The sequence below is a fragment of the Protomyctophum parallelum genome, assembly GCF_964188405.1.
Source record: "Protomyctophum parallelum genome assembly, chromosome: 13".
Lineage (NCBI taxonomy): Eukaryota > Metazoa > Chordata > Actinopteri > Myctophiformes > Myctophidae > Protomyctophum > Protomyctophum parallelum.
In genome coordinates this window covers 14674276-14735863 of record NC_139708.1, presented here as the reverse complement: position 1 = coordinate 14735863, position 61588 = coordinate 14674276, and the positions used below count along the sequence as shown (strand labels likewise).

Here is a 61588-nt window from a genome sequence, read left to right as displayed (position 1 = left end):
TCCCAGCCTGTCAAAGTGGGCAGGGGTGAGGTGGGTTAGGGGGGTGAGGCCAAGTAGGAGCCTGACCAGTTTGTGTGTGTGTGTGTGTGTGTGTGTGTGTGTGTGTGTGTGTGTGTGTGTGTGTGTGTGTGTGTGTGTGTCTGTGTGTGTGTGTGTGTGTGTGTGTGTGTGTGTGTGTGTGTGTGTGTGGGTGTGTGTGTGTGTGCATGTGTGTGTGTGTGTGTGTGTGTGTGTGTGTGTGTGTGTGTGTGTGTGTGTGTGTGTGTGTGTGTGTGTGTGTGTGTGTGTGTGTGTGTGTGTTTGTGTGCGTGCGTGCGTGCGTGCGTGTGTGTGTGTGTGTGTGTGGTGTGTGACCGTGTGAGTGTGTGTGTGTGTGTGTGTGTGAGACGCAACTTGGCCTGTTGTAGCGCCACCATGAGGCTGATTTGAAAAGTGGATATGCACGGCTTGGGATATCCGTGGATACACTGCCATGTCTTCCTTCTCAGAATGCATTTCTTTCATGTGGATTCCAAGGGATTCGATTTCCCAAAAGTTGCGTAACTGATCTGACAGTGCCTGTTATAACCTGTCCTGTTCACAACTGCTATTGCATACTTTAGAGTGAGCTGGTTTGCACAAAACAAACAAAATAAACTTTAAACAAAACGAAACCAAATAACCAAAATAACAGGACAAAAACAGCAGAGGTAAAGAGCTCCTCATAATAAAACAAAAGGACAATATTAATAACCATTGACCAATACTACTTAAAGCATACAAATACAATAGGCAGCGATGTCTAGGAAAGCTCAGCATTAGTTTTTCACAAAAAAACACTCCTTGCGGGCTAGAACGGCCATAGCCATCCATCATCACAAATGTATCTGATTCTGATGTCAGGACATTTGGGCAAGTGCTATGGCTGTTTTTAGCCCAATGAGTTCATCAGGGCATACTACTACTTGCCCTGATGAATACTTGGCTTATTTTAACTTTTCTAAATAAAGTACATTTATTTGTATCCACCCTCTCCTCATTTTACCGTTTGAGTGCTCGGATCGCCGCCTTTTCTTTAGTATTCCATGATCCTTACTTACATTATTTTTTTGCATCTCATCGAGCACCTGGTTGATTTTCTTTTATGATATTGAACATTCACAATAATATATAATTGAAACAATAGATTACAATGGCTGTTTTGTCACATTTGAACATCTAATTACATTACACATTAAAATCTTCAGAGTTCAATTATTTATTCTTAATTAATCAATAGTTATATTTGTGCTCTCAGTTAAATGAACACTGAACAGCCCGCGCTTTTCTTGCTGTGTCATTAGAGAACAGATAAGTTATTTACAGTTTGGCCAACTCCTCATTCATTCACCACAGACCTCTGATAGCAGCGCTACTGCAGCGTTGGTAAGTAGTGAAATAACTTCACTGGGAACAATACATATTTCCAATTTTTCCATATCCATAAATCTATCAACCGTTAAGATGAAAGAATGGTAATGACTTAATGCAGTTATTAATTAGCAGGTTTAACAGATTATTGCATATATTGGAGAGAGAGAGAGAGAGAGAGAGAGAGAGAGAGAGAGAGAGAGAGAGAGAGAGAGAGAGAGAGAGAGAGAGAGAGAGAGAGAGAGAGAGAGAGAGAGAGAGAGAGAGAGAGAGAGGGAGGGCTTGGCTGGGAGAGGGGGTGGGTTGTGAGGGGGGGGACGTGCATCATTCTGAACAACTGCACCGCGGAACCGACGATATGAACGTGTATCCAGTCGGAGCCTTTGTAGCACTGGACTGTCAACAAAAACTATGGCGACGTTCTCTGAATAGCTGTCTTGTTCGAAGGGTAAAACTCATCTCATGTTGTTGAAAGGTAAGAAATGTATTATATTTACACGCTTAGTAAATATCGTATCTAATTTATATGCGGGTCCTCGAGTATATAATATAGGCCTACCGGTAGTTTTCTATGTTGACTTACATTTTCAACAGCGGTCATTTTCGAGACTTGGACTTGTTGGCAGCAGTCTAGACTCTGTCGTGGTGAACTTGAGCACGCGCTGGGATGTTTTTAGTTTGGTGTGGTGAGATATTAAAGCTATTCATCAGTTTACTACTTTGTTTGTTGTCATTGATATTGAACTTATGTTAGCTTAAATTGCTTACGCGTTGCTTACTTAAATCTCTTCTGTTAGCGGTTTTGGCTGGCCAATTATTGCAAATCAATAGCTTCCCCTTGCCCCAGGCTCTGTTGCCACAGCAACATGCCCAACGCTCAATATTTGAAGGGCAAAGGGAGGGCATGTGTCTGCTTTTACTTTGGGATTACAACAAAGTGATGTGAACAAAGACACACTCACAGTGTGGTCAACATGACTGTGTGATGTCAAACCACTCTCAGATACACAGAACTTTGTGGATCCTGAATCGTGAGCTGCAGCGGAAAGTCGCCATGGTGCTGAAGATCTTCTTCCCCCAGTGCTGTAACCGTGCAGACAGCGGGCTTATAGTAGGACGCTGGATCCCTGGTTATGACACGGCTGTGGTGCTGACGGTCATCCACTACCCCTTTATCCCTGGCCAGGTCAAACAGTACATCCAGAAGGTCAGTGGAGCACAGCACTGTGTGTGTGAGTGAGTGACAAAGCCTGCATTTTGCTTCACACAATGAAACATGTGCGCCTCTTCCCCAGCCATCCTTACAAAGCACTTTCTACAACTTGCTGGTCTTTTATATCACTTGTATGGCAGCATGTTAATTTTCTGTTAAAGCGGGAAATGGCAACAGGGTGACTGACAAAACATCACTGTCAGAAAATTGGGACTTACACCACCTCACAATTAACTTCTGCACCCCTAATTGTGAACCTAATATGGTGTATAAAATTGCATGGTGAGATGGGTGAATGAATGGTCACACCTCTATTTCCAACCATTATCCCTCACTGTTGCCATATGACACCAGATGCAGGACCAGAGTAAAGTGGAGCTGACTGTACTAGGCTCATGGAGCATGCCCAAGGAGGGCCAGGAGGGCATGGAGAGTTTCCTTCGGGACCTCAGCACCATCTTTCCCAAGGGACGCTGGCTCCAGCTCAGCCGGCAGATCGGCAAGATGGGCTTCACCTGCGAAGTCCAACACCGAGACCTGAGTGAGTTTGCTGAATAAGAATATTTTTTATTGTCAGGTGTGCGTGCTTGCACATACAACAGGCTCGTTCCGGTTTAATTAATGTATCAGAACCAAGATGTTATAAAAAGTTGTAATCTTTCACATTTCTAATCAAGGTAAAACACACATTGGCACATCTACAAGCTCACAACAACTTGTCAGAGTTGTGAGCTTGAAGATTTGCTATTTGCAGTGTGCAACAACAACAACAACACGTGCACAACAAAGTGCTAAGTGGGGATTGACTGATGGTAAATCTTTGTTTATTACCAGACGGGAGAACAGTACAGGATGAGGTGAAGAAGAAGAAGAAGGAAGAGTCAGAGGAGAATGAGGATGGTGAAGGTGAAGAAGACGAGGACAAGGTCATCTTCGTCCACTACGAGCAGAGGAAGGTCATGCTGTCCCAGCTCCATCCCATACAGAACGGGCTTCGTGACCCCAATGCCGATCCACCGTCTGAACTGCGACAGGTACAACATTAGCATGCTGCGTGTTTATTTCTAACTTGTTGTGCAAACAACAAATACAGACATGATATAATTGTGTTAGTAGACCAATATTAATTTTGACAGCAAATTTTTTATTTCCTTTTTTTTAGTCATAGTCTTTTTTAGTACACCTGTCAGTTCATACCACTCTGCTCTATGTGTTGTTCTCTGTCCCAGATGTTCCAGACGGTGTCTCAGAGTGAGCCGCTGTTCTTCCTGGACAAATACGACGACGGGCCCCTGAAGATGACCCACTGGCAGTCAGAGGGCCGTGAGGCCAGCATCATAGTGGAGCTGCTCAAACACGCCTCCACCCCCATCTGCCTCCTCATCACCTGGATTCTCTCCATCTGGTCCTGGATCTGTAGTCTACGGTGAGAGGATGTGTTCATTCCACCAGGAGAGAGAAAATATACTGGACTGGACTATGACGGACTAACAGTTTTTCTTTCTTTTGTCCTTTTTGTCCTCTCTGTTTATACTGCTATGTGTTATGGTTGCACTAAACGGAAATTTGTTATCTTATATAAAGCAGTGGTTCCCAAACCTTTCAGGTCGAGACCCAAAAGAGAGATAAGATGTTTGCCCGGGACCCAAACTGGTATAAATAGCAGATCTTTTCACTAATTCGAAATTAAGTTTGTTTTTAAAATGTATAGAATTCTTGTCCCCATGAAAAAACTAAAATTGTAACATAATTAGAAATGCTCACAGATAGCCTGGGCTGGCCAAGCGGTCCAGGCACCTACAGTAGGCTGGTAATCCAGCCTGACCGCGTGTCACGAGTCCCGATCCCGATGACCTTTGCTGCGTGTCTCCACCCCAGCTCTCTCCCCTTTCCTTTCCTTTATCTATCAATAAAGGCAAAAAGCCCCAAAAATCGTAAAATAAACACTACACAATTAAACCTGATAAATGATCTGTGTGGGGTTCTCACTCTTAGATGAAGTTGGCATTACTCCTAAAATAAATCAGTTTACTAAGCCAACTAAGGATCAAAATAGAATCCTCCCTAATTACTTCTTCTGTCTCAGGGTTCTCAACCTCTACCCGGTGCGCTTCCTGTCCAGTAAACTGTCCACGTGTGTCCAGCTGAGCTACAGGACGGACCACATGCACACGCTCTACTCACCCAAGAAAGCTGCCACGCACACACAATCCATGAGGTAAGCATGTGTAATCGTGGGAACAAACATAGTTGGACGTGTTCATGGGACACTGCACTAGCAACTCCAGGGTTGATCCAGGATGCCTGTCAGCAGGCAGGTGTGTTGAACTGTGAGTAGTAGTGAATAGGGTGGTTCCTCACTGGTACGTGAAAAGAAGCGGCAGGCGCTTCCATGTGTATAGGAAGAGGTGTGATACCATCCTTGGGACCAACCAGTCCAACAACCAACCAGTAGGGGTCAGCAGTGACAAGATTACACAAGCAGGGAAACGGTATGATGGGGGAAATTGGCAAAAACATGTAATCTACTTGCATTTGAACCTGAAATATACCACTCATACAAAGACTGTCCCCCCACCTAGCTAAGGGAGATATTGGATCCCTTGGTTATTAGGCCACTTGACTCTTTTAATCTGTGTGCCAAGAAGCAGGAATGTTCATTCACAACCCTATTATTATTACTGTATGATTACCGGTATTAACTGTTCCATTTTCCAACCTTAAGCCTAATTTATACTTAATCGCACAATGGCTGTCCCCCGCTGTAAATAAGTGTGTGTGTGTGTGTGTGTGTGTGTGTGTGTGTGTGTGTGTGTGTGTGTGTGTGCGCGCCTGCCTGTGTGTGAATGCCCAATAGGAAAGCCAACATCCTGGTGTCCTTCATGGTGGACATAGCTCTGGGCCTCCTGCTCATCTCCTGGCTGTACAGAGAGAACCGCATCACCATGCTGGCCAACACACTGGTGCCCATCGCTGATGTACGTGTGTGTTTGTGTGTCCACTGTAACCACCCAAATCCTGAGTGCACTCTTTGATGCTGGTTGTAAATTGGGCTGAAGGCCTCTGAATATAGAGGGTATGCACGTGACATCATCATACCCGGAAGTTATGAGGGAACATCCACTGAGTGCAAAAAAACTACCGTACTTTCTGGCCTTGACAGCCTATACATCTAAACAGCAAAATCCTATCTGATTGCATTAAACAACATTAAACGATGTTAAACTCACTTTGCCACTCAATTTATGCATGCGCAGCTGCATGCCCTCTATACTGCAGTGCTGATGCATTTCTTTATCTCTGCGGTCACATGAAAGCTCTGACCCCCGAGGTTTGCAACGGTGAAGTTGAAACTGAAGCTCATTCTACAAAGGTCATCACTTAACCACATGAATCATAGAAGCACTATTCTGGATTAAACATTCACCAAAATAGCCGATCTACAAGCTCAGAGCTTGCGGCTTACAGCTACAGTATTTTCACCGAAGATGTTTAGTGTAGAGTGAAAACCGGAGGGTAGAGCCCTGGGGACTCCAGTCAACTAAATGTATAGGGTTTAAGTGTTTTTTTTCTTTTTTAGATTTGTTTTTGGCTTTTCTGCCTTTGATAGTTTCAAGTATAGATGGAGAGGAAAGACATGCAGCAAAGGTCCTCATGAACGGGACTCGAACCTATATGTGTGGCATGCGCCTGGACCGCTAGGCCACCGGGCGCGGTTTAAGTGGTTTTAAACGTGTGGTTTTAACAGTGCTATGAAAGTGTCAGTGTGTCCTGACCTTGTGCTACGTGTTTCTATCCGCAGCACGTGGCCAAGGAGCTAGAGGAGCTGCTGCAGTGGCTGATGGGAGCGCCAGCCGGACTGAAGATGAACAGAGCTCTGGACCAGGTGTTGGGACGCTTCTTCCTCTACCACATCCACCTCTGGATCAGTGAGTCCACACACACACACACACACCAATCACCCATTGGTTGACCACTTGTCAACCAATAGGTGTCCAACCTGACTACAGAATCTAATTTTATTTATTATTATTTATTTTGTATAGTACTGTATGTCTTTATAATTCTTGAATAATTGAATACATAGGACCATAGGGGCTTTTCATGTTATCCTTTTAGCATTATTATATAACTGATTAACTGTAACCTCTGTACTTTTTGCAAACTGTTAATAATGTATTCAATCAATGAATTGTTTTATTCACTAAAAACGGTTACATAGTGTAGGTTTAGTTTAAATAATATCACAATACATTTTGAATCGTAGCCTGAAATTCATGTTAAATTGGGATCTTGAGCTCTGTAGTGATTCCGAGTCCTACCCCTAACACAGATACACCTCTCCTTGTCTTTGTTCCTCAACCATGGGGTCCATCTCCTGCAGGCTACATCCACCTGATGTCTCCCTTCATAGAGAGGATCCTGTGGTACGTGGGCCTGTCGGCGTGCCTGGGTCTGACCTTTGCCCTCTCAGTGCTGTCTGACATGGTGGCTCTGCTCACCTTTCACATCTACTGCTTCTATGTGTACGGAGCCAGGTGAGAGAACACACACACACACACACAACCAACCATAAGAGTATTGATTTGAACAGCTACAGTACCCTGGTCCCTGACTACCCTCCACTTTGTGTAGCCAAGCATATTACAGAGTCTGTACTCCAGGGGGCAGTGTCTCCCAACTGTTTGCTTCTTGTGAGAGAGCCTAGTTGGGGCCAATTTCCTATATATCTATTATATATTAGAGAACTTGTACCCAACACATGGCAAGAAACCCAAAGCCACAACAGCTACGTCGCTATTGCAACACCCACAACACCATCTTACACACTACACCCACACACACTCACACGGCAGTGACGTCACACACTTACCTTCGCAGTGTCCGGGACCCATCTCCTCCTATTGCGCCCAACGCCAACACTCGACACCACCCGCCAAAAAATGTTCATTGCAGTGCCACCAAAGATGCCTCCCGTCCACACTCACGGCGGCAATGCATTTGTTTACTACAAACATTATCGCCCAAAGCACCCACACCCCCGGAACACTGTTGCCCTTTCACCACGCTAAATTCTCCAGGTCTATGCAAGTGAGCACAAATTACATGTGAGAAAATTCATTCACAAGCCCACAAATGCCATTCAAATGCCATTCAACACACACTACGACTCGCTTACAATTCGCAAACCTGGCAACACTGCCCTGTCTTCTAATAGGCCCACACTAGCTCTCAGAAACTGATTCTGATCTCCCGCAGGAGAAGAGAAACGAGGAAGGGGAGAGGAATTGTAGCCTCACGATTTTGCTTATTCCTTCTAAATCTCTGTATTTAAAATATCGCTCTCTCAGCGAATCTCTTAGTTCCATCAACATTGTACTTTGTCTGTAGTTTGTTTGTGCCTACATATTACGATTACACGGAACGCTTTGGCTATTTTCGCCTGCCAGCCAACTGCCGAGTACACACGCCTGCACACACACGCACACGCACGCCTGGCTTACACACACACACACGCACGCCTGGAAGCCACGATCTCTCTCTATCTCGCCACGCCTCTCTCTCTCTCTCGCGCCACGCCCCACACACACACACACACAGGCTATACACGCACGGCGGCGCCGCGGCAGCGAGACAGGACGTTATAATCTTGAGTTTCATTAAATAACTGTCTTTCTCCGCACGCGCACGTGCGCACACAACATTATTCAAGTGAAATGCGTAACGGCAATATTGGGCTAATATAGGCTACCAATACAGGACGTTATAATCTTCACTTTCATTAAATAACTGTCTTTCTCCACACGCGCACGTGCGCATACAACATTATTCAAGTGAAATGCATAACGCCAATATTGGGCTAATATAGGCTACCAATAAACAACCAGCTCATATACCCACCAAATAAAACTATCATCCCATTGCAGAAAATAGTTACAAAATGTAATTGAGGCTACATACAGTGGTGTCCCCTTCGTCTGTACCAGGCTGACTTCTATAGGTTTTGAAAGGTACCTTTCTTTTTATTTCTTTTCTTTTTTGAGTGGTGCAACCACTCCTACATCCAGCAACGTCCGTGTACCTGTATGTATGTATGTATAAGTGAGCACGAGTATGTTACATATTTATACCAGTAGGGGGCACCAGAGATACAGAGTGTGTGTGTGTGTGTGTGTGTGTGTGTGTGTGTGTGTGTGTGTGTGTGTGTGTGTGTGTGTGTGTGTGTGTGTGTGTGTGTGTGTGTGTGTGTGTGTGTGTGTGTGTGTGTGTGTGTGTGTGTGTGTGTGTGTGTGTGTGTGTGTGTACCTGTATGTATGTATGTATGTATAAGTGAGCACGAGTATGTTACATATTTATACCAGTAGGGGGCACCAGAGATACAGAGAAGAAATTGGAACGATACAGAGAAGAAATTGGAACGATATAGAGAAGAAATTGGACGATACAAATTTGAATGATACAGAGAACCAATAGACGGGTAGTTGCACCACTCGGTTCACACTGGTGTGATTTTTTTTTTTTTTTACCCAGAGAAGTAGCTGAGCACAGGTGCTCATTTTCAGCAACGCCCTGCACATCGAAACACACACACACACACACACACACACACACACACACACAAAATGTCATGTCAAAGGTACCTCTGGAAGCCACACCTCTGATTGGTCGGGTTTAGTCACCCACTGTGTAATACAATGAATGGACGGTAGGTGGCAGTAGTACAGAGGCCAGAGAAACTATAAGACAAACGCACATGGAATGGGAAATAGAGGGGAGAAAATGGAAATGGTAGGGTTTTTATTTTTGGTATTTGACTTTGCTACTGATGATTGTACGCAACAACAACTATTGCATTGTGTGTTTGAGCTGACAGGCCCTTTTTTATGTCAATCAATCAAGTCATCTCAGGTCATCTCAAGCGGCAGATGCAAAAATAGTTTTTTATATTAAAATTATATATATTTTTAGGGCCATGTCATGTGCTCTACCTGCAAAGCCTTTGTGATCTATAACTTTTGGGCACCGCTTAACGTCAGATCAGGGGTTTTGTCGGCCAGCGCCAAAAATGCTCCCCGACAGCATAATCGGAGCAAATCCCGGGCAGTGTGTATGAGCCATAACGTGTTGACTACACTACACTACACTAATATGGACACATAATAATAACTAATAACCCATCCGTTACTACATGTGGAGGCAACTCCCGCAATTTCCTTCTTCCCATAGTGCGCGGCAACATAACTCTGGGATGAGCGGCCGCGAAGCGGCTGCGAAATTCTAGTATATATATATATATATATATATATATATATATCGGGCTCTATTTTTGTCCATGCTAAACCCCTTATCCCTAAACTACTTTGCCTTTTTTACTATTTTGAAAAACATTTTTGAATAGTTAGTATTTAAAATACTGTTGAATCCGAATTAGGGCTGTCAATCGATTAAAATATTTAATCTGATTAATCGCATGATTGTCCATAGTTAACTGTGATTAATCGCAAATTAATCGCATATTTTTTATCCGTTCTAAATATACCTTAAATCAGTGGTTTTCAAGATTTTTCATATCAAGGTCCATTATTTATTCTGCATTTGAGCCACGGACCACCATTTGATGACATTTAGCCTTCCAGACCCAAACTAAAGAACTATATTGATGTTGGCCAATGGTACCATTACGGGAGATAACAGGCCATGTTGATCAAAATAACATGTTTTCTAAGTTTTCTAATTGTGTAGACTTAAATTAACTTAAGTAATGCAGCTGTTTAACAATTATACAACTCTTCAGTGTAACATTGAAATGCATCTCTCAACCATTCTGTCAAACTTCACAGTGCGTTAATCGCGCGTTAAAAAAAATAGTGCCGTTAAAAGGATTGTGAGTTAACTAGTTAATAGTGCGTTAACTTTGACACCCCTAATCCGAATATTTGGCCAAGTACATTGATTGACACATACAACACATTTCACTTGGTGAGGTTGTTGGAACAGCGAAAAAGAAAAGCCTATTTTAAGATCTTGGCGATAATAAATCTTGATGGAAAATAAAATATAATGAAATGGATGTTTTCCTGTGACAGCTGAATAAATTAAACCAGCCATAAGCTGATCCACTTTTACATAGGATCTATCCTCTCCTCCTCCACGAACGCACCCAAAGCATACACATACAGTATAGGCCTTATGTGGTTAATACTGAATAAACATATTATCATTGTTCAGCCTGCTGTAATTCATATGCTTTCAATCAATAGTGTCAACTTCATGCACTCATTTTAGACTACGTCAGGGGGAGAATAGAACCAGGCAGACCGGTCTGATTGATTGTGCAGATTGTAATGGGGACTGCCTGGTTTATGACCAGCTGGTCAAAATCCTCAGTGTCAAGTGAAAAGAACTGTGTGTCTGTGTTTGTGTCAGGTTGTACTGCATGAAAGTCTACGGACTGTCCTCTCTCTGGAGACTCTTCAGAGGAAAGAAGTGGAACGTGCTGAGACAAAGAGTGGACTCCTGCTCCTACGACCTGGACCAGGTAACCACACACACACACACACACACACACACACACACACACACACACACGCAAGTCATGTATTCACTCACTTACAAAGTCAGACACGCTCAAGTTCAGTAGCATTTCCCCAAGTATACACTTACTGTACTGTCACAATTAAAGGCAGACCGCTTAGCCATAGTCTGGTCGCGGGGGCAACAGCTCTACCAGAGAACTCCAGACTTCCCTCTCCAGAGCAACATTAGTAACTTCCTCCTGGGGAATCCCGAGGTGTTCCAAGGCCAGTGAGTCAATGTAATCCCTCCAACTGCGCCTTGGTCTGCCCCGGGGTCTCCTCCCAGTGGGACGTACATCGAGGACCTCCCTAGGGAGACACTCGAGAGGCATCCTGACCAGATGCCCAAACCACTTAAAGGGACACTTCACCCTTTTTGCAAAAAAATATATGTTAATGATGTTTAGAAGCTTTAGAACACTTTCCTGGAGATCTTTATGTGTGTAATATGTGGTTTTAGATATTTTAGATTGTAGCAGTGAGCCTGTTGTCTCTGATGTCATGGACACTGGGCTCACTTCCTTCCTGGACTACATGTTGTCTCAGTAAGACAGCTCTCCCCCTATCCACAAGGAGAAGCAGTGCACCAAAGAATTATGGGAATTGTAGTCCAGGAAGGTAGTGAGACCAGTGTCCATGACATCAGAGACAACAGGCTCACTGCTACAATCTAAAATAACTAAAACCACATATTACACACATAAATACCCCCAGGAAAGTGATCTAAAGCTTCTAAACGTCATTAACATATATTTTTTTGCAAAAAGGGTGAAGTGTCCCTTTAAGCTGCCTCCTTTCCAGGTGAAGAAGCAGCGGTTCTACTCAGAGTAATTCGTAACTGCCCCCTCCTATTTTTCCATACTGTACACATTTTTCACCTTTTTTATTATATTTTTATTTTATTTTAACTATATTTGATTTCCTTTTTTTTCATAGATTTGTATATGTGTACGTCTTTAAATGTACTGATGAATTGACAATGGAGGACCCTGAAGGCTTTTCATGGTTATATCCTCAGTAGCAGTGTTTGTATTGAACTGTACCCATTCGACATACTGTGAATAAAATGTTCAATCAATTAAAATGTCATGATCGTGATATGATGATTGTATGGTGTTGACGGTGCATTGTGTTTTCAGCTCTTCATCGGAACTCTACTGTTCACCATTCTGCTGTTCCTGCTTCCCACCACAGCCCTGTACTACTTGGTCTTCACTCTGGTACGTACACAGACTACACAGTACACCAAAGGTTATTAGAATTTGATTTTTCTTTCTTTTTTTAAGTATGCTTTATGAAACAAAAAAGATGCCTAACTGAAACTTGTGTGGTTTACAAAACGAACTAAAACAAACAAACAAATCATTGTAATCATTGCAGTGATGTTGGCCTCCTTTACCTCTTGTAGAAATGATGAAGCTTCTTAAACTACTACTGCATATCTGTGTACTGGGCCTGGAACTTGGTTATATTTTGTTTAACATCAATAAGACCTTTAGTTTCTTCTGTAATAGTTTCAGTGATTCTTGGACTTCCTCATTGGAAATCATTTTCCAACATTTGTCCTTTTTAAGCTTTAATCTCACAGGTTACAAACTAGACATTTCTTTCTTTCCTTATGTGTCCACTATTCCTGTAGACAGGCTCTACAGAAGCTGTGGCTTAATCTTAAAATAATATATACTTATTTTGGGGGGGTGGGGTTTGATTTTTTTTAATGGCTTAAGTGTTTAATCAGTAGGGGTGTAACGATCAGCGCAATTGTTTTTAATTCAACTAAAGCGACTAGTGTGATTAATAATCAGACTAGTAGCTTTAGTTGAATTAAAAGGAATTGCGTGATAAGATGATATCACGTACTGATACTAAAAATGCATGAATTTATTCATCATTTGTCGAGATCATGGATTTCACAATGCCATGCCAGACTTCCCGGTCCTTCATTGCCATCCCCACTTCCTGCTTACTGATGCATGTCTCCCTAACGATGACATCAGGGAACGACAGTTTTCTACCTCTGGTCTGTTTTGAGGCAGGATTCTAGAGAAGAAGGGAATATATAACCTCATGATCAGCTCTGTAGCAGTGGCCGGCCAACTGTGTTCTTCTGGATCGGACTATAGTGAAGAAACACGGGGAAGGTTGCTGTATATTAGAGAAGTCATTAAGAATTGAATCAAGTCTGACCATAAGCAGGGGTAAAACATATCCCCACTGACCTCAAAATGTGACTCAAATACATTTACTTACAATTACACAGTAAAATCATTAATTGTGTTCCTTTAATAGTAAAAGGATTTTACTGTGTACAGTCTTTCCTGTTTCTCTCTATTGTTTTCATGGTGCACATGCACACATTGCTCATCCATTGTACATCCATGTGGACTGTATGGTGTATTTGTGACTCCTGCATGTCTCTGTGTGGTGGGGCTATAGTTGCGACTGGTCGTGGTGCTGTTCCAGGGCGTGCTCCACCTCAGTGTGGACTTCATAAACGCCTTCCCTCTGTTTGGCATTGGCCTACGCATCTGTCGCTCCTACAGGCTGGCAGGTAATGTACACGCTCCACTTCACCACATGAGCCACAACGTCCCTAATCTTGGGGCGAACGTTTGGTGAAAAATAGCAGTTGAGGTTGGAGATCTGCTGTTTTCAGCATAGAGCCCTGGGGAATCCCAGTCAACTAAGGAGTGTTTTAGTGGATAAGCCCTGTATTCATACTATGATGAATAGCGAAAATAGCCTTGTGGTTAGAGTGTCCTCTGTGAGATTGGGAGGTTGTGGGTCCAATGCCAGCAAAGACTAAAAATGGTACCCAAAGCCTTGGCACCAACATCCACCATGGCTTCCCAAATGAACGGTGCATGATGAATCCCTGCCTTGCTGATGTAACAAAACCAAGCGCTCCTCTTTAGTTTTCCTCCTAGGAAAACAAATATTGCACCCAGGACAGTTAATGCACAGAGCCTACAGTATTTGAACATCCAACTGACATCTGACCAATGCAGTTGTGTTGCATTTCCCGTTAGGCTGCTTCTAGGCCCCTCCTGTTCTGCTATCCAACAGCCAACATATTCCACACTCTCCCTGTGTCATTAGAATATCTGTAGTCACATTTATTTGTACAGGCCTTTGCATAACGGTCACAAGGGAAGAGTTTACCAAAAATGACATCATCATGATGATAATAATAATAATAGATAAAGGATAGACTTTAGGTGGATAAAGAACTGTGTGTGCGTTTGTTTACCTGTGTGCTTCAAGCATGACAGGGCAAAAGTTTTAAGTTGGTCCCTGGCCGAATTGACAGTTACTTAAATGATATATATGTATATGTGTGATGTATTAACGGGTGTCATTGTATAGTAATGGCTGCATGTTGATGCTGTTTGTGCAGAGGGGGTGAAGTTCAGGGTGCTGTGTGAAGAGCCAGGAACAGCCCTCCACCTGATGATGGAGGTAAGCTTCTCTTGGACTTTGTCCTTTCATTTCCTTTAAGACCCTTTTTTTCTACTTTACATTAATTAAGGACATATTTTTGTCTCTGTATCTAGAAATGGAATGCTGTTCCTTTTCCAAACATGTTTTAGTAGGCAAACTTTCTACAAAAATAGCATATCTGAAACCTCATAATGCGTCGTGGTGCATTATGAGATTGTAGATGGTCTATTTTTGCGAGTTTAAGTTGTTAAATGTATTTCATTTATTTTTACTCTATAAAATGTTGACGCACTTCTGTTCACGTCGACGTAGAAGCTTGTCCTTCACAGTTTCTCCTCTCCTCTCATCCGGTTAGATGAACCCGCTGAAGTTCAGCGATGTGGTAAAGACCTATCGCACCCCGACATACAGCTGCTACCCCAAGGACTCCTGGCTCGCCCTGGCCAAGAAGCTGTTTGTCGGAGAACTGGTCTACCCCTGGAAACACAAGACCACCAAGGTGGACTGAGAGATCGCTGTGGATGAGATGCATGATGGAGATGGTGGGGTAGGAGGAGGCAGGGGGACTGGGCCAGGAGAGATGCAAGCCGTAAAATCTGGAGGTTTCCGTTAAAAATGGACCCGCAAGGTGAGATGCCAAGGGAGTGGTCACAGAAGGTGTGCGTGTGTGTGTGTGAGAGAGAGAATGTGCGGCATTGCGAATCAGTAGCTTAGATATGGAGTTGATGTTACAGCCATTGAGAGATTCTTTAGGCTAGTGCGTGACTGCGTGTAGGAGAGATGCTAAGCAAATTTTGAAATCAGGTATTAATACATTAACTGCACTGATCAGAGATAGATAGGAATAATTTTATGATTTTATGTTATTAAAAGTATTAACTTAATATTGGTCGGATATTTTGCAAAAAAATACATTCTGATTCTGTTTTCCCTCAATACATAGGTTTTTGTATTTCTTTCCCGAAAGTGGCTTGCTGAATCGAATGTATAATGTATTTATTTGTGTTTTAACAACGTTCCTTGAAATTTGGAGACTTTTGAAAACGTGTTTGTTGTTATTTGTTTGTGGAGATCTGATTGAATAGATAACTGGATATAAGGTAGCGTACTTGAAAACACCTTTTGTCTCACTGTGAACGTCCCATCAAATCAAACTGGTAGAACGCATTGACTCTATAGCACTGCCATTAAAGCTGCTATAAGCAATATTATGTCAAAATCTTAATGAGCTTTTTTTCCTTTTTTGGTATTCAGACAGCCAGCAATGGGTAAAACGCTCCCAAAAACTGTAGTCTCTGTGACACAACTAGGGGCCACAATCTGCATTGAAAGATTTTCCTATTTAAGCTTTCCCATTGGTCGATTTGCCTGTCTACTTCCTGATTGGTTAGTAATTTCGACAGGTTTTTTTTCTACCAATGACAAAGCTTCTATGAACATCTTTGAATGCAAATTGTGGCCCCTAGATGTGTCACAGAGACACAAAAGATGGGAGCATTTTACTCATTGCTGGCTGTCTGAATACAAATAGAAAAAGAAGAAGATTTTGACATATTATTGCTTATAGCAGCTTTAACCATTTTAATCCGGTGTCCCTATTTTGGAATACCGGTATGTGAAGATTTCCAATACCTTTCAAAATATGTGAAAATAGCTGTACAACAAGGTATACAATAGGGCTATACGTGTATAATATCGCATTCATCTTCAGTTAAATTCACGTGGTGTTTGAAAAGCCTATGCAGTTTCCTCCTTTTCAGGTTCCATTAACTGCTGAGTGAGCGTTTATGTGACATGGGCGGACGTATAGTCCTCCTGAAATGGACTGCTGCCTTCTGGGTAGAAATGCCTCACCTGAGGCCACTCTATAGGCCTACTTTGTCCCAAAACAAACAAAAATAAGTTGAAATATCATCAGCAAACACTTGTCTTATGAACATGACACTGTTAACAAAACATAAAACGATTTCCCAAACTTTTGAATAATTTCCTAAATAGATTACATTTTGAAAAGTAGTTAAAAATATCTTAAAGCACAAAACGCATCATGATGTGACGTGTTATGAACTTGTACATTGTTGTTTTCGCTACTCGTTTTGTAGAAGAAGTATGGGCTTATGTGGTGTTTGTTTCTTTATTGTCAGTACATGGTGTTTTATTACTACCGGTGCTCATCTGCAGGACACACCCTGCTGTTGTACATTCCACTGTTGTTTTTGTTCTGAGAGACCATCACAAAGGAACAGTTAGTCGGAACTATAATTTACTGCTATTCCCGCTCAGAACCATGTCACATTTGAATCAATTGTGTGCCAACTATACGATTTGGCTTTTTGTGTAATTGCATCTGTCCTTGCTTCTGCTTCTCAAGTTGAACAATTATTGTTGTCTTGTCATCTGATTTACTTTCTTGATTTTTGTTTTTTACTTTAACTTTTCACTCTATTGTGCCAATGTTACTGAAATGATTAACAACGTTTTAGACATTGCTTGATTCTTTGTCTTAAACTTTACTATGTGTTTGACAGCTGAAGATATTCCTTTTCCCTTTAATAAAATTCCTGATTGATATTTAAAGTGATGACCTTCTTTTCAAATAAGTCAAGCCAACCTGCTATTATGGAAATAGACTGCTGCATTTATATACCGGTATGTATTTAATTACTTAGTAATAAGTTTAGCCCGAGGTTAGGCATAGTTTTACTGGGGTTACTTTTTTTTTTCTTACTTTGTTTTTGTTTTGTCAGTAACTAATGTTACTCTTAAAAAAGGGTAGGCATAAAAAGCTTTGGCTTCAGCTTACACCTTTTTCGGTGCTAAACCTGATCATGTAAACTGTCTTTTAAACATGAAAATGTAATTACCGAAATAAACCATTCATTCAAAGAATAGAGTTAGGTTTTGGCACCGTATTACTGAGGTTAAGGTTAGGAATAAGGTTAAGTTTAACCGTTTAAGCATAGTTTACTTGGGTTACTTTTTAGGAATACCAGGCTGTACGCCAGGGGGGAGCTTTCCAGTATTCAATACTGCAGCATCAACTCCCAACATTTTCCATGTTCAGTCTTCATTCATCTCTTTAGAGTGTCCACTGTACACATGGAACCAAATGGACCAATTTGTAGACTCCTGAGTTAATTTAACAGGATTTTACTGTGTACATATGTATTTGCCTCCCAAAAATATGAAATGTGTATTTCGACAGCAGATTATGGCTGATGTCATAGTGCTTTAAATAAAGAAACTGGGCCATACAGTGGCAAGAGCGAGTTTTAACTTTATTTTCTCTACATTAAAATGTCCACAGTCCACACTGATGAAGGCTGGATAACGAGGATAACGCACCAGTCAGAGTGCGGCAGTGCGTACAAAAAAAGTAATTTATGATGTCATAGTCATAGCACTGCCATCATAGACGGAAGCCTTTGAAAGTATATTCAAATTAGAACTGCACTCTGTCGAGTGCATACTTGCTTGTTGCACACAAGCCATAAATGGCCAACTAGTGCGCAAGCAGAGCGCGCAAGTCCTTTCGACCGCTGTAAACTGTCAAATCTCAGTATCTCTGTGAAGGAACGTTTGAAATGATTAATGTTTAGATGTAACTATTTGCTACCTACTTTATACATATAAACATCTAGTATTATTAAGTATGATTCAAGTTTCTATCTATATAAGAAATACTGTTTTATCGTTGTAGATATATTCTGGATCCCTTTTTAGTTTTTCTAGTCATACACATACACACCACGTACTCTGGTCCCAGCAGATCAGGCACAATTAGCTATTTTATTTTTTACTGATTATGTATATAGTATACGTATGACTAGCTCTAAATGATGACGTAAGAAATATATATAGTATATAGGCATATACTATATACGTATACATATATACTCTATACTCTATACTGTATAAAGTGTGTAGTTGTAAGTTGATTAGCGGTATACTGTGGTTACTTTGCGCCAAAAACCGTGACAGCTGTTCCGCCATTTGAGGCTTACGCAGAAAAACATCAAATCTGTGCCTGTGTTGCTGGACCAAATGACCACAAATGACCATATTTCTTACGTCATTATTAAGAGCTAGTCATACACATACACACCACGTACTCTGGTCCCAGCAGATTAGGCACAATTTGCTATTTTATTTTTTACTGATTATTATGTATATAGTATACGTATGACTAGCTCTAAATGATGACGTAAGAAATATATATAGTATATATATAGTATATAGGCATATACTATATACGTATACATATATACTCTATACTCTATACTGTATAAAGTGTGTAGTTGTAAGTTGATTAGCGGTATACTGTGGTTACTTTGCGCCAAAAACCGTGACAGCTGTTCCGCCATTTGAGGCTTACGCAGAAAAACATCAAATCTGTGCCTGTGTTGCTGGACCAATGATGACGAAATGACCATATTTCTTACATCATCATTTAGAGCTAGTCATACACATACACACCACGTACTCTGGTCCCAGCAGATCAGGCACAATTTGCTATTTTATTTTTTACTGATTATGTATATAGTATACGTATGACTAGCTCTAAATGATGACGTAAGAAATATATATAGTATATATATAGTATATAGGCATATACTATATATGTATACATATATACTCTATACTCTATACTGTATAAAGTGTGTAGTTGTAAGTTGATTAGCGGTATACTGTGGTTACTTTGCGCCAAAAACCGTGACAGCTGTTCCGCCATTTGAGGCTTACGCAGAAAAACATCAAATCTGTGCCTGTGTTGCTGGACCAATGATGACGAAATGACCATATTTCTTACGTCATCATTTAGAGCTAGTCATACACATACACACCACGTACTCTGGTCCCAGCAGATCAGGCACAATTTGCAATTTTATTTTTTACTGATTATGTATATAGTATGACTAGCTCTAAATGATGACGTAAGAAATATGGTCATTTCGTCATCATTGGTCCAGCAACACAGGCACAGATTTGATGTTTTTCTGCGTAAGCCTCGAATGGCGGAACAGCTGTCACGACGAAGGAGACCGGGCGAAAATATTACTTGCGCGCTCTGCTTGCGCAAGTAATAATGAGTAGACTGTATTATAACAGCAGATAGAAAGAGTCCCATTAGCCCTAATTTGCTTTCAGGAGTTAAGGCGGTCAAGTGGAAAGCTTAGAGCAGGGGTCTTCAACACATTCAGGCCAAGGATCCCTTAGCTTAGACTTTGACGTTCGTTTGACAGCACTTTCATCAGTGGTGTGTTAATTAATGTTTTTTTATTTGTACACATATCTTTTTTATTATGTTGTTTTTTTTTGTTTTTCATATTTTTAACCACTTATTAAACCCTCAATTCGTACATATGACCTTTGGCTCTGTACTCTTGACACACACACACACACACACACACACACACACACACACACACACACACACACACAATTAGCAAATCATGTATGTTGTGATCCAGCTTATACAGAAATCTCTTTATCTGATGGAGAGATGATTGGATCTCAGATCTCAGATTGGTCAGAGGCTGACCCTACACTTTGACCTCCCCAAAGAGTGGTGAAGGGAGGTGAACAAAACCCTGTCCCCTCCTCTCCCGGTGAGCTGTGGAGTTCCTCAATGAAGCATACTAGGGTCTTTACTGTTCCTAATATAATTTATGTTAACGACATCATCATGTGACTGGAATATTTTCTTGATTGCGGATGACTCTCCACTCCTGGTCTCAGGCAAGGACAAATTGCAGGTTGAAAAAGCCCTTAGCTCTGAACTCAGTAAAATATGCACCTGGATCACTTGCTGATAACAAACTACCATTACACCATGGGCAAAACTGAATCCATTATTTCCATTTCCATTATACACACACACACACACACACACACACACACACACACACACACACACACACACACACACACACACACACACACACACACACACACACACACACACACACACACACACACACACACACACACACACACACACACACACACACACACACACACACACACACAAACACACAGCTCAGCTGACTGTAAATTATCCTCACACACTCAGGCATTATTAGTTTACAACACTTTCTGCATCTGTGTTGTTGTTGACAGCGAAGGTGATTGATTGGTCTACGCACAAATCACATGTAGGCTTAAGTACCCAGTCAGATGAATGGGGAGGCGGGACTTGACAGGGGGCGGGAGTGTGGAGGCAGAGCTATTTAATGCCTCGCATAGGGTATATTTCTGCCATAACGGAGATTTCCTTTACATACTTTGTATAAATTCAACATGATTTTGTATCTCCACAACTCCAACCCATGTAGTTATTAAAAGTACACTAGCTGAAACTGAGCGTATTCTGATATTATTATAACAATGGCATTGCAAATCTAAAGAACATCCAGAAGAAATATTCAGGGCAAAAAGGTACTGTGTGCCGAGGCAGCAGCCAGTGAGCAGCGCGGGCGCAGTGTGGCTCACTCAGTGAGCGGACCACGGACGGTGTAGTTACTGTAGTAGCGTGTTGTTGTTGCAGTAGCAGGGCTTCTATCGCTGTTATGATTGAACAACATGGAGAAAAATGGAAAGATCTCCCATTGAGATCACCCCGTACACGTACACACACCCGGGCTGGACGTGAACCGGTCGCCCTGCCGTGACTCTCTCCACTCCGCGGAAGAAGGAATCGCAGCCCCGGGACAACCCGTGCTTTTACATCGGGGGGAGATAACGACGTTAAACGCCGCGAAGTTGGGAATCTTTGTTGTCCCCCGGACTGAAGAAAAGGAACGGGGGCCTGAAAACCACTCCGCTCCGTTCCAGTGAACGTTCTGCTAGCTGCCAGCTCGCCCGCCGTGGAGAACAACACCAGTGTTTTCTGCAACCGTGTGGATCTGCCTCGCGAAATGAAATACGAATATGTTCAGTGAATATCACAACACTTGTTATTAAACCATAACGAGGTTGGCAGGCTAAGTGACGGTGCTAAGCTACGCTAGTTTAGCGCTGAAGCTAGTCTAGCGGGTCGGGTTAATGTGGACAAGACTTGTAAGGTTAGATACTGGTTTGTTTGGGGGGGTTTCAACGTGGGCTTATTTCCGAGGTGTTGGTTTCTCCTGTTGACCTGCGTGATAACGGCAATACGAAAACGTCTGTAAACAACAATGCAGAAGAGCTTTCAAACTGGATGACACAATGAAACCGACCCCTGCCAAAAACACTACAAGAGCCATTCCACCATTTTTGGATCTATTAACGGATATCTCTTTTTGCTTTGTTTAAAGGCATTCTAATCCGTAATAGATGTGAACCTATCAAAACTGTATTCATGTTCCACACAATACGTGGTTGGTTTCTGGTCATTCAACGTTATTAGATTGTATAATTACACTTTTTAGACTGTAACTTATTCTAATTTCTGACAGTTGTAATCTAAGGACCAATGTTTGCTTTTAGGGGAGAGTAGTTTTATATCTGTTTTTAAATATTATTGGCCACTAGGAGAGTTGGAGGATGTTTTGCCCCAATTTGGGAACCCATGCTGTTTTTTTTATCAGACTCTGAAGTTGGAGGATTTTTACTTTATTTTAAGTTTTTACACACCTGTCCATTTGGCAGACAAAACACCAAGTGGCACACCATCACCAAGCGAAGAACACGCGAGCATTGGACACTGTCCCAACGTAGGGCAAGTTTGTGACACAACCATCCCATTTGTCTCATCAAGGAGGTCAAGTTCACGTAGGGGGTCACCCCATTTGCCTTCCTACGCCGGGGTCTGCTCAGAGCCAGGGTCCCTTGTCCGTAGTCCCCTCCTCCCCCCGTCGCCCTGTTGGGCACAGATGTGAGGCACCATGGGCAGCCAGGGCAGCCCGGTGAAGAGCTACGACTACCTGCTGAAGTTCCTGCTGGTAGGAGACAGCGACGTGGGCAAAGGAGAGATTCTGGACAGCCTGCAGGACGGCTCGGCCGAGTCCCCTTACGCCTACAGCAGCGGTGAGTGAGTCACTGATGATGTATTTGCCCCCTTATCTGGGCACCGGCCTGCGTTGTTTTGCCCTCGCCTTGTGTTGTGTCATGCTGGCTCGCCACAAAACCTCCCAAACGCTCGCTGCCATGCCTCTCAATATGGGCACTGTGGAGCGCACAATGAGCCCTCTTTACTCCAACCCTCCCTCTGAGTCTCCCTCGTCTTTACCAATTCATCCGTTAGCAGCATGCACCGTTACACTATCTCTGTGTTTGGCTAGCTGTCTCACATGCACAAACGTATCCACAATATACGCAACTAAGCGTGTGTGCACAATAATATAGTGTGCAGGTGCAGCAGCATGGCGCCTGGTGTGTCATGACCTCATGACCCCTTAACGAGATCTTGTTTATGAAAGACTCAAAGGAAGGTGACTCATATCTCACACACACACACACACACACACACACACACACACACACACACACACACACACACACACACACACACACACACCACACACACACACAGAGAGTGAGTAAATCTATGTGCCCATGAATACACAGTGTGGATGACACCAACACCAACATAAACTGCTTTGTATTTTGGTTAGTCCAGGTTTCCTGCATGTGTACTGTATGTGTGCTTATGGGTTAAGTGGAGTCAGCTCAAACAATCAAGCCTGCCATTACAGTGCTCATGGAAATGAGTAGAAATGGTTTGATTTGAACATCACAGCACTGCTGAGATTGAAGCTGTGTTGCCTTATGTGCTGTGCTCATAATTGGCAAGTAGGTACCAGAAGGTGCGGAACTGCGGATAGGATCATGTCTGTTGACTGTACGGTCATGCTGGGCTCCATCTACATGTGCATTGTACTGACACTGCCAATTGTCCTGGAGGGTCATTGAGGGACTCATGGGAGCTTTATTGCAGCACTTTGCTCAATCACACAGACCCTCCCTGGGTGTGAAAGCACAGCAGTCACTTCTATCCTGCTGAAAGTGACAGGCTGTATCTGATCAGTGTTAGCTGCTGTTGGGGCAGGACGGTGGTCAGTGGCTTCAAAAAGAGCTGCTGCGAACACACACACACACACACACACACACACACACACACACTTCAGCCCCCATCAGAGAGAGGCTGAGGGAAATACAAAACAAATTTAATACTAATTCTCAACCCAAGGCAGGGTCACTCCAGCTATGCTAGTGGAATGTGAATCCTGCACCAGAGGAATGGGGAAACCTCTTTCTGTTTTGACAACATGGGATCACCCTGACTATGCTAGTTGGGTTCATCAAGGGAAGGAAGAGGGGGGAGGGGTATAAAAGGGCAAATGTCCATACAGTAACTTAAACGCTCTTATTTTGACTAGAGTACCCTCATTGCTTTATACTCTGTTCCTTTCCCTCTCTAAACTAAATAGCCGATCTACATGCTCATCAAAGGGGCTGTGTTGCTGCACGTTGTGAGCTTGTACATTTTCCCAGAATGTTCGCCCACAGAATAGGGATGCTAGGGAGGGTTCATGTGGTTAATTAGGCCCGGCTCTCAGCATAAGGCAGCTTTTTTACTCTGCACATCGCCCGTGCTTGTGCCCCAAGGGAAAATGTGCAAATGTGCCTACATTAGAGAAGAGACGCACTCCTCTGACACAAAATCCTCGCCAGAGATGCTCCGGCAAGCGATTCCCCAAGTATCCATTACATTACTGAGATGAAAAACACCTCTCCTCGTTCGCTCCTTCACTCCCTCCCTCCCATGTTCATGATGACAGGAAACGTTGATGAAAAATACATCAGTCAGCTCTGTGAGGCCTTTTCTTTTGCTAGTGGTAATCTAATGGATTCCGCCAACACTTGTTGGCAGCGTGAGGCTGTGTTTTTGTGAATATCTGTACCCTTTTTAAAGTTCAGCGTAGAGGGCGAGGATGTCATACAGAGAAGGAATCCTGCGTTATGACTTATGACATTGTAATGCAGAGACGCCTATGCATACAGCCTACACTGTAAAATCCTGAATGTTCATTTAACTCCGAGAGTACAAAGGATCCATTTGGTTAGATTTGACCGATATGGTTTACACTTGTCCTCCTTATGAGGTAAAATGTATACGTTTTGCTGTGTAGACTGGGGGTGTAACAAATCAAATTAATCGATTATAAAAAATAATCAATAACCTTTTCTTTTTTTCAAAATAGGCACTGGCAGTCTGGCACGCATTAGCTTGACCGGAGACCCCCAGGGTTCCCTTTTTCCCTCTACAAAATTTATCTTTGCCCGAAAAATATCTACAATCTACAATTTTGTGTATTTTTGTGTGACAATGAAGTAGAAATAGGCCTTCAGTGGTTCAGACAATTATTTTGTTGATTAGGATGAAAAGAAAATAGAATTGTTTGGTGGTGTTTTGTTTAAAAACATCTCTCAAGGCCCAGGCCGTAGCGTAACGGTCTGGGCACCGGACTGGTGATCCAGTCGCGGTGTGTGTCGACTCCCGAACCCGACACGGCCTTTACCGCATGTCATCCCCCCATCTCTCTCCCGTTTCCTGTCAGCCTACTTTCTATCCCTTAAAAAAAAATCAATAAAGGCGTAAGCCGCAAAAAAATATCTTAAAAAAAAAAAACATCTCTCAAGAAGATGACAGTGTCACTTCTTCAGTGGTGAATTGGCGATATACCACAGCTAAATTCATCACAGTCAGAATCAACCACCATGAATCTAGCAACTGGCAGAAGCTGGCCGGGTGCCGTGCCGAAAATGCAAGCTGGGTCCTGGCCAGGCCTCCAAAAGGTCCTTAAAACAGGAGGACATTACTAATTGATGCGAGCGAGATCAAAAGCCCTCCAAACCATAGCTTCATTAATATGGAAGGCAGAGGGGGTGGGTTCACAGGCTCGAATGCGCTGCATCAGAGATGTTTGTGCAGACAGATGCACTACTATTGATTTTTATCTCTCTGACAGAGGCAGTCAGAGAGGCAGGGCGGGGGTGGGACGAGTTTTGCAATACAGTAGGTGAAGTATTGTTTTTTACTAAATAAACCCTAGCGTCCATATTCTGGGCATGTACACTATATAATACGTTCAGTGAAAAAAGTGGTGAAGTGGTCCTTTTTAAGACCAGCAAAGATGGTAATTTTTGACTGGATGGAGTTGCCTGTGGGTTGATGATCATTGGCTCCGTGCTCAGTAAAATCCTCAGTGTTGATTGAACTCTTGAGTGTACAGTAGATACTACCAAGATGGACCTGTAAGATCCAAATTTAATATACACTAAGGATTAATGATTTTACTGTGTGCTGTGCCTGAGTGGTCCATTTCCTCCTTGGTGATTGTTGTATGCCTGGCCTGCTGCATGCAGTATTCTATGGTGTGGTTCCTCAGGCAAGCCATCTAGAAGAGGGTCTATGTGTGTGTCCGTCGCTAATCTCACAAACCACTGGACCGATCAGTGCCAGAGTTTATTCTATGTGCAAACTACCAGCAGGCCACTATTTCCACCCCATGCTTTATAGTTGTAGAACTATGTTAACTTTAATTGTATGTAGTCCAAGATCCACATTGGAGCTACACCGTTTCTGTGTGGATTCTGTGATCCACAATTCCACATTATGAAATAGTTTTTACAAAGCAAAGTTTGTCCACTTTGCGGGTGTTATGTGTGTTGGCTGTTGGCCATTGTCGAAAAACCCATCATGACTGAAAATTGAGGAAAATGATCAACACTAAATGTAGAGGCATGGTATCGCGGCAAGGCCTAGAGTCTGTTTTCCAACCAAACACCCTGCAGTATTTACACAGTATAATCGAGTGTTCATTTAACACAGAATGTACAAATGATACACTCAGAGTTACAAGTGGATAAATGCACACTGTGGGTTTTATATATTCCAACCAAATTACTTACTTCTCATTGTCTTGCATCTTCCCCTCATGCCCAACAACCTTGATTAATGATGACATAAAGGAGAGAAAAGAGTGTTAAATTATGAATGCAAATGTCTGGTTCAGGTATATGGTATAATTATAGTTTCTGATTCAGTTCTATAAAGGAAAAGTGTGGCAATTGCTTCATGCATTGATTATAATGTTGAATACAAAGCCTAGCCATATCAGTGAAACATCTCACATCTTTGCTGTTCAATATATTTTAAATAGCTCTAAGCGCAGCTTAGAAGATGGCTCAGTATCTATTCCCTATCCCCCTTGGGATGTACAAACTCAGTTCATTTCAGCTGGGGGGGATGTTTGTTGTTAGAGCTCACAGTCTTCCCTGCCAGCTGCCACCACTGTTGTGTCCTTTTTTTGTTAGACTATTCGAAGTCACACAGCCAGGTAAATCCATAGTTAAAGGGTAAGACCACTTTGTTTGAGGTTTGGGTTGTGTAGTTACTTTGCCATGATGCAACTCCAAATGTGGACAAGAAAAATAAATAAAAAATAACTGCTCCAGTGATTAGAAATTGATAATTCAAAAAATGCTCCTCATTGACTTACATTGTAGCTAAAACGGCTCTCAAAGTCACTCTTTTAGAACGTAAACAAACACAAACAATGTTGATTCAGACATTATAGAGCATCACCAAAACTCATGTGGTTTTATTTTTTCATAAAAATGTTATCTTCCTGTTGATTTGTCCATTTTATTGGGAAGAAAACCCGGACTGGATCCGTGGATCCGGATCCAGATCTTCAAATAGTAAAATCAACAGGAATCTAACATTTTTATGAAAAAATAAAACCACATGAGTTTTGGTGATGTTCTATATTGTCTGAATCAACTTTGTTTGTGTTTGTTTACGTACTAAAAGAGTGACTTTGAGAGCTGTTTTAGCTATAAATGTAAGTCAATGAGGAGCATATTTTGAATTATCAATTTCTTATCACTGGAGCAGTAATCTTTTTATTTCTTGTCCACATTTGGAGTTGCATCATGGCAAAGTAACTACACAACCCAAACCTCAAAAAAAAGTGGTCTTACCCTTTAATGATGGTGGGTGGTTGTTCTGGGGGAAAGCTGCAGGGTTGGGGCTCATAAAAGGTGCTTTTACTATTCACTAGGGATGCACTGATTAAGCAGATACAGTTTATGGTATATATAGTTTATGGTTTTGTTATGGTACAGGGGGAAACAAATAAATCACTATAAATTACTGTTTGAAACTGTTTTAGCACTTCAGCACACTATCTGTTAAATGAGCACGAATCCAATTGTATTTGATTTATGATTAACGCCAGGAGAGGAATTCTATTATGGAGTCCATGAAGGCTATATGGCTGTCATTGCCTCTCAGTTTGGCCTTCTGCCCTCTGTCTCGGTCCTGTAGTCACAGACTAAATCCTGCTTCTGTAGAACAGGATGGGAATGCTACGGGACTAGGCCAGACCTAAATGGATTGCCGAAAAGGTGACAAAAAGGATGATCTTCAAACATAGTGGCGTCCCTGGACCCTGCTTTTAGATCCGCTGCTCTAGTCTATTGTGTCTACGTAAGTACGTATGTCTTTTCCCTCACCATACATCCATGTCACCAAACCGCAATTTTTGCCTGACCTGAGGAAACGACTCTATAAATGTCATCTAAATTCTAACAGTTTCTTCTGTCAGTGGTTCTCAAACTATTTGATGTCAAGGACCCCAAAAATGTTATGTAATTGGCCGCCGACCCGCATAAATATGTTGTTGTTCCAGGGCACCCCCCAGAAGCAAAGATATGAAAAGACATGCTGTGAAATAATATATATTCAATGGTTTGCACACATTTTCACGATAAAAAAGCAGATCTACAAGCACGTACATACGTAGATTACGTACGTATGAGCTTGTTCATCTGCTATTTTTCAATAGCTAAAGTATAAAATAATGGGTACTCACTAAAGTGACACATACGTTCCAGGTCTTAATTAACCAGTTTGCATGCCTCTCTTTGTGTCCAATCACTTATCCCTCGTCAGCAGGTGGCTGTGTGGAAGTGCTGTCTAACCAGTCTGGCTGGCAGACACTTCTCTCTGTCCTGGGTGTGTATCGTGAGCCTGATTTAAACTGTTTGTTTAAGTGTCAATAAATGGAAAATAGACAAAATGCAAGCTCACAATGCATCGGGTCGTGATACCTTGCAGATTGGCTATGTAGATTTGTGTATTTGTCATTGTAGTCATTCTTCATGCGTACAGAACTAGTATACAATATGACGTGACATGACCTGCAGTGCTATCCACATCACACTTTACCTCTAACTCACATTTGGGTGAAAATTATGGCGGTCTGTACTTATTTTTCAGGTCTATCTGGTTTTCAGACATTGGATCTGTCTGATCTTGTTAAGATCTAACATATTGATGTGGATGTGACAGAATAAGAGGAGTGAATGTGTTGATGGGCCCGTTTGCATTGCTTACTGCTTGCATCCCCTATTCCCCAATCCCCATACAGTTTGTCATCATGTATCTTGGGGTTATCAAGCTAGATGCCCATGCCCATATTTTGGCAAAGATATCCAATTTCTTTTAACAGCTAAATGTTAAATCAGTTAGAAAATCTTATATTTTATTACAAATTCAATTTGAGATTTATTTCTTGCGGGACTCTAGCTATGTCCAGCTTTTAGTGTTGTAAACACAAACTTTGTCCTAACACAAACATTAAATGCAATAATGAATGGCCAGTTTTGAGTGTTTGTTTTGTCTAAACACAAACATTAAAATACTAATGATTGGCCAGAATTAGATGATGTATGACATATGATGATAAGAGTGCCCCTCACTTCACACAGGTGTGATGTTTGACTGATAAAACACAACTTTCAATATATGAAAAGAACATTTTACTTTAATTATATGAGCAAGGCAAGCAAACAAGTACACACTTTATATTTTTTATAATATAAGCCCTACTGAATGTTACTACTTATGGACAGTCTGGATGGATTTGCATCTGCTTTGAAATCACAGAGGGGGATTAACTAGTCATTTTCAGTGGATTTACATGACAAGCTTCACACTTTGCCATCAGATGGACATGGCTTCGGTCGGGGAGGCCGAGAGGGCCGCCGAATAAAACCCAAAAATGCTGGAGAGGAGGAGAGGGCCCCAAGTGAGAAATGTAAAATCCTCTTGTTTCATTCAAAGGCCCCAACAATGGAACTCTCCCCAAGGAAGGACGAGGTATCTACAGGGCCATTGTGTCACTACGGCAATGGACTTGGGTATTCTCACAATGCCCAATGCTCCGCAGTGATTAGTTTTCGCCCCTGGAAGCAGGCCACTCCACACTCGGATAACCCCCTACTTGTGTTTCCTGTGAATGCACACGCCAAGAGGGAGTGAAAGAGAGATGGAACGCGAGTAGAGTAGGTTTAGGTATACGGTGTAATCCCCTTGACACAGATCCACTGACGGCCACAGCTGACCATTAAGCCTGATGTAGTTGTGTGCCGGAAAATGGCTACTGTCTGTGTTCTCAACCTGGGGGTCGCGACCCCTCGGGGGCGTCTCCAAATTATTTTCGGGGGTCCACACAAAAAACCCCAACTTTATTAGCGCCACCTGGTGGTCACCAGTTTAGGCTCTGAGTGACAATTCTCCCATTATAAAGAGAGAGAGGACGTTAAAAAAAAAAAAAAAAGATCGTAAAAGAAAAAGAAAAAAACGTTTTTTCTTTTTTTTTCTTTTTTTTTCTTTTAATACGTCTTGTCGTCTTTGGCACCCATTGCAAAGACGTCCATAAGACGGGATTACGGTCCTGGCACTTAAACAGTATTGTAGCGGTCAATTAGTATTGGATAGTGGGGAGGGGGCGGACGGGGGTCACGAGACATGGCCAAAGTATTTCCGGGGATCCCCAGCCAAAAACGTTGAGAACCCCTGGTCTTTGACATGCTGTGAGCGATGTGCGACACCATACTCAACCAAATATAAATTATGCTTTTTACCACTAAACGGGGTCTAGCGCCACAGCAGCGTGCTTCCACCCTGCTGTCACTAAACGGGGCCTAGCGCCACAGCAGTGTGCTTCCACCCTGCTGTCAAATCCCATTTCACGCCCACCCATCCTGGTTTCTAACCGCACTTGCTGTCTTTTCTTTCTTTTTTCTCTTTGCATCGTCTTCAGCCCCCCCCCCCCCCCCCCCCCTTTGGATACCGACTCTCTTCCTCACTCCCCGTCTTCCCATTTTCCGTCTCTTTCCTGTCCGGATGCCATGCATGCGGGCGGGCTGCCGGGCTCACTGCTGTTAATACCGTCAGCTCGCGTTCATACATTTATACAGCTGCCTGTACCCTCTGAGGCTGTGTGTGTATGAAGTATGCATACTGTATGGGTGGGATTGTTTTGAATACATGCATGCACTCATGCGCACACGCACAGCGCACGCACACACTTAACATTACCACTTTTGAGAATGTCCTGACAGGAAGCAAAGTCTCTCCACTCCCAGAATAGCAGCAACAGCAGCCAGTTCAAAGACTGGTAGAGGCTATTGATTGTCCTGTCTGTCTGAAAGAATCCTGGCAGGTTGAATAGCGAGAGGAAGCACTTGGTCCAATGCCCTGCACTCACTCCAATTCAATTTCTTTGGCTTGCTTGAGCTGAGAGCTCAGCACTTTAGCCTGGCTTGTGTCTCCATTGCCCAGCAAATTGGAGGATATTGCTAACATCGCTAACCACCAACTGCTATCGGCCAGAGGGGCTTTTGTTAATATCAGGAAAATGATACACTGCTAGTAAAATGATTGCCGTAGCATTTTTATGGTTTGCTAATGGGTAATACTGGAGCCTCCAGATATGTTAATGTAGTGCTTGGCTGGCTGTAGGTTGCATGGTAACAAAGCACACAGCTAATATGTATATATATATTAATTTATGTACGTCGATAGAGGGTTGAAAACTGTTTCAGCTGTTGGATGTTTTAGTATTAGTAAGCAGGTGGATGACTGAGTTGGGTCTGGAATTAAAATTTGGGAAAAGGCCATTGGGTCCTCCAAAAAACGCAGGGGTCATCCGCATGGAGTTGCACGGCAAATATATGCAGTATTTTGAAATATTGTGTGAATGTATTCTAGTGAGAGTTTTGGCTTAATGGCCTTCATGTGTTTGGTTACAGTAAATAATAATACTGATATGCAAGGAAGCACACATAAGAAAGACGATCCACGACAATGTGGATACGGAGACAATAGGCAGACGTATTGAATATCCATGTTTGGGCCATAAATATCGTGAGAACTCTTCCAAACGACTCGTATTGGCAAGCTGCGCGGTGAAAACCAGAGTGACAGGGGAAGCGGATCCACATCATGTTCAGACTTGTAGCCACCACAGAGGCAGGTGTAGCAACAGAGTAGCATGGAGAGAGTGGAGACATGTTTGTAAGAAGGTTGAGGTGCCACAGAAGAACGGAGATCTGTTGGCTGCCCGGGGCTAAACACTAGTCTGGCACTGCGCCACCAACCTACTAGCTCTGTCATGACCGCTGAGCACACAGGAGCACTGTGTTCAGTCACACACACACACACACCCCTGATTTGACCATTCCGATATCAGAATGAAATAATACGTCTGCTCCATAAACTACAGCCTGCATAGTTCAATCCTGTTAATTTCACTCAGAGAGAGTGTACAAATGGTTTGATTCGTACACTACACTCTCAGAGTTAAATTTAGAGAGGATTTCAATGTGCTGTGTGTCTTTTGTTGTGAAGGAGCAGCAACGCTAATGGCACACAGCTGGCACCCAAGTGACAGGCTGCAAATAAATGACACTTGGAATATCGGAGTAAGTCACTTCAAGGCCACAAAACAAATATAGCCCAGCTGACCTGAGAGGAACTTTGTGAACCAAAGCCAAGTTCCACTCAGGCTTGGGGTTGAACAATGACAGTGGTGGATGAGTAGAACATTATGCAACGGCGGTACCCTTATGGAACAACTGGCACCTTGATAAAGACATGTCATAAATCTCATAAAAGACAAACTATGGTATGGTATTTGCTGACACTGGGCTAACCATGAGCTGCTGATAAGACAGCAATAACATCTGCCATCCTAATTACTCTTTTTATGATTTATTACCCAGTTTGTAATACCTTTTGTATTAATAGTTTGTTTAAATAGATGTTGATCACATCTCGAAAGCTGTTACATAAATAGTTTTCTGTTAATGAATAATGAACGTTGAAAATTTGTTGATGTAACGCTCAGCTTCCCTCTGAGGTTTCAGAGCAGGGAAATTAAGTTTAAGCTTCACCCAGCTGATGGCTCCTCGGATGGTTATGATAGAGGGGATGGGCCAGGAGGGGCTGTATTCATAGCTGGTTTTGCAAAGAATACAGGTGTTCTTTCACTGCCTTGAGATTTGGACTTGCCCATTGGTGTGCCTGCCTAGGACACAAAAATGTATAAAACCACTGACCTAATCTCTGTCTGTCTCTTTCTCCAGGTATTGACTATAAGACCACCACAATTCTGCTGGATGGGAGGAGAGTGAAGCTGGAGCTTTGGTAAGCACCTGGCATCACACGGCACAATGCATAATCCATTCCAGGTTACATTTACATGCAAGGAATAGTACGTTCTGGGAATCTGACCTGCTATCTAATCTGAATAGAAACGGTAGGATAGGTGTTTGCGGCTGATCCGAATCTATGACTTTAGGCTGATTGGTTATTTTCCTGAAGGAGAGAAAGAGGAGGCAGAGTTTTTCTGATGCGTTTCTGTACCGCACATATACCGTAATATCATTTTATCACCCCAGCCCCTATGTCTTTTTCATTGCACTCGCTCTGCTGAAATGCCTTGGAAATGGTAGTCTTCATTCTTCAAAGCAATGCAGCGGCAGTGCCTGCGTCTACAACCCACTGTTACACGAGCAAGGGCCAGTCAACTGGAAGTGGGCCAAGGAATTTGGCTCCTCAGGGGCGAACCGACGCCTCGTCTCTCCCACAGAGAGAGTCCTTCAAACACACCCTCTCGTTTTCTTTCTGCTGCCCCACCATGCTTGACAACACAAACCCAAGCATCCCTATTCTACATAGAGTCTGGAACTACAACCTCTGACAATTCGAAAATATATTTAGAATATCTTTAAAATATATTTTCGAATTTTCATCCCTGATAAGCGGCAAGCTATATAGTATATTGCTTAGATTCATTTGATTTACATTAGGACGAATTTGCGAAGGGGAAGCGGGGAATCATTTTCTTTATAAACTTTATTTAATTAAATTAACTTTATAGTGTGCTATTATTCTAGAAACACATAATACTGTATAAATGATGCTTCTGTGTTTGGGGAAGAAGATTGTGTCCCTAGTTTAACTATCTGGTTCAGTTTTAAAGTTATTGGCAGGATCTTTGCTAGATCAGTGATTCGCAAAGGAATAAAAAATGTCAGAACATCTTGTTGAGTTGACCAACATTGGGTCTTAACCAAAGTGGGTGTACTACAGTCTAGTCTAAACCGTATCTTCTTCAGAACGAGGCTGGACCGTTATGGGCATCACGATGGTAGAGTTGCTCTGAGAGGCACTCAGAGTCCTTTAAAAGCCATTGGGTTTGTTTTAAGGATGGCTATGTTCACCACTTTGGTCTTAAACAACATATTCTGAAAACTGCTGGCTGGATGGCCATGGAATTCGCTTCACACTTGAATCCCAGATCATGGCCCCTCCTGGTGTTGGTGACCCCATGGTCTTTCAAGTTTCCTCCAGCACTATAGACACAAACATCCATAGCATACATTTTTACTCCCAAACAAACAAAATATCATATATATTCTGCTGGATTACTGTGGAACTTTCTGTTGGTATTCATGAATCGCAGGGGATGACCCGTACTGATTTTCTTATAGTGCCACACTTTGGCCGAATTGTAGATGGATGTGAGAAGCATCATGGACTTCATACGTTTGTTAGACATGATACTAACAGTCCGACAACACCGTGGCTCCCGTCATGCGCGGCCAGCTATAACCCGTGGCCCGGTTTGTTGTAGCTCCCGACATGCGTGGCAGCTTAAAAAAAAGCTTAAAACTAACCCGTGGCTTCCTGTGAGGTTAGGTTTATGGTTGAGTTTTGGGTAGGGTGTCAGACTCATGACTGTAGTACTGTTCGTCAGACCAAACACATGCACCCCATGGACTTAATGAGCCGTACTGAAACTGTTTCTGTCTCTCTCTGCATCCCTCCTTCCCTCTCCCCCTGCTCCTGTTGCAATTTGGCCTGTTATGCTTGTCGCTTATCAAATACAGTCGAGCCAGAAGATCGACTATTATAGATCGACTATTTCCAGTGCGCAACCAAGTATAAATCAGGCTTTTTTTTCCTCTCGCTCTTTGGCTCTTTGTCTGTCTTTCTGATGAGTCACACCCGCTAGTCTCACTCTGTCTCTGAGGTGCTGTTAAATTAAACATCCATCACTTTCCCGCTCAACCTCTGTCCAATTAGCGGCCGGATTTGCAGACCAACTGACGTCAGGCCAGTCCAGTGGGCCAGTCACCATGTGACAGGAGGCTTAGATGAGGAAATATTATTTGCAATTCATCATTAAAGAGTCATATAGTGCTTTGTTTTCCACCACATTGTACCGACCTACCGGCTCGGCTCGTCCTTTTTTCCCATTGCATTGGTATCACATCCGCCGGGGTTCTGTGAAAACACAGCAGACAACTGACTGGTCAGAGAGAATGAAAACACAGCAGACTACTGACTGGTCAGAATGAACACACAGCAGACTACTGACTGGTCAGAATGAAAACACAGCAGACTACTGACTGGTCAGAATGAAAACACAGCAGACTAGTGACTGGTCAGAATGAAAACACAGCAGACTACTGACTGGTCAGAATGAACACACAGCAGACTACTGACTGGTCAGAATGAAAACACAGCAGACTACTGACTGGTCAGAATGAAAACACAGCAGACTACTGACTGGTCAGAATGAAAACACAGCAGACTACTGACTGGTCAGAATGAAAACACAGCAGACTACTGACTGGTCAGAATGAAAACACGGCAGACTACTGACTGGTCAGAATTAACACACAGCAGACTACTGACTGGTCAGAGAGAATGAAAACACAGCAGACTACTGACTGGTCAGAGAGAATGAACACACAGCAGACTACTGACTGGTCAGAATGAACACACAGCAGACTACTGACTGGTCAGAATGAAAACACAGCAGACTACTGACTGGTCAGAGAGAATGAAAACACAGCAGACTACTGACTGGTCAGAATGAAAACACAGCAGACTACTGACTGGTCAGAGAGAATGAAAACACAGCAGACTACTGACTGGTCAGAGAGAATGAAAACACAGCAGACTACTGACTGGTCAGAGAGAATGAAAACACAGCAGACTACTGACTGGTCAGAATGAACACACAGCAGACTACTGACTGGTCAGAATTAACACACAGCAGACTACTGACTGGTCAGAGAGAATGAAAACACAGCAGACTACTGACTGGTCAGAGAGAATGAACACACAGCAGACTACTGACTGGTCAGAATGAACACACAGCAGACTACTGACTGGTCAGAATGAAAACACAGCAGACTACTGACTGGTCAGAGAGAATTAACACAGCAGACTACTGACTGGTCAGATAGAATGAACACACAGCAGACTACTGACTGGTCAGAATGAACACACAGCAGACTACTGACTGGTCAGAGAGAATACACAGCAGACTACTGACTGGTCAGAGAGAATACACAGCAGACTACTGACTGGTCAGAGAGAATGAAAACACAGCAGACTACTGACTGGTCAGAGAGAACACACAGCAGACTACTGACTGGGCAGAATGAAAACACAGCAGACTACTGACTGGGCAGAATGAACACACAGCAGACTACTGACTGGTCAGAATGAAAACACAGCAGACTACTGACTGGTCAGAGAGAATTAACACAGCAGACTACTGACTGGTCAGATAGAATGAACACACAGCAGACTACTGACTGGTCAGAATGAACACACAGCAGACTACTGACTGGTCAGAGAGAATACACAGCAGACTACTGACTGGTCAGAGAGAATACACAGCAGACTACTGACTGGTCAGAGAGAATGAAAACACAGCAGACTACTGACTGGTCAGAGAGAACACACAGCAGACTACTGACTGGTCAGAATGAAAACACAGCAGACTACTGACTGGGCAGAATGAAAACACAGCAGACTACTGACTGGGCAGAATGAACACACAGCAGACTACTGACTGGTCAGAATGAAAACACAGCAGACTACTGACTGGTCCGAATGAAAACACAGCAGACTACTGACTGGTCCGAATGAAAACACAGCAGACTACTGACTGGTCAGAATGAAAACACAGCAGACTACTGACTGGTCAGAGAGAATGAAAACACAGCAGACTACTGACTGGTCAGAGAGAATGAAAACACAGCAGACTAGTGACTGGGCAGAATGAAAACACAGCAGACTACTGACTGGTCAGAGAGAATGAAAACACAGCAGACTACTGACTGGTCAGAGAGAATGAAAACACAGCAGACTAGTGACTGGGCAGAATGAAAACACAGCAGACTACTGACTGGTCAGAGAGAATGAAAACACAGCAGACTACTGACTGGTCAGAGAGAATGAAAACACAGCAGACTACTGACTGGTCAGAGAGAATGAAAACACAGCAGACTACTGACTGGTCAGAATGAAAACACAGCAGACTACTGACTGGTCCGAATGAAAACACAGCAGACTACTGACTGGTCAGAATGAAAACACAGCAGACTACTGACTGGTCAGAATGAAAACACAGCAGACTACTGACTGGTCAGAGAGAATGAAAACACAGCAGACTACTGACTGGTCAGAGAGAATGAAAACACAGCAGACTACTGACTGGTCAGAATGAAAACACAGCAGACTAGTGACTGGGCAGAATGAAAACACAGCAGACTACTGACTGGTCAGAGAGAATGAAAACACAGCAGACTACTGACTGGTCAGAGAGAATGAAAACACAGCAGACTACTGACTGGTCAGAGAGAATGAAAACACAGCAGACTACTGACTGGTCAGAATGAAAACACAGCAGACTACTGACTGGTCAGAATGAAAACACAGCAGACTACTGACTGGTCAGAGAGAATACACAGCAGACTACTGACTGGTCAGAGAGAATCGTCACAGTGGACTCCAATATGGAAGCTCCTCCCCATTACTGTTGGTAAACCTTTAACCCATTGAGACCTGAGGCCGATACTACAAATGCCTTCTAAATCAGTAGTTCTCACACTTTCAAGATCTTTAAAAAATATTAAAAAATAGCAGATGTATGGGCTCGCAGCGAGGCACAAAGTGACGCACCTTGACCTTGTGTATCTGCTATTTTTGAATAGCTAACCGGTTTTAATGGGTAAAATCAAACCAGCCAATGTAATTGTGAAATTATTCAATATTAAGCGACTGCATGGGCTATTTCTCTCCTAAACTGTTATCAGAAAGAGTTTTAGTTGGACTTCTTTATAGTAGGTTAATTTGAGATTGTTTCCAAACAAGTTGCCATTGATTGTTCTTTAGCACTCTCCTCCTACGCAGAGGGTTGGTCTTAGGAGTCTTAGGCGTCTGCAATGGAAAACAGTACGGAAAGAATATGTTGTACCAAAAGCGAGTATAGTGTCGAGTTGAGTCTAGTCAACCCAGTACCATGCCGTAGTAAGTGTGGCATCTTGACCTTTAAGTGTAAAGATGACCTTTGAAGTTCAAGGAAAACAATATTCTGCCCGTTGGAAAGGCAATATGACAATGGGACAAAGGAAAAGTATTCAGACTTGAGAGCCAGTGGCTGCCAGTGGTTTGAATGACCTGCTGTGTCATCTCTATGCTGCCCTGTCGGTTGCATTTCATGTTGTCACTGTAGAGTAGACCACTCCAAAACACTTCTTGTTACGCTTTTGTCTCTGATTCATTTATTATCTGGGTTTTAATCATGGGTGAAATGAGGAAACCTCGCCCCACTCTTCCACTCTGGGAAGCGGATTTGAACAACAGCTTTACTTAAATATTTCCGCTCTACTAGTGTGGTTCTGGGGATCTAAAGTCACACTGGACAACATCAGGTCTGTGCACCAATGCACCATTGATTTGGGGCGGGAACCCATTTTGGTGTTTTAAGCATTATGTTATACTTTAGCTATTGAAAAATAGCTAAAGCACAAGCTTGGTGCAGGTCTGCTATTTTTGAAAAATCATGAATATGTGGCGCAAATCTTTGATATATATATATATATATATATATATATATATATATATATATATATATATATTCTTTCAGAGCGAACGTTTTTAACTCAAATCTTTGCTTCTGTGGGGTCCCTGGAACTACATATTTTCAGATGGGGGTCAATTACATATCATTCTGGGGGTCCTTGACATGAAAATGTTTGAGAACCACTGATATAGAAACTTGTCAGGATTTCAAATTGTCCTCAGGTCTATATGCCTTAACTGGCTGTTAATCACTGGCGATGTGTTTGACAGCGACTGACCCATCAAACACATCCTCCGTGCTTGTACACTTCACACTCAGTTGGTCCATAAAGCTAATGAAGCCACAAACACCTAGAGGTCAGTATCAGACAGGCAGGAAGTAGGAACTCCGCACTGGCCTTCTTCTCCTCTCTGATATCAATAGGCTCTACCGAGCACTGCTGAGCAACCTCTGTCATGTACTTGATCCATGTGTATTTACTGGACAAACACAGTCTCTAGTGTAGTGCTGTTTGTAGAGCAAGGTGCCAGTGTGTGCTAGCCAGGCCACACAGGCTTGGATTGCCACGGCTCATGCTAACAGAGAGGCACTGGTGGCTGATTAACCACTGATTAACCACCTATTTTAGACTTTGGCGTACAATGGTGGCGCATGGCAGAAAGGAGCCGTTCTGCAAGCTCACACAGGGTTGCGATGCATCATATTGTGATTTGTGAGCTTGTAGATGTGCTATTTTTTAAAGCTTTCGGAAATGTTTGTTTATAATGACCTGCCTGCAACCTGCCTAAAATGTGGACACCAGTTTGGAAGTCGTTAAGAAGGTGATGCGACTTAAAAGTGTTGCAATTACTGTATATTTGTTGGACCAAATTGGGATGTTTGACATGTCGCAGTATTGGGATGATTCATATAAATTAACCTGCTAAATAATGACATCCGCCTTGGTCTTTATTTGCTGAAAGACTTTTGAGCAACACAGGGAGAGAGATTATTTTGTAAATGTTACAAGATTACAATATTTCTTTCATTTGATGTTTTAAAATTGAGATTTTCATGATGTTCATTGAGCTCTGTCATATTGTATCATTTGGTTGAGTACCCAGCCTTATAGATAAAGGATACACACAGGCCAATTCTCTTGTCATTACTTTTGCTGGATTCCGGCTGAGACACAGGTTATAACTTACTCGTCCAACTGGCTGCACCATAGTTTCTTGGCTGTTGGTCTGTGCATTGGCAATGACCGTCTCTTCTCTCCCTCCCGCTATCTGTCTCTTTCTGTCTGCTCTCTCCAGGGACACATCGGGACAAGGCCGTTTCTGCACCATCTTCCGTTCGTATTCCCGTGGTGCTCAGGTGAGGAAAACTAAAAAGACAGTTACTGCTTTTGTGAGTCTCTACTGAATAACAAGCTGGATTCTGTACAGCATACGTGTGCCGCACTGTTGCTTGTATATAGAGTATGCACACACAGCATTGGTTTATGAAATGGCAGCAGACAAAATGTTGTATACCGGTTTGTAAAAACATGTTTATCTGAAACTCACCATTTAATGTTTCTAGAATACACATGAATCTATTTTTTTCTCTTTTTCTTTTAAAAGCATGATCAAATTGAAAAGGTCCAATAGCTTAACACATACTGTAGGCCTGATTTATACTTTGCCATATGACGGTGTAGCGATGCTAAAATAGCCAATATGACACCGATAAGGACATGCCCAAAATAGGAATGTCAGGTTGAACAGCTATAGGTAGTACACATAACATTATGGTCTGTGCTTCTTAAGTCATTTACTGCTAGCATTGATTCGTTCCCTGCCTCAGCCTTCAGCCGGCCGTTTTATTTTGAAGACCCCAAAATTCACCCCAAAATGAACCGGAACCAAAATTGGCTAAAGCTAAGCTAATTTGCCTACCGTCTTTTTATAAGTCATCTGGAGCATTAATACTGTAACCGACGATTTAGTAATGAGCCCCTAACACCACGATTCAGAGGAAGAGGTTGTTTAAGACAATGTTGTGCCTGGCCGCATTGACCATGTATGTGTGTTTGTGTTCATTGCAGGGCATCCTGCTGGTCTATGACATCACTAACCGGTGGTCTTTCGACGGCATCGACCGGTGGATCCATGAGATTGACGAGGTGAGTCAGCAGAAGCGATGAAATGGAGATGGAAGAGAGGGCTGAAGTATTTTGGGGCATGGATGAGCATGTTGGGGGGGTGATACACGCCTAGCCAGGGTGATACACGGCTAGCCAGGGTGATACACGGCTAGCCAGGAGGCCACACAGATCTCATTCTGGGTGATACACGGATAGTCAGGAGGCCACACAGATCTCATTTTGGGTGATACCCGGCTAGCCAGGAGGCCACACAGATCTCATTTTGAGAGAAAGAAGGCTAGGGTCGAAGTCCAACATCAGTTCTCATGGACAATGAAAACAAAGGAGGGAGGCCTTTGCCTCCAGTGATATGTAAGCCAGTGACATGAAGCTACAAAGTGACCACCGACACTGCTGCATTACGGGCTTAATGCCAAATCTGATTAAAAGCTATTAAAAAAAAAGAAACAAACTAATATTGTGTTCACTCTAGCAGAGACAAAGCTACAAAAAGCGTGGCCAACTACATTGCTGCCAATTCGCCGTTGAAGTGTTGCTCAGACCACACTGTGTCAATGAAAAAAACGTAGGGTTAAATAGCACAGGGAACTGGTTAACGGCAAGAATGAGATTCTTTTCCATTTACGGAAGGCAGCACTGAATTGTGGGGAGAGAGAAGCAGAGAACTGGGGAAACAAAAACATAATTGAGGCTTCACCACTTCATTGGAGCACTGCAAAACGTTTTGCAGCTATAGTAGTTGGGCATCACTTTGTAGCTTCATGTCACTGACTTCCATTGCTTTGGTGCCGCTAGCATGAACGCAGCATAGTTTTTTGTTTTGTTTTGCTTTGAATCAGATCTGGCATTTTCAGTGCATGAGGATTAAATAACTTATGGCATCATTCCCTATTAATTGTGCTTATGACAAATGGATCGGTTATTGTCAGTATGTGTTGGTGTCTGTAGTGTCATTCTGTCAGAAGCCCTCAACCATTTGTGTTTCCCGGGTCCTCGACACACAGCACAGCACAGAGCAGGCTATGCAACGGCCCAGAACCCTTGGTGTCGACTGTCAACTCACACATACTGTGACTTACTGTATAAGCACAGCCTCTCTGAGCTCGCGACTAATGTCAGTGTCATTCCCTCATCAGCCACACACATCCCTCTCTGCCAATTACGCCACTGCATTACCCAGCAACGCATGAAACACAATTGTATACTGAGAAGAAATGCAGAAAACCTAGAAGTCACATTAATATAATCAACACATTACGCAAATAAGTCCTTTATACTTCCTCGTACAACGTATAGCAAAGATGTTGAGAAGAAACTTCTTGAAATTCCTTTAAAACTTTCCACCTGTAATGACGTGCTCCAAATAGAGACACCAAGGTTGAAAGTTGGTTAAAATAAATAATAAATAATACATGAGACTTGTATAGTGCTTTTCCAAGTACTCAATGACACTTTACAGAAAACGAGTAGAAAGCTAAAATAGTAGGATTAGAATGATAAAAATAAATCTAATAAAAACAGCCGTCTGGTTGTTCAATGTTCTCTGTGCCCTGCCCCGACTCTCAGAACATCATCTCGCCCACTTCTTGTGGGTTCCCAGCCCACAGGTTGAGAAACACTGGCCTAGATTGCATTTGGAAGATTGGCTGGTACATAATTGAGTGGTGAGGAATATGGAACATAGGAAAATATGGCAAGTAGGAAAATATGCTCTGCCAAAGCCAAACGTGTATCGCCATGGTGTGGCTCTCGCTCGGACTGGATTCAAAGTAGCCTCAAATAAACAGATGGCTTTCCTCAGGCTATATCGTGGTTTTTAGGTTTTTGGACGTATAATGATTAGATTTATTGGTGGTTGTTTTGTTTTTTTTAGATCAAGGCATTTGTGGTTAATTATTTAACGTGGAGGAGAGAGTGAGGATGACCCATGCAGCACAGGGTTAAAGCAAGCTTCCTGTAATTAGTTAAAAAGTCAGAGTTGCACTCAATTTTCACAACTGTACACATCCTCACAGGAAGCCACTGGCTCTTCACCGAAGAGCAAGTTCTGCGCAATGTTTCAAACTTAAAAATAAAATAAAAATGTTAAAATACATGTGACAATCCACAAGCTCATGGTGTGACATATTGTGAGGTTGTAGATTGACTATTTCTGCTATTTGTCGTATGGCAAACGTTCTAAGTGGTTAGTGGTAACCACAGTAACTCGCTGCTATTTTGGTGGCTTCTAGCTGTCTGCTATTAACATGACGGGAGACTTTTTCTTATCAACCAGTAACCACCTACCATCTTAGGTTATTATGTATAAGATGTGTGTGTGTGTAGGGGGGTCTCCCTGGCTCTGATAGGTCCTTCCTGCTGATTCGGAAGTGGAGGATGTCCTTTTCTCTCTTGTGCGTGTTTGTGTGCACGCGCAAGCGCAGCAGGGGCTGAGCTGGTATTTTTGGCCTCTGGTATGTGTGTGCTTGAGATCTGCCTTTCCTGCCCCACCTCCCCAGAATACTGTGGCTGCCGGGTCGCAGCCACAACGCAGTCAAATCCTCAATGTTCATTTAACCCCGAGAGTAACTACGAAATGAAACCATAAGGGTCCATATGCGAAGCGAAGCGAAGGGAAAATGTCCGAGCGCAGTGAGAAACAGAACACGGGAGAGCAGGCAAACAGGGTTGTAGATTGGAAATTTAAAAACACTGGAACGTTGGTGCTTCAAACCAGACCCAGTTATTAAGTGGACTTAGTGGTTTTGCTCAGTCATCCCAGAGTCATACTAGGTCATTGATTCAACTATTACTGCCTAGAGCTGAGCAATACATCCACACAATACTGTATCCAAATCCTGATATGAGACTAGATATTTTCCTGGCCCTGCATTAAGTTGTGAAATAATTTGAATTTGAGTTCATCAATAGGGCTGTGCCCTCGTAGTTTGGTCTTATGTCGACCAAGACCTTGTTAGTCAACAGTTAGTTGACAGTCTATAACTTTCAATATCGTAGCTGTTCATTTATCAACCTCATCAACCTGAAAAGGCTGGTCTCTGCATGATTGTACATTCGGGAAACACAATTTTACACATTTGTTGGTTAAATCAACTAATCGATTAGTCGACAAATTCCTATCAATATTAGTCTTGACTGTTTTAGCTTAAATGTTTTCCTGGTCATCACATTAAGTTGTGATACCAATTTTGGACCATATTTGACTGTTGTAGCCGAGTGATGGATTGAGACAGATGGACAGACAGACAGGGTGCATGGAGGAGGAGAGAGGCGGCCACTGGGCCTGGGCCAGGCTGCCATCTTCTATTATGTCAGTCAGAACAGATGGCTGTGAATTGGGGAGACACAAGTCGAAGTGACAGGGCAAGTTATTCTCCTGCCCCGGGCCTGATGAATAAGTAACAGACCACCGCTAGTCACTTTGTTCCATTTAATGTGTGCCAGGGCCCTTTCATTCCATCTCCGTCTAGCGCTCTATTGCTCCCACTCTCTCTGGGCCTCTAAATGGAGCAATTTAGTCTTAGAGAATTGGACTTGAGTTACAATTGTACTTTGACAGTTTTTTCCCCCATCTGCACCAAGTCGCTTTGCCAAAAATAGCCGATCTACAAGCTCACAACGAGCCACGTTGCGACACACTGTGAGCTCGTAGATCTGCTATTTTTGCAGAATGTTCCCCCCAGGATATGGATGCTGGGGTTCAAGTGGTTAACCAACCCCTTAAAGCTACAATGCGTAACTTTCATGTCCTATCCAGGATTCCAACTCTGGTCCCCTGCGAGTGCAGTGAAGGGGAGTTGGTCTCTTTTGAGTTTCATGCAGTACCACTTGTAAACCAGTAGTGTTCCTATCCGACCACATTATCTAATTAATAGAAGTCACCCTGGGCAAGACCTACGCTGAAAAGACTATCAGCGGAAGTTGCAGGATTTTAACGGAAGTATTGCCCAAGGAAATGACGTTGATGCTTTGCAAATCAGTTTACATTCTCCGCGAATGAAACAAGTGTTGTGATTGGTCGGGAAAATATCGTATCCGGGGGAAATACATCTGACGGATATTCCGGAGGATACGTTCGCCGATAGCTTGCCTTACGTTGCCTTACGTTGTGACCAGGCTTTTCTTTTCGCAGATAAGTAAGCCTGGGACCGAGGCTAAATAGAAGTGCAGGGAGACCACACTTAACCGCCACTCTATTGTACTTACTCTACAATACAGAATGGTTACAATAAAAATGTATTCACTAAAGAAAGTTAATCAGTCCCCCAGGGGTCTATACACGGGTATCCCCAGAATGAGGGTCTTTTGTTGTTGTTTTGAGTGCCCAAAAAGTAATTGTGGTGTTTCAGTTGGAGCAAAGAGTGCCAAAACACCATGAAAACTACAACTTCCATGATGAACCTACCGCATGGCTTACTTGATGTCTCCCGTTCCGTCTACCCAGCATGCACCGGGGGTCCCTCGGATCCTGGTGGGCAACCGGCTCCACCTGGCCTTCAAGCGGCAGGTCCCCACGGAGCAGGCGCGCGCCTACGCAGAGAAGAACGGTATGACCTTCTTCGAGGTGAGCCCCCTGTGCAACTTCAACGTCATCGAGTCCTTCACGGAGCTGTCGCGCATCGTCCTCATGAGGCATGGCATGGAGAAGTTCTGGAGGCCCAACCGAGGTGGGTGGATTAATTAATTAATTAATGGGTGGATGGGTGGAGCAGAGCTTTAAGGTGATTGTGGTTGTTTAATTGTCTTGTTATTTCAGTGTCTGTTGTTTGGATTCTGAATTACTCACTTCGCCTGAGTCCCCATCGCCATCTTCGAATCAGTCCAGTGACAGTCCAGTGACTTTTCATGAGTTTGTACAAATATTGGTAATTTGTAAATTCTAATCTTTTCTTTTTCGCTCATAGTTATACTGCAGTGAATAATTAACACAAATTCATTCTTAACCCTTAAATTAAATGAATTATTTAAGTGGACATATTGTTTTATTTGGGTGGCATTACGACACACCACCATTATAACTACAGGGCTTCCGCGACCAAAAGCCAAGTGGCCTTGTCCCTAAAAAGACGAAGTTCCAGGACTGACTGTAGCATACATAAGTGTATTCGTTCTCACATCTTGGGAGTGCTAATGTACGCTAATGTACTGGTCTTCAAATGGAGGCCATACTTTTTCTGTCTCTCTCTCTCTCTCTCCCTCTCTCCTCTCCTCTCTCATTAGTTCTTCCCAATTCTACCTCTGTCATGGTTGCCTTTATTCAGATCATGTGTAATTAGATAGAGAGAAGCAGATGGAGAGAGATGTCCCAGCTCGCCCTCTGTAAATAAAACAAGTGCTTACTAAGGCTCTAGACTAGAGGTCTGCCAAGGCTGGCTGGCCTGATGTTCAGTCAGTTGAGTGTCTGCTGTGTGAGATCCACGGAGTGAGAAGAAGCCTCAGCTGTTCTGCCTGGAGCTTTTTTAAATAGTCATCTTCCATGTTAGAGAGGAACTCCCTTCAAGTTCACATTAGTCCTCTGCAAAATGGGTCGAACGTGCACTGCTCCCGTGCTTTCGGTTATGGTTAGGTTAGGGTTTGAGGTAGGTTGTTGGTCTAATGACAGTCGGACCAATAGTATGTCGGAACTAAAGCCTGTACCCGATTCTAGCCGCATTTCGAGCTTGTGTATCTGCTGCTTGATGGATCTTGATGCATTTGTGTGACGCTGTAGTATGATGAAGTAGGGCATCATTTATGAGAAAAAAAACAACCACCACCAAAAGTTAGAATACGGAGATAAGAGGTTTCTGCCCGACTTCGACAATATACTTTGTCCAACAGGGATACCCCAAGGGGTCTAGTCTATACTTGGTCCCCTCCCTTTTCCACTCTACACCAAATAGTGCAGCTATTTACGCCTATACTGTTCCAACCCCCCAGAATAGAGACTCTGCTAGGGTTCATGTAGTCTGCTGTCATCCTGGTGCTGAACTCTTCCCTCTCTCCTCCCATCTGCAGTGTTCAGCCTGCAGGACCTGTGCTGCCGCGCCATCGTGTCCTGCACGCCGGTCCACCTCATCGACAAGCTGCCGCTGCCGGTGGCCATCAAGTCCCACCTCAAGTCCTTCTCCATGGCCAACGGCATGAACGCCGTCATGATGCACGGACGCTCCTACTCGCTGGCCAACAACCCGGCCGGCGGCTCCAAGGGCAACAGTCTGAAGCGATCAAAGTCCATCCGTCCACCCCAGAGCCCGCCCCAGAACTGCACCCGCAACAACTGCAAGATCTCTTAGTCTCTGTGGACTGGGGGGAGTGCTGGAGATGACGGGAGAGGGATCTTTTTGTGGGGAGATGGTGTGTGGACTGTGGGTGGGTTGGAGATGGAGATGGTGTGTGGACTGTGGGTGGGTTTTGGTGGGGAGTACAAACCGTGTCCTGGGAATTTGTGCTCGGAACAAGGAGGTAAATCGTGAATGCTTAACCACTCCTAAATTACTTTGTTGACCGGTGTGCCCCAGGGGTCTTTTCCCCCACCAAAACTCTTCTGTGAAAATAGCCTGTCACAACGTTTTGAGCACGTAGACCGGCTATATTCACAGGATGTTCGCCTATCAGAAAGCACCATGGGGTTCATGTGATAAAACTCGGTGCAGCGACAGTCCTCCCATCTCCCCTAACATCCTGTCACGCCTGTTGCTTTGAGACCACCTTCTTAGAGAAGTGACTCATCTAATGAGCGAAGGAGGAGCCCGGTGGAGTCTTTACAGCCTTGTTGCTGGCCACTACCAAGCACTGACGGTGGGACAAGACATATGGAAAAGAATCCCTTTCAGTCCCGGGGTTCTCCTGTCTGCGGGAGCATTATTATTACTACATGTACAAAATGGACAACAAGTGTACAGGAACCTTAAGAAACTCTTGCAACCATATTTAGTTAATCTACATTGCGCCACTCATGGTTTGTGTCATAAACGAATTCTTTATTATCTTTGAGACCTTTGGTGTGTGTGTGTCTGTGTGTGCGTGTGTCTGTGTCTCTCCCCCCCCCCCCCCCCCCCCCCTCAATTGCACCATCAGTATTCCTTCCTTATTCTGTCCATATAACATTTGTCTATTGACAAGTAAGCGATCAATACTATTGCTGATCACAAACCCACTATTACCCATTTATAACTTTGGCTAGTGGCTACGAATGTCTGTTCTGGCCACAACCCCCTTGTATTTGACTGTAACGCTGCTTTGTGAGTCACAACGTTTTGTTCCGTTTTCACATGACCTTCACTGATTTTGAAATCACAAATAATTTACAAGTCGAAACAAACTCTAGGTGTATCTTTAGTTGGAGCAGTTTTCATCGGTTTTCATCGCCGACAGACCCCCTGGGAGTCGTAGTACAAGACGAGGTCGAACAGGACAGCTTTCCATTTGCATCACGTCTAGACGCCACCCAAGGGAGCTGTTGGGGTCCAGATGCACATTAATTTGACTGTCGCCTTCTTCCCTCCTCCTGTTTTACCTGGGTTTCCTACTTCCTCTCTCTGCCTGGCGTTTGCCTTGTGGATTCCAGTCCAGTGGTTGCCTTGTGATGTTGTCTTGTTGGTTTTCGGCGGGTGTGTCCAATCCACCCCCACTCCAACTTGTTCAGATCAGCGGTTGTTAAACTGTTTGTCAGGGAGTCCAGGGACCCACAAATGAATATGTATTTAGCTGCAGACCCCCTTCTGGAAATATTTAGTGACAGTGACCCCCACAGGCCCGAGCCCGTTGACACCTGTTGAGTGGTGAGAGCTGCTGCATCCTCATGAATGTGTTCCTCCACCTGCTATGGCTAATGAGGTCTGTGTCTCCTAGCAAAGCTAGTACTTGCTGTACTTCTACTTTGTTGTGAACACAACACACAGAAGAGAACACACATGGCCGACCCTCATAACTCGTATTGTTACTTGCCCACCTCCTCCTGTGCCAAATCTTTTAAGATCAGTCAACAGTCCAAGCACTTCCTTGCCAAACCTGTTTCATTCCCAAACTCTACCTCCACTCTACCCCCCCCCCCCCCCCCATGGGTCTTAAAGATGCTTCTCTTGTTCCATAAACCAGCCCCCCCCCCCCCCCCACCCCCAAAAAGGAGGCGGCAAATCCATAGCATGTACTAATAGGTTTACCATCCCTTCAGGTCAGCGTCTGGCCTACAGCATGCATAAAAGCTCTTGAGATGGAGAGCACAGGTATCCACGGCTGTTTGAAAACAAAAGCATGGCTTCCAGCATTGGGTCGTCATCCAGCTGAATAAAGAGTGCCAAAGTGATGAGTCTAAGGAGAGACACAAAGAATAAAAGAAGCACAAGCTCTGTTAGGGAGACCAGCGTTAAGCTAAGATTGTGAATTGTTCAGAGAGTGCAGTCGGGTAGAAGGGTTGTTAATATCGAAACAGTGTCCTTAGTTTTTACGCATCCGTCTGCTCAGTGCTCAGACAGAAAGCAGATGTGGCATCACTTCTCTCATCTCGGCTCCTGATTTCCCCAGGGCATGTTCCACCCAAGAACCTCTTATTACACCGCGTCCATTTTTTTGTATTGCATTGTAATTGACCCGTTCCGTCACAGTCATAACTGTGTTTTAATCCTCTTCGGATCAAACTGAGTTCTATTGCTATTGATTTTTATGTTGTTTTGTGTTTTCTTTTATCGGCCAAAGATCAAGGTCAAAGTTCAGCCCAATGCTTAGCATATTTAGAATGAGCCTAAAGGAACAGATGGCGTTGGTGCGCCAAGCCCATGAAGACACTATCCAGACTTGATTTATACTCTGATGCATGCAGGTGTCGCGTTACAATAGCTGCCAATCTACAAGCTCACAACGCTTTACGACGTGCAGTGAGTTTAAAGATCGGCTGTTTTTCTGTTTTGTTTTTGGTGTGCGACACTCGACCACAACTTATGTATAAACCAGGCACGATCTGCCCTCATCAACGACATGGGCTCTGTTTTTCCGTTTCACGAATACATGCACACACCCCGTTCCTCCAGGCTCTGTCCTGCCTTTCATCTCCTACATTCTCTCTCATCCCCCCACCCCCCCTCACCATCTCCACATGCTGCCCCATGATTCATAGCTGCTGAATTATAGATGCTCTTTTCATATATCTCTGGAGGGCTTTATCAGTCCACCCCAACTCTCTCTCTCTCATCTCCCTCTCCTCCCCCCAGCAGCCAGTAGGAAGCCTGCTAGAGTGGTCTCCAGATTTCTATTTATCAGTCTTTACTCTCCTGGGCATCATCTGACCAATGTTTTCCTGTCACTACCTGCACCTGGCTTCCTTCTCTCCCCTTTACACCAGACGACACATGGGCTTTCTCCTTGAAACAGCTTCTTTAGGTATCACACTTGAATTCAGGAACTATGCCCTCGTCAAAACTCTTCTCGTTTCACACAACACAACTTGAAAACAAACTTAAATACAAGCCACCCTATTAGCTGAACAGATGTGAACATTAAGGAGGAGTCGCACTGTCAAACAGGTCTGGGAGATATCAAATAAATACATTGAAAACAAGAGAGATGTTAATACAGTAACCAAATACTGTTACCTACACACGCAATAAGCCATGTGTAACTCAGGTCATTGCTAATTGAACATTTTCTTAAATGAGCATAGATACGCAGTCTGCACTTTAGAAATGTAAAACAAATGTAAACTCTTGCAGTGCAAAATCCATCCTGTGTCTCGATCTCTCTCTCTCTGTCTCTTTGTCTCTCAATGCTACCAATCAATTTGCAACATTGCCCCTAAAGCTTGAGGGTACATTCAAACTGAAGAAATCTCTGAATGCCCAATCTTTTGTCAAATCGGTATGAATTGAAGATAGCAGATTCAAATAAATTCACTTGTTTTGTTCTTTTTGTGTCAGGAGGGATACAGTCTTGACATTTCCAAAAATCTAGTTTGGGCTGCTGCTGTTCCTTTGTGTGTGATGTGATGGGACGTCTTAGTCCCGATTTACATTTTGTCCTGTGTCGCGTGCCAAAAATAGATCTGCTATTTTGGGAAACGGTAGGAACACTCTTCTCCCCTACACTTGCCCCCCCCCCCCCTCACTTCTCTTATCTCAGGGAGTTGCCCTTTGACCTCCAGACTTTCAAGATTCCTTGACTCACCCAATGAAGCCTCCTTGCTTAGTTGCTTTTAAGACGGAACTCTCTCGCTCGCTCTCTGGCTACAGTCTCCGGGGAAGTCCTATTCCCCACCTCACCTTGTGGGGCAATTGACCGCACGCTGGCAGTTTGGCTCTGGTGTCATGTGACATAGGAGCAAAACAAATGGCCGCTGCGTGAATGTGGTCAATAGGAATGAGCCGGTCCTCACGTTTGTGACGAGAGATGCTTCCTATATAAAGCAGGCATTGGCTGAGTGGTGTGAATGGACGTTTTATTTCCCTGCCAAAGGGAGGATATGTGATGGAGTATTGTTTTAGTCCTCTACCTCTACCCCACCTTCCTCTTTCACACACACACTCACTTCCATCCCCACTGTTTCAAGCACGCTTTTATTAGCATCGCAGACCAGTGTTGTGAGCACGACGAACAAACGAGACGCTGAAATAAAGGACTTTGAGAAAACTCGTAGCCGATGTTTTGAGAAGAGGTCTGCCTCTCTTGTCTCTTAATCCGCTGTTGCTCGTCACGGACAGCGGCACTTCAGTGGGTGGTTGTTATTATATATTTTTTTTATTAATGTTGTGCGTCAGACCTTTCAGTACATGTGATATAGAAAAGACGTTTTGGTTCGTCATTTTAAAGCTTAAGCCTGATTCATACAAGTTGCACGCCGGTGTCACGTGCCGAAAACAGCAGCTAATAATACTACATCTGCAAGTTCTGTCTGTGGGCTTGTAGATCTGCTGTTTTCAATGCACAACAACGCACGCAATAAAGTATACATCAAGCCTTATTTGTATTGTGTTTTACCACCCTCTTCTGTTTGTTTTTGGGGAGGGGGTTGTCAGTTTATCTTCCACTTGTCAAACAGGTTTTCACCTTGTAACTGTTGACAGGGTTTAACCACTTAAACCCTATGTACTTGGGCCATCTACAGCAAATCTCTTTGCAAAAACTGTCAATCTACAAGCTCACAATGCATGTGTTATTGCGTTGTGAGCTTGTATTTGTGGTTCATGTTACCCCCAAATAAGCATGCTGGGGTTCAAGTGGTTAAAAAGGATGGATTGATTTGTAGAGAATGAGAGCGTATTTGTAACTGTGTTGTGGATTCTGAGAGCCTGATAGGAATAGCCTATGATAACTGGCTTGTGTAAGCGGGAAAGACTATGGTGAAAATTACTTGGTAAACACTATTTTTGGGGTGTTTCTTTTGACATTGAAGCTGCCGAGTAAGCAAAGTGAGGGTGTGTGTGTGTGTGTGTGGGTGTGTGTGTGTGTGTGTGTGTGTGAATGTTCCTCAAACACCAAGCTGAACATTTTTTCTTTTCTTTTTTTAAATTATTGATTGTACAGTACAATGGCTTAGGGTATGAAGACTTTTTCACAATAAAACTGTTAATGTTATAAACTTTGCGTGTGTCCGCCATACATTTTTCTACCCTCAACCACATTTTGTTTCAGGAAGATGTTGCATCATTGGACAACAGGGGTTACAACTTACAGGGCATCTTGAATATATATTTCTTATTAAAAAAAATATATATAATTTTAGCAACACAAATATTGTAGTCCCTGGCCCACATTTGGTGGCCCTTCAAGTTTGGACATGAAAAGGTTTGAGAACCATTGACCCTTTGGAATGGATGCTTGCGCTGCAGTTTCTTACGGTGCTTTGCTTTGGATAGAGTGCCACCTACTGGATCTTAAGTGCATAGACAAAAACGGAAGAAATTATTATAAAACATCAAATAGTGCATTTTAAAATGGATACCTAAATAAAAGCTATTGTCTGTAGATAAGTCAGTGTAGCCTAGTATACATTTGTGACATTTCTAGATCTAAATAAAGTCTTAATTGGCTAAGAATGGGTCTCTCCAATAAAGTATTACATTGTGTGCCACAGTCCTGCTTTTAGTTTTCAAGTTAGTGAGGTTGAGAACTGAACATTCTAATGTTGATTATTTATTGACTAACAAAGTTGTCGACTGTAAAGCCAAACTGATTAGTTACTCAACTATTCCTGGCTTCAATCTGTTCTCAGTCCAAATAAAACGTATCGACAGCTTTCACTGGACACGACAGGAAGCATAATCTGCAGCCTGGCCTATTTTTTTACAGTCACAAATCCACAAATACAGACAGTCACAAATCCAAGAACTGTACTGAACTGACTGTTGAACTAAGAAGAGAAACACCGAGGAAACAAGGCAGGTGTGTTGTATGTCTGGTAGGCTGCCATGCATGTCGCGCGTAATTGTAGAACGCAGGGCATTCACTGTGAAGAGTGCGGGCAGACAAAACAGTTTGCAATCAAACAGCCAGTCAATATAGCCTACAGCGCATGATAGACGCGCCGACCACGGCAACGACAGACAGGCTGACCACAGTGTTGCAGATGCAGTTAGTAGTGTAGCAAGCAACTCTGACAATAGTACAGTATTACTGCAGACAGCTACCATTTGGATAGATGCACCAACGCAAAGCCAAGTAGCCAGGTAGATTAGATGGGGGTAACATAACACCCGCAGTTAACAGTTTCATTAAAGAGGATATTTCCAGAGCACTTAACCTGCCAGTTATAGGTAAAGAAACGTTGAATATGTATGTGTTTGGTTCCAAAACACCCCAGAGAATTACCAGAAGAACAATCAAAGCATTGATGTCCATTTATTTCGGAAAGATAAGGAGGGACTTGGAAGTAAAAGGAATGCCCATAGCAGATGTACCCATCATAGGGATTGATCTCCGTTCTCACTTTCAAACTGAAACACGGCGCCGCTGCCGCAATTTAGTGCTGTTTTTTTTGGCAGGTCGTTTGTATCTCTTGCCGGGTGCAGTGGCGTGCGCCTGTAATCCAAGCTACTGGGAGGCTGAGCCTGGCGGATCGTTTGAGCTCAGGAGTTCTGAGCTGCAGTGGACTATGTCGATCGGGTGTCCGCACTAAGTTCGGTATCGATATGGTGCTCCTGGGGGAGCCCGGGACCACCAGGTCGCCTAAGGAGGGGTGAACCGGCCCAGGTCGGAAACGGAGCAGGTCAAAGCCCTCGTGCCGCTCAGTAGTGGGTTCGCGCCTGTGAATAGACACTGCAGTGCAGCTTGAGTAATACAGCGAGACCCAGTCTTTTATGCCTTATTCTAATACAGAGCTGTTTTCACTCCGTCCTGATTGACACTTATTCATTTAAAGTTGATTGAGTAGAACTGTGCTTGTTTTTCTGCTGAAAATATTAGCCTAAGAACGAGGCGTCTCTTTAGAATTTCAATTCTGAAAACATAGCATACTGTGGAGTGATATGAGTATTTGATTGGGGTTGTGTATCCTGCTTTATCCACCACTACAGTGTTATGGTGTTTCATCAGGCCAACACTGCACTTTAAACTGGAATGAATCTATAAGAGGACTGCAGTGTGAAATGTATAATTATTTCTCACATCTGTCAAAAACCGGCTTTCCTCTTCAATACTGGCAATAGTATTACACATGACGTAATTTCTCTCAAAGATAAAAGCCCTAGAAGTGTCTGTGTCTCTTGCCGGGTGCAGTGGCGTGCGCCTGTAATCCAAGCTACTGGGAGGCTGAGCCTGGCGGATCGTTTGAGCTCAGGAGTTCTGAGCTGCAGTGGACTATGTCGATCGGGTGTCCGCACTAAGTTCGGTATCGATATGGTGCTCCTGGGGGAGCCCGGGACCACCAGGTCGCCTAAGGAGGGGTGAACCGGCCCAGGTCGGAAACGGAGCAGGTCAAAGCCCTCGTGCCGCTCAGTAGTGGGTTCGCGCCTGTGAATAGACACTGCAGTGCAGCTTGAGTAATACAGCGAGACCCAGTCTTTTATGCCTTATTCTAATACAGAGCTGTTTTCACTCCGTCCTGATTGACACTTATTCATTTAAAGTTGATTGAGTAGAACTGTGCTTGTTTTTCTGCTGAAAATATTAGCCTAAGAACGAGGCGTCTCTTTAGAATTTCAATTCTGAAAACATAGCATACTGTGGAGTGATATGAGTATTTGATTGGGGTTGTGTATCCTGCTTTATCCACCACTACAGTGTTATGGTGTTTCATCAGGCCAACACTGCACTTTAAACTGGAATGAATCTATAAGAGGACTGCAGTGTGAAATGTATAATTATTTCTCACATCTGTCAAAAACCGGCTTTCCTCTTCAATACTGGCAATAGTATTACACATGACGTAATTTCTCTCAAAGATAAAAGCCCTAGAAGTGTCTGTGTCTCTTGCCGGGTGCAGTGGCGTGCGCCTGTAATCCAAGCTACTGGGAGGCTGAGCCTGGCGGATCGTTTGAGCTCAGGAGTTCTGAGCTGCAGTGGACTATGTCGATCGGGTGTCCGCACTAAGTTCGGTATCGATATGGTGCTCCTGGGGGAGCCCGGGACCACCAGGTCGCCTAAGGAGGGGTGAACCGGCCCAGGTCGGAAACGGAGCAGGTCAAAGCCCTCGTGCCGCTCAGTAGTGGGTTCGCGCCTGTGAATAGACACTGCAGTGCAGCTTGAGTAATACAGCGAGACCCAGTCTTTTATGCCTTATTCTAATACAGAGCTGTTTTCACTCCGTCCTGATTGACACTTATTCATTTAAAGTTGATTGAGTAGAACTGTGCTTGTTTTTCTGCTGAAAATATTAGCCTAAGAACGAGGCGTCTCTTTAGAATTTCAATTCTGAAAACATAGCATACTGTGGAGTGATATGAGTATTTGATTGGGGTTGTGTATCCTGCTTTATCCACCACTACAGTGTTATGGTGTTTCATCAGGCCAACACTGCACTTTAAACTGGAATGAATCTATAAGAGGACTGCAGTGTGAAATGTATAATTATTTCTCACATCTGTCAAAAACCGGCTTTCCTCTTCAATACTGGCAATAGTATTACACATGACGTAATTTCTCTCAAAGATAAAAGCCCTAGAAGTGTCTGTCTCTCTTGCCGGGTGCAGTGGCGTGCGCCTGTAATCCAAGCTACTGGGAGGCTGAGCCTGGTGGATCGTTTGAGCTCAGGAGTTCTGAGCTGCAGTGGACTATGTCGATCGGGTGTCCGCACTAAGTTCGGTATCGATATGGTGCTCCTGGGGGAGCCCGGGACCACCAGGTCGCCTAAGGAGGGGTGAACCGGCCCAGGTCGGAAACGGAGCAGGTCAAAGCCCTCGTGCCGCTCAGTAGTGGGTTCGCGCCTGTGAATAGACACTGCAGTGCAGCTTGAGTAATACAGCGAGACCCAGTCTTTTATGCCTTATTCTAATACAGAGCTGTTTTCACTCCGTCCTGATTGACACTTATTCATTTAAAGTTGATTGAGTAGAACTGTGCTTGTTTTTCTGCTGAAAATATTAGCCTAAGAACGAGGCGTCTCTTTAGAATTTCAATTCTGAAAACATAGCATACTGTGGAGTGATATGAGTATTTGATTGGGGTTGTGTATCCTGCTTTATCCACCACTACAGTGTTATGGTGTTTCATCAGGCCAACACTGCACTTTAAACTGGAATGAATCTATAAGAGGACTGCAGTGTGAAATGTATAATTATTTCTCACATCTGTCAAAAACCGGCTTTCCTCTTCAATACTGGCAATAGTATTACACATGACGTAATTTCTCTCAAAGATAAAAGCCCTAGAAGTGTCTGTGTCTCTTGCCGGGTGCAGTGGCGTGCGCCTGTAATCCAAGCTACTGGGAGGCTCAGCCTGGCGGATCGTTTGAGCTCAGGAGTTCTGAGCTGCAGTGGACTATGTCGATCGGGTGTCCGCACTAAGTTCGGTATCGATATGGTGCTCCTGGGGGAGCCCGGGACCACCAGGTCGCCTAAGGAGGGGTGAACCGGCCCAGGTCGGAAACGGAGCAGGTCAAAGCCCTCGTGCCGCTCAGTAGTGGGTTCGCGCCTGTGAATAGACACTGCAGTGCAGCTTGAGTAATACAGCGAGACCCAGTCTTTTATGCCTTATTCTAATACAGAGCTGTTTTCACTCCGTCCTGATTGACACTTATTCATTTAAAGTTGATTGAGTAGAACTGTGCTTGTTTTTCTGCTGAAAATATTAGCCTAAGAACGAGGCGTCTCTTTAGAATTTCAATTCTGAAAACATAGCATACTGTGGAGTGATATGAGTATTTGATTGGGGTTGTGTATCCTGCTTTATCCACCACTACAGTGTTATGGTGTTTCATCAGGCCAACACTGCACTTTAAACTGGAATGAATCTATAAGAGGACTGCAGTGTGAAATGTATAATTATTTCTCACATCTGTCAAAAACCGGCTTTCCTCTTCAATACTGGCAATAGTATTACACATGACGTAATTTCTCTCAAAGATAAAAGCCCTAGAAGTGTCTGTGTCTCTTGCCGGGTGCAGTGGCGTGCGCCTGTAATCCAAGCTACTGGGAGGCTGAGCCTGGCGGATCGTTTGAGCTCAGGAGTTCTGAGCTGCAGTGGACTATGTCGATCGGGTGTCCGCACTAAGTTCGGTATCGATATGGTGCTCCTGGGGGAGCCCGGGACCACCAGGTCGCCTAAGGAGGGGTGAACCGGCCCAGGTCGGAAACGGAGCAGGTCAAAGCCCTCGTGCCGCTCAGTAGTGGGTTCGCGCCTGTGAATAGACACTGCAGTGCAGCTTGAGTAATACAGCGAGACCCAGTCTTTTATGCCTTATTCTAATACAGAGCTGTTTTCACTCCGTCCTGATTTACACTTATTCATTTAAAGTTGATTGAGTAGAACTGTGCTTGTTTTTCTGCTGAAAATATTAGCCTAAGAACGAGGCGTCTCTTTAGAATTTCAATTCTGAAAACATAGCATACTGTGGAGTGATATGAGTATTTGATTGGGGTTGTGTATCCTGCTTTATCCACCACTACAGTGTTATGGTGTTTCATCAGGCCAACACTGCACTTTAAACTGGAATGAATCTATAAGAGGACTGCAGTGTGAAATGTATAATTATTTCTCACATCTGTCAAAAACCGGCTTTCCTCTTCAATACTGGCAATAGTATTACACATGACGTAATTTCTCTCAAAGATAAAAGCCCTAGAAGTGTCTGTGTCTCTTGCCGGGTGCAGTGGCGTGCGCCTGTAATCCAAGCTACTGGGAGGCTGAGCCTGGCGGATCGTTTGAGCTCAGGAGTTCTGAGCTGCAGTGGACTATGTCGATCGGGTGTCCGCACTAAGTTCGGTATCGATATGGTGCTCCTGGGGGAGCCCGGGACCACCAGGTCGCCTAAGGAGGGGTGAACCGGCCCAGGTCGGAAACGGAGCAGGTCAAAGCCCTCGTGCCGCTCAGTAGTGGGTTCGCGCCTGTGAATAGACACTGCAGTGCAGCTTGAGTAATACAGCGAGACCCAGTCTTTTATGCCTTATTCTAATACAGAGCTGTTTTCACTCCGTCCTGATTGACACTTATTCATTTAAAGTTGATTGAGTAGAACTGTGCTTGTTTTTCTGCTGAAAATATTAGCCTAAGAACGAGGCGTCTCTTTAGAATTTCAATTCTGAAAACATAGCATACTGTGGAGTGATATGAGTATTTGATTGGGGTTGTGTATCCTGCTTTATCCACCACTACAGTGTTATGGTGTTTCATCAGGCCAACACTGCACTTTAAACTGGAATGAATCTATAAGAGGACTGCAGTGTGAAATGTATAATTATTTCTCACATCTGTCAAAAACCGGCTTTCCTCTTCAATACTGGCAATAGTATTACACATGACGTAATTTCTCTCAAAGATAAAAGCCCTAGAAGTGTCTGTGTCTCTTGCCGGGTGCAGTGGCGTGCGCCTGTAATCCAAGCTACTGGGAGGCTGAGCCTGGTGGATCGTTTGAGCTCAGGAGTTCTGAGCTGCAGTGGACTATGTCGATCGGGTGTCCGCACTAAGTTCGGTATCGATATGGTGCTCCTGGGGGAGCCCGGGACCACCAGGTCGCCTAAGGAGGGGTGAACCGGCCCAGGTCGGAAACGGAGCAGGTCAAAGCCCTCGTGCCGCTCAGTAGTGGGTTCGCGCCTGTGAATAGACACTGCAGTGCAGCTTGAGTAATACAGCGAGACCCAGTCTTTTATGCCTTATTCTAATACAGAGCTGTTTTCACTCCGTCCTGATTGACACTTATTCATTTAAAGTTGATTGAGTAGAACTGTGCTTGTTTTTCTGCTGAAAATATTAGCCTAAGAACGAGGCGTCTCTTTAGAATTTCAATTCTGAAAACATAGCATACTGTGGAGTGATATGAGTATTTGATTGGGGTTGTGTATCCTGCTTTATCCACCACTACAGTGTTATGGTGTTTCATCAGGCCAACACTGCACTTTAAACTGGAATGAATCTATAAGAGGACTGCAGTGTGAAATGTATAATTATTTCTCACATCTGTCAAAAACCGGCTTTCCTCTTCAATACTGGCAATAGTATTACACATGACGTAATTTCTCTCAAAGATAAAAGCCCTAGAAGTGTCTGTGTCTCTTGCCGGGTGCAGTGGCGTGCGCCTGTAATCCAAGCTACTGGGAGGCTGAGCCTGGCGGATCGTTTGAGCTCAGGAGTTCTGAGCTGCAGTGGACTATGTCGATCGGGTGTCCGCACTAAGTTCGGTATCGATATGGTGCTCCTGGGGGAGCCCGGGACCACCAGGTCGCCTAAGGAGGGGTGAACCGGCCCAGGTCGGAAACGGAGCAGGTCAAAGCCCTCGTGCCGCTCAGTAGTGGGTTCGCGCCTGTGAATAGACACTGCAGTGCAGCTTGAGTAATACAGCGAGACCCAGTCTTTTATGCCTTATTCTAATACAGAGCTGTTTTCACTCCGTCCTGATTGACACTTATTCATTTAAAGTTGATTGAGTAGAACTGTGCTTGTTTTTCTGCTGAAAATATTAGCCTAAGAACGAGGCGTCTCTTTAGAATTTCAATTCTGAAAACATAGCATACTGTGGAGTGATATGAGTATTTGATTGGGGTTGTGTATCCTGCTTTATCCACCACTACAGTGTTATGGTGTTTCATCAGGCCAACACTGCACTTTAAACTGGAATGAATCTATAAGAGGACTGCAGTGTGAAATGTATAATTATTTCTCACATCTGTCAAAAACCGGCTTTCCTCTTCAATACTGGCAATAGTATTACACATGACGTAATTTCTCTCAAAGATAAAAGCCCTAGAAGTGTCTGTGTCTCTTGCCGGGTGCAGTGGCGTGCGCCTGTAATCCAAGCTACTGGGAGGCTGAGCCTGGCGGATCGTTTGAGCTCAGGAGTTCTGAGCTGCAGTGGACTATGTCGATCGGGTGTCCGCACTAAGTTCGGTATCGATATGGTGCTCCTGGGGGAGCCCGGGACCACCAGGTCGCCTAAGGAGGGGTGAACCGGCCCAGGTCGGAAACGGAGCAGGTCAAAGCCCTCGTGCCGCTCAGTAGTGGGTTCGCGCCTGTGAATAGACACTGCAGTGCAGCTTGAGTAATACAGCGAGACCCAGTCTTTTATGCCTTATTCTAATACAGAGCTGTTTTCACTCCGTCCTGATTGACACTTATTCATTTAAAGTTGATTGAGTAGAACTGTGCTTGTTTTTCTGCTGAAAATATTAGCCTAAGAACGAGGCGTCTCTTTAGAATTTCAATTCTGAAAACATAGCATACTGTGGAGTGATATGAGTATTTGATTGGGGTTGTGTATCCTGCTTTATCCACCACTACAGTGTTATGGTGTTTCATCAGGCCAACACTGCACTTTAAACTGGAATGAATCTATAAGAGGACTGCAGTGTGAAATGTATAATTATTTCTCACATCTGTCAAAAACCGGCTTTCCTCTTCAATACTGGCAATAGTATTACACATGACGTAATTTCTCTCAAAGATAAAAGCCCTAGAAGTGTCTGTGTCTCTTGCCGGGTGCAGTGGCGTGCGCCTGTAATCCAAGCTACTGGGAGGCTGAGCCTGGCGGATCGTTTGAGCTCAGGAGTTCTGAGCTGCAGTGGACTATGTCGATCGGGTGTCCGCACTAAGTTCGGTATCGATATGGTGCTCCTGGGGGAGCCCGGGACCACCAGGTCGCCTAAGGAGGGGTGAACCGGCCCAGGTCGGAAACGGAGCAGGTCAAAGCCCTCGTGCCGCTCAGTAGTGGGTTCGCGCCTGTGAATAGACACTGCAGTGCAGCTTGAGTAATACAGCGAGACCCAGTCTTTTATGCCTTATTCTAATACAGAGCTGTTTTCACTCCGTCCTGATTGACACTTATTCATTTAAAGTTGATTGAGTAGAACTGTGCTTGTTTTTCTGCTGAAAATATTAGCCTAAGAACGAGGCGTCTCTTTAGAATTTCAATTCTGAAAACATAGCATACTGTGGAGTGATATGAGTATTTGATTGGGGTTGTGTATCCTGCTTTATCCACCACTACAGTGTTATGGTGTTTCATCAGGCCAACACTGCACTTTAAACTGGAATGAATCTATAAGAGGATTGCAGTGTG

General features: G+C 43.6%; 2 protein-coding genes across 3 annotated transcripts; both read left to right on the top strand.

Annotated features, from left to right (window-relative positions):
* The first annotated feature begins 1734 nt into the window (after positions 1-1734).
* On the top strand, positions 1735-17196 carry pigq (phosphatidylinositol glycan anchor biosynthesis, class Q). The gene is made up of 14 exons (XM_083778886.1): positions 1735-1864; positions 2393-2596; positions 2957-3143; positions 3437-3636; positions 3832-4028; positions 4689-4820; positions 5460-5580; positions 6405-6531; positions 6987-7140; positions 11030-11141; positions 12318-12398; positions 13615-13729; positions 14576-14637; positions 14975-17196. The coding sequence occupies exons 2-14, from the start codon at positions 2444-2446 to the stop codon at positions 15125-15127; spliced, it is 1794 nt and encodes a 597-aa protein (XP_083635012.1). The 5' UTR covers positions 1735-1864; positions 2393-2443; the 3' UTR covers positions 15128-17196.
* A 3952-nt stretch (positions 17197-21148) lies between these two features.
* On the top strand, positions 21149-52528 carry LOC310869430 (ras-related protein Rab-40C). Of its 2 annotated transcripts, XR_014570158.1 has the most exons (7): positions 21149-22626; positions 33043-33103; positions 40145-40205; positions 40918-40995; positions 45422-45644; positions 46975-52383; positions 52427-52528. XR_014570158.1 is itself a non-coding variant. In XM_083780172.1 (6 exons), exons 1-6 carry the CDS (start codon positions 22485-22487, stop codon positions 47250-47252), a joined length of 843 nt encoding a protein of 280 aa, XP_083636298.1. In that variant the 5' UTR covers positions 21149-22484; the 3' UTR covers positions 47253-52528. The 2 variants fall into 2 exon arrangements, 1 of the variants encoding a protein (XP_083636298.1); XM_083780172.1 differs by having other exon boundaries at positions 46975-52528.
* Positions 52529-61588: the final 9060 nt, after the last annotated feature.

What these genes read in the sequence shown, in the direction of transcription:
- pigq (XM_083778886.1), top strand. Translation starts at nt 2,444, where the DNA reads ATGGTGCTGAAGATCTTCTTCCCCCAGTGCTGTAACCGTGCAGACAGC. An exon ending in TCAAACAGTACATCCAGAAG is followed by an intron (nt 2,597 to 2,956) that starts GTCAGTGGAGCA and finishes ATATGACACCAG; the next exon opens with ATGCAGGACCAGAGTAAAGT. An exon ending in CCCTCCACCTGATGATGGAG is followed by an intron (nt 14,638 to 14,974) that starts GTAAGCTTCTCT and finishes TCATCCGGTTAG; the next exon opens with ATGAACCCGCTGAAGTTCAG.
- LOC310869430 (XM_083780172.1), top strand. Translation starts at nt 22,485, where the DNA reads ATGGGCAGCCAGGGCAGCCCGGTGAAGAGCTACGACTACCTGCTGAAG. An exon ending in AGAGTGAAGCTGGAGCTTTG is followed by an intron (nt 33,104 to 40,144) that starts GTAAGCACCTGG and finishes TGCTCTCTCCAG; the next exon opens with GGACACATCGGGACAAGGCC. An exon ending in GTTCTGGAGGCCCAACCGAG is followed by an intron (nt 45,645 to 46,974) that starts GTGGGTGGATTA and finishes TCCCATCTGCAG; the next exon opens with TGTTCAGCCTGCAGGACCTG.